Genomic DNA, 61,756 nt, shown 5'->3' with positions numbered 1-61,756 from the left:
AACTTCTTGCACCCCTGCCGATCAGATGTTTACCCGCGCGCGTATCTTCAATGCCATACTTTGTGTAGCGACGTCACAAGGTACCGCAGCTTTGTCTCATTCGTGTTAAAGGGGTAATCCAGGATTAGAAAAACATTATTTTCTTTATTTCCAAAAACAGCGCCACTGCTATTCTCAGGTTATGTGTTGTATTGCAACCTGCCTTCATTCACTTTAATGGAACCGAACTGCAACACCACAAACACAGTGAGGACAAGAGTGGTGCTGTTTTGGAAGGAAAGCAACATTGTAGGGGCAGGAGAATTTAGAATCCGTTTCAAGTACAAGACCCAACAAACTGGTGTTCACTTTAAGGTGCCTATACCTGGTGGGATATCTCATCTTCTCTGATATTGTTCTCAGTATGACTATTGCAGGGAAAAGGAAACGATAACATTCAGGTTTCCAGTGATATTTGTAAGGGAAATGTCCGCTTGTATTTAACCTGCATAAGAACAATGCATTCAGCCTGTGACTATTAGTGCTGTCCCCTCTTCATTGTAGAAAAACCAAGCCAATGGTCATTAAACCCGTTTTTGTAACAAACTGTGCTCTGTCTTATTACAAAGTATCTGAACCCGATGGTTTTCAAAAACTTCCAGAAGAATATTTCTTAAAAAACAAAAACAAAACTCCAAACAGCAAGATACAGGGATCAGCACTCCCGGTCCTCATCCGCATAGCAAGACACACGTGGTAACAATAGATTGTTTCCTAGGTGGTGCTTAACCATAGAATTCAGCACCAAAAAAATAGCTGGAGTACCCCTTTAAATCAAGTTTTTATGTTAAGCATTTTTCCCCCTAATTTTTCATTTTCTTTTCAAATATTCCTGAAATCTTGCCGTTTTCATTCTCACCAATAGGCCTAAAATTAGGCTAAGACTTCCTGTTCCATGGATGATTATAATGCATTATTATTAATGGATTATATTATGAGGATGATGGAAAGTGATCTGTACAGCAAAAATTACAACAAAAAGTGACATCATCAGATAAAGAAGACGGAGCTCACAGCTAAACTGAAATTTACTTCCATTAAAAAAAAAAAAAAAAATCAAAAATCTCCAGTCTTCCAGTACTTAACAACTGCTGTATGTTCTGCAGGAGATGGTGTTTTCCTTGCAGTCTGACACAGTGCTCTCTGCTGCCACCTCTGTCCATGTCAGGAACTGTCCAGAGGAGGAAAGGTTTTCTATGGGGATTTGCTACTTCTCTGGACAGTTCCTGTCTTAAACAGAGGTGGCAGCAGAGAGCACTGTTTCAGAGCAGTAACAAATCCCCATAGAAAACCTCTTGTGCTCTGGACGGTTCATGACACAGACAGAGATGGCATCAGAGAGCACTGTGTCAGACTGGAAATAATACACCACTTCCTACAGGACATACAGCAGATGAGAAGTATTGCAAGACTGGAGATTTTTTTAATAGAAGTAAATTACAAATATCTGGCACCAGTTGATTTAAAAGAAAAAAATAGTGAAAAAAGGCACAATAGCTTTTTAATAATCTTTCATGGCATATACATTAGAGGTATGCTATTTTAGCCTATGGATGATGACACAGAGGGGTGCTTCTTCCATGAGGCCACTTAAGGTGTCCACCTCAGGCAGCACACTGGTGCTGTGTCTGGCCCTTTATCTGTAAGGGTATGTACACACTACGGAATCTGTGCGGATCACGCAGCTCGCCCCGGCTCTTGGCCACGCACATTTCCGCCTGTGCCATAGACTCCATTCTATGGTGGGGCGGATTCCATAGTGTGCACATACCCTAAGCGCTGACAGGGGCTGCAAACAAGCACTGATCAGCAAGATCAGCGTTTGTTTGCGGCACCGATCTCGGGGGGCCCGGGCACGCTGCTTGTGATCCGGCATCCAGGTCTCCTGTCTTATGCCCGCTGGCTGTATCTTCAGACCCCACCTCCTCCAGCTGTCAATCATTCAGCAAGAGGCGGGTCCTGAAGTTACAGCCGGCAGACAGAGGCGGGAGAGCTGGATGGTAAGTATATACTGCTGCTGGTGATCTTTAGGCTATGTTACTACATAGTATTTCCGTCAGTCTTTTTTTTTTTTTAACCAAAATCAGGAGTGGGTTTTATTATTATTATTATTATTATTATTATTATTATATAATGGAGAGGAAAGAATAGACATGACCGTGCAATGCTTATATCTGACTGTCTGCTTCTCAGAACCATTTACTACTAACATCAGGAGTTAGTTACATTTTGATCAAAGGTCAAGGTTCCCGATAAAGTGTGGGTCCCTAACTTAAAAATGGCGCAGCCCCACATAGCGACCACAACAACAACAACAACCGTGTCATGATAGGGAGGAGCCCAGTTGCCCAGCAGCCACAATGCTGTCTGACATAGCCCCCCTGGGCTCTGGGCCACACCATGCCGCCACAGCAATGGCCGCTGCAATGGAGACTGACACAACAAAAAAAAACAAGAAGCAGATGGGGGAAAAAAACTTACACCTTGTACTCTTAGCCAGTGAGACTAAGGCCCTATTCAAACGTCCGCAATTCAAAAGGACCAATGTATTTCAATGGCCCTATTCACACATCCATAGTTGTACAGGGCTGTGATCTGTATTGCAATAAAGGACAGGCCCTAGTGCGGACTTAAATTCTTCCACGGCCACACCAATAGAACCCTCTGGGATCTGTATTTCTGCAGATGCGATCTGCAACAAAAACACGGATCCGCAAATAGTGACAAGTTTATTATTAACCACACTTTTGCATTTTTGCGGATCAGCAAAAAATACAGATTCAATATGGGTGGAATTTTGCAGATTGCTAATAAAAAAAATTTGCGGAGTGAACAGTATACTGATGTGTGAAAAGACCCCAAGGGTGGGAAAGGGGTGCTGGACCAAGGCAAAAAAAAAAAATGGAGAGGGGACAGAATCTTCAATATACTCAATGGAGAATCTTTTTCAACCAAAATCAGGATTAGAACTTAGATCTATGTGTGAACATAGCCTTAAACTGATATACACATACACATCTGTGCTGTCAGTTTTGTTTTATTGTTTTACACAGGGAGATGTGTGGCCCGCAACAACAAATTTTAAACCCTGCTCTAAAGATCCGATCAACCGAGGATCGGGCGTTTTTTCTGCCCTCGGATAATCGTTGTCACTAGAGATGAGCAAATCGCAGATTTAATCAAAGCACTTTGTTTCATCAGCGCTCCGCTCATGAAGTCGCTGGGTTGTCAGCACTGCTCCACCCCGGGGAAAAGCTGGATCCAATCCTGGGAAACTGGGAGAAGGATTGGATCCAGCTATTCCTGGGAGGAGCAGCAGGGAGTGGAGCAGCGCTGACAGCCCAGTGGCTTGGTGAGCTGAGCGGTTTAAATGATGATGATCGGCCACAGAAGCGTTTCTAGCCCTTAAAGGGAACCAATTGGCACATGATATGGTTCCCAGCGGCTGTGTTCCCTTTAAGAATGCTGTGTGTTTTTAATCAGGTGTTCACTATCAATAAAGTTGTTAGGGGGCGGGGCTGCATTATGTGTGCATGCCACGATGAAGCTTCTTGTATAGCAAAACAATTGTTACCATTTTTAGGTTCTGATGGAATGTGAACAATACTAGAAGTTACTTCTCAACCGGTGAGGGCAGCAAACTTTTCTCTTCTTCATACATATATTTAATGTGCACTGAACTCTGACCGCTGGAGAGATTTATTAGCCAAGACTGACCGTTTGCACGCCGGCGGAGAGCTGGGTGAGTAGCATTTGCAGAATGTCCAGGGTGTGTGTGGTGTGTGGTGTTTGCCCAGTCTTTGAGTGGTCTGTGTCCAGTAAGTGTCTAACATGGGAGAAACATTTGCAGTATATTATAGGGATTATCCAGTAAAAAAAACTTTTTACAAAACAACTGGTTTCAGAAAGTTATATAGATTTACTTCTATTTAAGCTCCATTTACTTCAATGGAATCAAAACCTGCACCCAAACTGGGGACAAGAGTGGGGCAAAAGTGGCCATATTTTTGTAGCGCTGGATAACCCATTTAACTATAGCTGTAATGGTGGAGTATTGCTAGAATTTTTGATGTCACTTTTGTATTGCTTTATATTTCCTGGTCACACAAATATATGTAATATCTCTTTAAAGTAAAACTGTTTACACACGGGTGAGAAGTTGTCCCCGTCCCCTCCTCCCTCCTGATCCTGATCGCTCACAGAAATGGTGAAGCAGAAGTTGTTTTTCACATTGTTGTGCAATTGATATTTTGTATAAAGATTCTTGGCCACTGGGACTGTGACTCTGCTGCGATTCTGATCCTCGGGGGCCCCTGCTCCAGATTAAGGGGTACAACCACTGCCAGTATGGGAAGAACCCTGTCGTATGCGTCCGATGAGGTCAGTAGTAGACGGACAAGGACTGCGCTTCTTCTGTGTCTCTGCTCTGCCGTCTGCCATGTGTCTGGTCAGTCTGTTCCTGGTAAGTGAAGCCACATGGCTGAGTGAAATGTTATTACTATGTGATATACAAACCAGAACACTGCGTAACCTGGTATAATAGCTTGTATCCAGGGCCGGCTGCAGGCTTCTGTGGGCCCTTGGGTGACAGAGCCTCAGTGGGCCACTTTGTATAGCAAATCATGTGGCATTATTGTAAGCAGATCCCTATTACTATACAGGATGCTAGCAAAGCTGGGTGACCACCATATACTGACTACTATACAAGATGCTGGGTGACCTCCATATACTGACTACTATGCAAGATGCTAGGAAAGATGGGTGACCTCCATTATACTGACTACTAGGGCTGGGCGGTATACCGTGAAAATACCGATACCGTCACTGGCGTCGGTTAACCGACCTCAACTTGGCCAGGACGGTATCTGCGGTATTTTCTGTATTCCCCGTCTTCCTGGCGCCGCCTAATTGCTGTCCGGACCATGCAGGAGGCATTAAGAATAATCTATTCTGCTGCTGGGGGAGGGGGGACCTGGAAGCAGTCTCTAATTAATAATGTGCTTGGCCAGCCAATCCCCCCCCCTACACCCGTATTGCGTCGCCCACGTACCGCCTCTGCAGCCCTCCTTTTTATTGGCTGCGTGCGGGTGGGCTTTCTTGTGTTCGCGCGGGCTGGCAGTTGGATGTGCGCCACAGGCGGTAAGATGGCAGCGGCTTGTCACCCAGGCCCGGCCCCTGTGTAGTGATAAGTGATAGAGTTTGGTGCGGGACTGCCGATGGTATGCGGGTGAGGGGGCGGAGCCGGCCGGCGCTGTATTGTACACTATTGTTCTGGATGGAAGCTGCTGCTGCACTGTCGGCGTGCACCCAGGCCCCCTGTGTGGTGGTAACAGGCTGTTACATCCAGATCGACAGTGTACAGTACAGCGCCGGCCAGCCCCCTCACCCGCATACCACCGGCATCAAACGCTACTGCACCCATGGACCCCAAGGCTGCTATCACTACGCAGGGGCCTGGGTGCACGCTGACAGTGCAGCAGCAGTACAGCGCCGGCCTCACCCGCATACCACCGTGGCCGGGTGGAGAGGTGGGGGCTAGAAAGGTGATCTTCCGATTTACCTCCCGAGCCACAAGCCACAAATACTGGTGCAGGGCAAGGGATGGAAGTTCCTGCTGCCACGGCTGCTGCTTCTTTTGTCAGTGCTGGAAGCAGCCGTGTGTGAGGCTCTGCCCGGATATATGTGCTACATCACTAAGTGACAGGGGCCGAGGATTCCTATGCGGGAGAGAGAGCGGTGCCCGGGGGAGCAAGGAGGTGTCCACCTATACCTGACCCCCTGCAGCCACTGAGTGACTGGGAGTAGATAGGAGATAGATAGGAAATAGGGAGATGGATAGATAGATAGATAGGTAGGTAGGAGATAGATAGATATATAGGACACACATAGATAGATAGGACACACATAGATAGGACTCTTATCTATCTCCTATCTATCTCCTATCTATCCATCTTCTATCTATCTATCTATCTATCTATCTCCTATCTATCTCCTATCTATCTCCTATCTATCTATCTCCTATCTATCTATCTCCTATCTATCTATCTATCTATCTATCATCGGAATATATACTGTATATATAGTATATATATACAGTGGCACTTGAAAATGGCGTAGGAGACGCCAAACATTGTGTATTACTTGTGAAGTTTGCTGCATATTGTTATATGGAATAAATTCACGTTTGTATTACCATCGGAAAATGGGGTTTTCGAAAGGGGCGTGGCTTTAAAAGGGGCGTGTCATAATTATCGTTCGATTTATCGTTACCGTGGCTACATGTACGATAAACCGCGATATTGATTTAGGCCATTATCGCCCAGCCCTACTGACTACTATACAAGATGCTAGGAAAGATGGGTGACCGCCATTATACTGACTACTATACAAGATGCTGGGAAAGCTGGGTGACCTCCATTATACTGACTACTATACAAGATGCTGGGAAAGCTGGATGACCTCCATTATACTGACTACTATACAAGATGCTGGGAAAGCTGAGTGACCTCCATTATACTGACTAGTATACAAGATGCTGGGAAAGCTGAGTGACCTCCATTATACTGACTACTATACAAGATGCTGGAAAAGCTGGATGACCTCCATTATACTGACTACTATACAAGATGCTGGAAAAGCTGGATGACCGCCATTATACTGACTACTATACAAGATGCTGGAAAAGCTGGATGACCTCCATTATACTGACTACTATACAAGATGCTGGAAAAGCTGGATGACCGCCATTATACTGACTACTATACAAGATGCTGGGAAAGCTGGGTGACCTCCATTATACTGACTACTATACAAGATGCTGGGAAAGCTGAGTGACCGCCATTATACTGACTACTATACAAGATGCTGGGAAAGCTGGATGACCGCCATTATACTGACTACTATACAAGATGCTAGGAAAGCTGGGTGACCTCCATTATACTGACTACTATACAAGATGCTGGGAAAGCTGAGTGACCGCCATTATACTGACTACTATGCAAGATGCTGGGAAAGCTGGATGACCGCCATTATACTGACTACTATACAAGATGCTGGGAAAGCTGGATGACCGCCATTATACTGACTACTATACAAGATGCTGGGAAAGCTGGATGACCGCCATTATACTGACTACTATACAAGATGCTGGGAAAGCTGGATGACCGCCATTATACTGACTACTATACAAGATGCTGGGAAAGCTGGATGACCGCCATTATACTGACTACTATACAAGATGCTGGAAAAGCTGGATGACCTCCATTATACTGACTACTATACAAGATGCTGGGAAAGCTGGAAGACCGCCATTATACTGACTACTAGAGATGAGCGAACCGGGTTCGGGTTCAAGTCGATCCGAACCCGAACAATCGGCATTTGATTAGCTGGGGCTGCTGAACTTGTATAAAGCTCTAAGGTTGTCTGGAAAACATGGATACAGCCAATGACTATCTATATCCATGATTTCCACATAGCCTTAGGGCTTTATCCAACTTCAGCAGCCACCGCTAATCAAATGCCGAAAGTTCGGATCGACTCGAGCATGCTCCAGGTTCGCTCCTCTCTACTGACTGCTATACAAGATGCCAGGAAAGCTGGGTGACCGCCATTATACTGACTGCTATACAAGATGCTGGGAAAGCTTGGTGACCTCCATAATACTGACTACTATATAAGATGCTGGGAAAGCTGAGTGACCTCCATTATACAGACTACTATACAAGATGCTACAAGAAATCCTAGGTGCATTCCTCCCAAGGACCAAATGTCAGTTCCTTCCCCCCCCCCCCCCTAAAATGGATTGTTGCCCAACATGAGTGCATGGGGCCATAGAAGTCAATGGGTCCTATACTGTCTGCAATTGTTGTTCAGAGAATACAGCGGCTTGCAAGTGGCCATAGTATTAGACTTTTGGTTTATGTTTATTTATGTTTTGTAAACTGCCAAAAAGTCCTGATGTGTACAGAAGCTGGACGTTCTGTTTGACAATGTCCAGGTACGGGAAGTAACCTAGTGGGAAATTCACATTGTGCAACACAGGAGAAGAAATATAATCAATTGACGTGTTACTAGGATTAAGGCAGAGGTGACAAACCATGGGCCTCTAGCTGTTACAAAACTACAGTTTCTATCATGCCTGAAAAGTCAAAGGTCCGGGCATGATGGGAAAGTTAGTTTTGCAACAGCTGGAGGACCCAAAGTTTGACACCCCTGCCATATAACTTCTTAAAAAAAGTCGGGGTGGGGGGCTGACTGCATCATGACCACTGTGTGTGGGCAAAACCAGACCAGTATGGTCACACAATGTTTACCACCATCACTTCTAGGCAAGTTGGGTAAGGGGGATATGGCAGAACCCCTCTGTAAGCATACAAACACCTGTTGGGACTACCTCTCTGACACGTACACTTTATCCTTATGTACTGTTGACAATAGCAAATTATAGTCTTAATAAAAGCTATTACTGCTATGGTATCTTCATTTGTTACAGTGTGTCCTTCTCCGTCATGGGTCCAGTTTGGAAGCAGTTGTTACACAGTTGATCATGTAGCACAGAAGACGTCACTAAGCATTGAACCTGCTCGAGAACATTGTAAAGGTAACAAATCTGGCGATGGTAGAATTCTGCACTGATTAACTCATTTTTAAAAAGGAACATGAGAGAAAAAGCACCCCAAAATTTGTAACGCAGGTTCTCTTGAGTACAACGGTACCCTTATATGTGGGCGTAAACCACTGTATGGGCACACAGCGGGGCTCAGAAGGAAGGGAGCGCCAATTAGCTTTTCCATTGCAGATTTTGCTAAAGAAGTTTCTGAGCGCCAGGTGCATTTGCAGTGCCCCTGTAGTGTCAGCAGAGAGAAAAAAAACCCATAAGTCACCCCATTTTGGAAAGTGCACCCCTCAAAGAATTCATCTTGGTGTGAGGTGACCATTTTGACCCCACAGGTATTAGAGGAAAGTATTCAAAAGAAGACAGTGAAAATGAAAAACTCGAATTCTTCCAATAATATGTTCGTTTAGTTTGAAATTTCTCAATTTCACGAGGAACAAGAGAAAAAAAGTACCCCAAAATTTATAACGCAGGTTCTCCTGAGTAAAAAGGTACCTCATATGTGGGCATAAACCACTGTATGGGCACACAGCGAGGATCAGAAGGAAGGGAGCGCCAATTAGCTTTTTCAATGCAGATTTTGCTGAAGAAGTTTCTGAGCGCCAGGTGCGTTTGCAGAGCCCCTGTAGTGTCAGCAGAATAGATTCCCCCCCATAAGTCACCCCATTTTGGAAAGTGCACCCCTCAAAGAATTCATCTTGGGGTGTGGTGACCATTTTGACCCCACAGGTATTAGAGGAAAGTATTCAAAATTGGCCAGTAAAAATGAAAAACTCGAATTTTTCCAATACTATGTTGGTTTAGTTTGAAATTTCTCAATTTGACGAGGAACAGGAGAGAAAACGTACCCCAAAATCTGTAACGCAGGTTCTCCTGAGTAAAACGGTACCTCATATGTGGGCATAAACCACTGTATGGGCACACAGCAGGGCTCAGAAGGGAAGGAGCGCCAATTTACTGGAGCAAAACCGCAGCTAGTAATTGTTATTGAATGGCGCAGTTACTAAAATAAAATAAAAAAAATGAGATTACAGGTAATGTGGGGTGGTTACGGGCAACCAGGGGTGGTTATGGGCAACGTGGGGTGGTTACGGGTAACCTGCAGTGCTTACAGACAATCTGGGGTGGTTACGGGCAACGTGGGGTGGTTACGGGCAATGTGGGGTGGTTACGGATAAACTGAAGTGCTTATAGGGAATCTCGGGTGGGTACCTGTAATCTGGCATAGTTACCGCAATCTGGAGGGGGTCATTGGCAATTTGGGGTGGTCAGAGGCATCCTGCGGTGGTCAGAGGCGACGTGAGGTGGTCAGAGGCAACCTGCTGTGCTTACAGACAATCTGGGGTGGTTACGGGCAACGTGGGGTGGTTACGGGCAACCTGCAGTGTTTATAGACAATCTGGGGTTGGATACGGGCAACGTGGGGTGGTTACGGGCAACCTGCAGTGCTTACAGACAATCTGGGGTGGTTACGGGCAACGTGGGGTGGTTACGGATAAACTGAAGTTCTTATAGGCAATCTGGGGTGGATACCTGTAATCTGGCATGGGCACCGCAATCTGGAGGGGGGTCATTGGCAACGTGGCGTGGTCAGTGATATAGTATATACCGCTGATCGCTTGTACCGGGAGCCCACAGGGGGGTCCCTGATGACTGCCCCATGCTCTCCGCTACCTCCGGTGGCGGAGAGCATGGGGCTTTCATTCATTAAAACTTTTCCATCCCTGCGAACAAACATCGTTTGTTCGCAGGGATGGCGGCGGCCATCTTGGAAATGATGGCCGCCGGGGGAGGGGGGTTAGTGATCGCCCTACTAGGGGGTGCTGATCTGAGGTCTGGGGGACACTTATTTCATCTCCCCCCGCCGTGGATTCACGGCGGGGGGAGATGAAAGGCGGTGGCACCGGTAATCCCCTTTACCGACGGCCGCCGCTATAATGTTAATAGCGTCGATCGTCGGTAAGGGGGGGGGGGGGGGCGGGACGTCCCGGGCCCCGCAGCCTTATTCTCTGCGGGCTCTGATGGCAGCAGAATAAGGACCCTTAGTGACCGCCGTAAAAAGCCGTAAAAAGCCGTATCGGCGGTCACTAAGGGGTTAATAGGACAGTAGATACATAGATAAGACTCTATGCAGCTCCCCTGCCACACTCTTCTCCCTGGGGGAGGGCCTGTATTCTATTACTTCCTGAAAACTGTGATAGTCTATGGACATTCATATGACCATTCTATTGCATCTCCCATTGATCATGCAAACCCGGCTGATCTGTCTATAGAGACAATACATGAAGGACAGGTGTGTGTGCCACTGACCTAACCAAACAACTAAGGCGAGTGTCCAGAGCTTCTGAGCAGCACTGGAAGAAAACAAACTCAAAGGAAAACTTTCAGACATACAGGCGAGCTCTCCTTGACTTCGCTTCTGCCCTCACCTCTGCTAAACAGGATTACCTTTCTTCCCTCATATCTTCCTTTTCTCACAACCCTAGGCAACTGTTTAACACCTTCAACTCTCTTCTCCGCCCCCCACTGCCACCCTCCCACATTTCTCATCTCTGCTGAGGACTTTGCCACTTTCTTCAAGCAGAAAATCAATGAGATCAGAGTAAGCTTCGCCTTACAGTCCCCTCAGCCCCCCCTCATGCCCGTCCAGTGCTCTTCCCCACTAACTTACCTCTCCACCATCACTGAAGAACATCTCTCCAAACTACTCTCCACATCACATCTCACCACCTGCGCACTTGACCCTACTCCATCCCACCTTATACCCAACCTCTCCTCAGCACTTGTCCCAGCACTTACCCATCTCTTCAATCTATCACTAACTTCTGGCGTCTTCCCATCTCCATACAAACATGCAACCATAACACCCATCCTTAAAAAGCCATCCCTTAACCCTACCTCCTTATCCAGCTACCGCCCCATCTCACTTCTGCCCTTTGCCTCAAAACACCTGGAACAACATGTCTACCTTGAACTAAGGTATCTTTTCATCCAACTCGCTTTTTGACAATCTGCAATCTGGCTTCCGCCCCCACAACTCCACAGAAACTGCCCTCATCAGAGTGGCCAATGACCTGCTAACTGCCAAAGCCTCACACCAATATTCTGTGCTCCTTCTGCTTGACCTATCTTCTGCCTTCAACACAGTTGACCATTCTCTCCTCCTACAAATTCTCTCATCCCTTGGCGTCACTTGCTCAGCCCTCTCCTGGATCTCCTCTTACCTCTCCAACCGCACTTTTAGTGTCTCCCACTCCCACACCACCTCCTCTCCTCTTCTCACAGTTGGTGTTCCCCAAGGCTCTGTACTTGGGCCTCCTCTCTTCTCCATCTATACCTCTGGCCTGGGACATATCATCCCATGGCTACAGGTACCATCTCTACGCTGATGACACCCAGATCTACCTCTCTGCTCCGGATGTCACCTCTTTGCTATCCAGGATTCCAGAGTGTCTATCAGCCATATCTTCCTTCTCCACCCGCTTTCTAAAACTCAACATGGACAAAACAGAACTTATCATCTTCCCCCCATTCCGCTCCACCCTGCTGTCTAATCTGTCAATCACTATCAATGGCTGCACTCTGTCCCCTGTCCCCCAAGTCTGCTGCCTTGGGGTCACCTTTGACTCTGCCCTGTCCTTTTAAACCACATATTCAGGCCCTCACCACCTCCTGCCGCTTTCACCTCAAAAACATTTCCAGAATCCAATCTTTTCTCACCCCTGACAAAACTGCTGGTCCATGCTCTTATTATCTCCCGCTTGGACTACTGTAATATCCTCCTCTCTGGCCTTCCATCTAACTCCCTTGCTCCCCTCCAGTCTATCCTTTACTCTGCTTCACGACTTATCCACCTCTCCCCTCTGCCAATCCCTCCACTGGCTCCCCATTGCCCAACATATTCACTTTAAATTGTTGACCATGACGTACAAGGCCATCCACAACCTGTCCCCTCCGTACATCTCTGACCTGATATCCCGCTACCGTCCCTCACACAACCTTCAATCCTCCAGTGACCTCCGTCTGCGCTCTCCCCTTGTTCGTACCTCACACAACCGTCTCCAAGACTTTGCCCGAGCCTCCCCTATACTCTGGAACTCGCTACCCCGACACATCCAGCTCTCATCCACCATCAAGTCCTTCAAAAGTAACCTGAAAACCCATCTCTTCAAACAAGGCTACAACCTACAATAACTGCATCACACTTGACTGGCACTTTACCTCCTGTTTCTCTCCTCGCGGGCAGGGTCCTCTTCCCCCATGTACCGGTCTGTCTTTTGCCTTCATGTAATGTGTTCTGATCTTGTACTGTTCCTGCTTGTTACCCCTATCTATTGTATAGCGCTCTGGAATTAAGGGCGCTTTATCGATAAATAATAATATTCATATCCCCCCCCCCCCTCCAATGATCTCAATACAATTAGTAAAAATGATCTATAATGGGGTGTTTTCTGTAGCAAGTGGGAAGTATGGAATGGTCAGGGAATATGTTACAGCAAAGCTGCCATGTGTGGACATACAGTACCTTCTGGCTCCCAGTATTTGGCTGATGAGTTTCTCTTTCTGTCACTCCCAGGACTTGGCGCTGACATTATAAGCATCAACTCAAAGGAGGAGAATTTATTCTTGGTTAAAACGTTTCAAGCAAAATGGGAAGGTCCCACGGAAGTCTTACTGGGCATGTTCTATGACAGCGATGGTAAGTTACCTCCACCACCACCAATGACCCTGTGTCCTATAATAGAGAGATGAGCACAACTCGAGCATGCTAGAGTCCGCCCTCTCGGTATTTGAATACTGGCGGCTGAAGAAGTTGGATGCAGCCCTAGGGAGCCTGGGAAAACATGGATAGAGACATAAGCCATAGGCTGTATCCATGTTTTCCTGGCAGTACTAGGGTGGCATCCAACTTCTCCAGCCACCGAGAGTCAAATACAGGGTTTGGGTTTAGGGTACAAACCCATACACCGTATACGCAGCAGATTTGATGCTGTGTTCAGTTATTTAGATCTAATCTGTTGCGTATCGCAGCAGTAAATACGCTGCGTATACGGTGTGTGGGTTTATACCCTTAAAGAGCATTGCCGCAACTGTTGAGGTCCGCTCAATACTAGCCACGTATATAATAAACCTCATGTTGTGTCTCCTCACAGACAACTCCCTGAAGTGGTACGACAAGTCCAAAGTCACTTTCTTAAACTGGAAACAGGAACAACTAGAGGACAACAACCTAAACACATGTGTGATCATGAACACGCAGAGCGGACTGTGGGACATCACTGACTGTGATCGCTTTAGTGAATCAGCAGTCCTATGCAAATGTGAGTACTTTTTATTATAATTTTTTATTATAATTATAAGTCAAGACTATCAATAGGAACGAACCACTGTGGTTACTAAGGACCAGACTTTGTATCTATGCAAAAATATATATATATAAAAAAAAAAGGATTACAACGTGAGAATGATTAACGAGTACATGTCACTACATCCACTGCCTGATCAGGGGTGGATTTAACTCTATGTTTCGTTCCTATCGATACCCGAACTTCTGGGTTCAGTTCGTATCGTATTGCAGATTAGTCACATTGAAGTGAATAGATCTGAGTTGTAATACCACACACAACCTGAGCACAGGGAGGGCATCTAGTCATCTGGGTGGAGATCCATCTGTGACTAGTCACAGCTCTCTGCCTGTCAGCACGCTCTGCAGGGATGATTGACAGAGAGGCCACTAATGGGTCTCACTGCCTGTCAATCATCCCCGTAGAGTGTGCTGACAGGCAGAGAGCTGTGACTAGTCACTGATGGATCTCCACCCGGATGACTAGTTACTGCCCCTCTCTCAGCCTCACGCACTGAAACAGAACACATTATCCCCCCATATAAAGATAACCCAGCACACACGGCTGGTATGGTAGAGGAGCTGCATAGTAGATCTAATAGGATGCAGCGTGGAGCCATATAAGCACAATCGTGCTGATTGGTTCCCTTTAAGGGGTGGGAGGAATATGGAGGCAGACATATTGGTTAAAGTTTCCCAGAAATAATTGTTACAGTAACATCCTAACTCTGAAAAATGATGATTTCCTATGTACAGACTGAAAAACATTTTTCCTTTTTTCTTTTAATAGATATTCCAAAAGAGAACCGCACATTTGGTAAGACTGCATAGTGTTAGAAATTTATTGTTACTTTAACCCATTCAGGACTGGGCCAAAAATGGCCTTAAAGGGGTATTACTCCAGGTAAAATACATGCTGAATAGAGATGAGCGAACCGGGTTCGGGTTCGAGTCCATCCGAACCCGAACGTTCGGCATTTGATTAGCGGTGGCTGCTGAACTTGGATAAAGCTCTGAGGTTGTCTGGAAAACATGGATATAGTCATTGGCTGCATCCATGTTTTCCACATAGCCTTAGGGCTTTATCCAACTTCAGCAGCCACCGCTAATCAAATGCCGAAAGTTCGGGTTCAGATGGACTCCAGCATGCTCCAGGTTCGCTGATCTCTAATGCTGAATTATCCCGCCCCCCCTCCTGAAGGCTAACAATTTCCTCCATACTTGTTACTATCTATTCAGTCTCCTTCCCCCAGTTCTGAGCTGCTGCTTTCTACTGAACACACAGAAAACTGTATGAGCTGTTCTCTCCCCCTCCCAAGACGGCTTATATGAAGACTTGCAGAAAATTGTGTATGAGCTGTTCTCTCCGTCTCCCCCTCCCTTCCGAGATGGCTCATGTAAACACCGTCCCTGGCTGGCTGTTTTCTGCACTTTCTGATGCTGGGAGGTCAAGTTGCTGAAGACCTCACTGTGATTAACTCTCCCAGCATCACAGAGTGCAGATACAGCTGGCCAGGGAGCTGTTTGCAAGTGTTTACATCAGCCGTCTCTGAAGGGAGGTGGGAGAAAACTGAGAGAACAGCTCACACAGTTTTGTGTGTTTTTTAACAGAAAGCTGCAGCTCAGAACTGGGGAAAGGAGACTGAAAAGAAAATGACATGTATAGAAAGAATTGTCAGTCTCCAGGAGAGAAAATGATTCGGCATATATTTCACCTGAGGGGAATAACCCTTTAAAGACCAGAGCCCATTTTTCATATCTGTTCTGTGCTACTTTATGTGGTTATAGCATGATGCTGTAATTTATTCATGCGATTTTTATTTGCCTTTTCGTGACTTATACTTTAGGTTAGGTTACAAAAGTGCTCAATATCCTTAAAACCATCTAGTGAAAAAATCCCACATTTCATGAAAAAATGGCAAAATTAGTAATTCTCTGCATTCACCATGTGGGTTAAATTATGCGATAATTTTATTGCCCGTGCCAATACCAAACGTATACTCCTCCTTTTTTTTTTTTTTTTTTTGTGTGTGTGTACTTTAATTTACTGTCCCACTAGGGGACTTAAATGTGTGATTGTCTGATCACACGCATAATACACTGATCAGTACCGATCAGTACTGCAGTGTATTATGCCTGTCAGTGTTAGGCTATGTTCACACAACGTTTTTTCAACTCCGTTTAAAATGATGTCCGTTATTTTGAGTCTAAAATAAAACGTTTTTTAGCAGCCTGGCCTCCCCTTAGTGAAATGACTGATGTTTACACATTATTTTAGTTTGGGATTATACTAATTAGACTTTGGGTGTGTCTTAATTTAAAAGTCATTATTTTGACGTCCGCGGCAAAAACGTCATTTTTTTTTTTAATGCATTGTGTGCAATGGACTTCAGTCTTCCCATTGACTTCAATGCACTGCCATTGCAATCAGTTAAATCGTGAAATCGGACGTTTTTTTCTCTATTTTTGACGTATGAACATAGCCTTACAATGACAGGCATAGAACATCAGGCTCTGGCTCAGGGTAGAGCCTGATTGGCCTCCGTAGCCTTTACATCCATCAGGACTCTGATCGCTTCACAGACCCCAATGGGAGATTTCTCCCTTTCTTATGGTGCACTCACCAGATTTATTTTTTTAAGCCAAAGCCAGAAACAGACTACAAACAGAGAACAGGTTATAAAGGAAAGACTAAGATTTCTCCTCTTCTCAAATCCATTCCTGGCTCTGGCTTCAAAAATCTGTCAGATAAATCTCTGTGTAAACGCACCATTAGATCCGCTAGATGCTGCAATCGCACTGACCGCAGCATCTATAAGGTTAACTGTTGGGATCGGAGTGTGGCTCTGGTCCTGACAGCCGGGACCCACTGTGGATGGCTTGGTCACAGCCTCTTTGCCTGTCCTATCCACAGATGTAAATCTGCATGCGTAAATGAGAACGCACTGCAATGTGCAACTATATCCATGGACCTTGACAGGTTAATATAGGGGGGGGGGGGGAGTCAAAATTTGCAGTTTGCAAAATCCATAATAAATTATAATCATGATGGCCAACAAATATGAAGCTCTACGTTTTTAATCATGGGGATAGTGACCACCTTACACAGATTTCTTCCTTTTTGAATGAACCCATTGTACAGAACTTTTTTTATGGTTTCTTTTGCAGATAAGAAGGCCATGGAAATTGCCATAATTTTGATTTTTACCATAGTTACACTAGTAGTGCCCATAGTAGTGATAATAGTGAACAAGAGGAGGAACTGGCCCAGCAGACTCCCCGGAGCTCAAGTTCTCCCATATAGTGATGAAGCTTTTCTGGTGGATACAATGGAGAGTGAAGACTATGCTTGAAATGGGTCTTGTGGCCGACCTACTTATGTGTCACCACCTACAGCCAGCAAGGTCGCATGTCATCTTTTCAACAAAACTTTTCTCTGATGCAGGATTAAAAAAAGAGCGTTAATATTGGTTGTTACAAGAAACTACAGACTTATTAGAACCAAGGACAAGAATAGTGACCCTTGTACAATTGAAATAATGTACATTAAAAAAATTCTAAAAACTTGAACTTTGTTACTTATTTTGCACTAAGATAAAAAAAAAAAAAAAAACAGCCCTGTTGCTCTTGTGTTTTGCCAATGCATTTCACGCACAAGGTTGTTGTTTTTTTTTTTTAAAGGGAATCTGTCAGCTCCTGGGCCCTACCCCAAAGGCTGACAATGTGCTGTAGCTGGTAGTCCCCAAGTAAGCGTGTTACCTTTTTAGTAATTTGTCAGTGGATTATGCACAACCTCACATCTCCTAATGTAATGAAGTGTCAAAGAGGAGTTGTGGCTCAGTATATGTGCTGCACCTCTCAACTCCTTCCTCCTCTTCATGAATAATCAATGCTGTCCAGCCTCCAGCTTGCTGAGCTGTCAATCAGTATCTGCCAACAGAGAACTGATCTGCAATCAGATATAGTTGAATCTCCTAGCCTGTGTAGGAGCTGTGGTCATGGGGTAAATCAACTTTCTAGAGACCAGCACCAGTTTTCCTTTGGTTCAAATACCCCGATAGAAATGAAAGTTTCTTTTTTATTCTAAAAATGATACGATGAGAAAAAAAAATATATATATATATGTGTGTTTGTCTCATCATTGTATTAAAAAAACTAAACTTATTTGGCCCTGATTGGGAAGTCTTTGCACTTTTAAAAATGATACGATCAGAGGGGGAAAAAAAAATCATTTCCATCAGGGTATTTGAACCAAAGAAAACAAACTGGTCCTGGTCTGTAGACAGGTGATTTACCCCTAGACCACAGCTCCAACACTGGTTAGAAGATTCAACTATATCTGATTGCAGATCAGTCCACTGTTGGCAGATACTGACTGACAGCTGAGCAAGCAAGAAGCCAAGCAGCATTGATTATTCATGGAGAAGAATGAGGAGGAAAGGAGGGATGAGGTGTGCTACAGTGAGGCACAACTCCTCATTGACTCTTCAGTACAGTAGGAGACTCGTGCATAATCCACTCCTTGGACACATTGGTACCAAACAGTAACATGCTCACTAGGGAATGCCAACTACGGCACACTCAACACCTCCCGGTACGGCATGGGTGCTGCCCAAAATGTGTGGCATCAGCTTTGTCTATTCCATATACTAGTCAAGTACTCTTTAAAAACTTTATACTGAAAGAAATAATCACACGTGTATTTGATTGCAATTGATTAAAAATATGCACAAAAAAAAAGCACGTGGAGCCTTATTTAAGAGTTTCAATACAAAAGGGGCCCTTCCTGGAGGGATATCTGGCTAGTCGTGTGTTTTGAGGCTCCACAGGCTCTTTTTTGCATATTCATTTATCCCAGGGAGCAGTGCACTTAGGATTTCACTGTATTGACTACTTTTTAACCAGCAGCTGACAATGTTATCTTTGTCTGGTCTCCCTGAGATCAGTGATCTGTTTTCCATATGGCTCTACTGGGCATTGTTTCCACCTAACCAAAGACCAGGGGATCCGTGCCTCACTGAGCCAAGAGTCAGGCACAACGGGGGGGGGGGGACAGGCACAACGGGGGGGGGGGGGGGGGGGGACAGGCACAACGGGGGGGGGGGGGGGGGGGGGCGACAGGCACAACGGGGGGGGGGGGGGGGGGGGGGGGGGACAGGCACAACGGGGGGGGGGGGGGGGGGGGGGACAGGCACAACGGGGGGGGGGGGGGGGGGACAGGCACAACGGGGGGGGGGGGGGGGGGGGGACAGGCACAACGGGGGGGGGGGGGGGGGGGGACAGGCACAACGGGGGGGGGGGGGGGGGGGGACAGGCACAACGGGGGGGGGGGGGGGGGGGGACAGGCACAACGGGGGGGGGGGACAGGCACAACGGGGGGGGGGACAGGCACAACGGGGGGGGGGGGACAGGCACAACGGGGGGGGGGGGGGGGGGACAGGCACAACGGGGGGGGGGGGGGGGGGGGGACAGGCACAACAGGGGGGGGGGGGACAGGCACAACGGGGGGGGGGGGGGGACAGGCACAACGGGAGGGATTCGGTAGATAGCGAAGGAAATGATGGTGTCGCAACGCCCTACAGAACCCCAAGGGAGCCGGGTCCGAGAGGTCTTTGAGGTCAGTGAGGAACAGCCACATCGGGCCCCAGAGAAAAGCACCAGCTCAGAACCAGGCTCGGAAGACCAGGTCCTCCTTGCCGACCGAGAAAGACTAGTTGCCCAGGACAGGGAACAGAGGAGAGGGGTGAGGGGCCAGGAAGCCGGTAGAGAGGCGTTTATGACAACTTCAGTGTGGGAACAATAGTGGGAATCGCAAAGCGAGAGGCAGCTGGTATCCACGGAGCCATCAGCAATGAAATCGGGGAGATCGACATTATAGGGCCACTTCTTATGGTGGTTTCCCTAAAAGAGGCCACCCCTTGGCTGGGTCCTTCTTAGAGGAATATTTGGCTAGATATGAGGCTCCACTGGCTCTTTTTTTGCATATTCATATATCCCAGGGAGCAATGCAACTAGGATTGCGTTGTATTGAGCACTTTAGCCAGCAGCCAACAGCGTTATCTTTGGACTCGCTGAGATCGGTGGTTTCCCAAATTGATTACAAAGGCAAAAATGGAGCAAAGTCTTATTCTTCCCTTTAAACATGTCTTATTTATGATCTGTTGCAGCCAGACCACAGTGCTCCTATCTTCTTCAGGCCCATAGAGTAGCAGTGTGCATGTCTGACTGCTGTTTCATGTCAGAGGGAAACAGGCCCCATTTCTTGTTATAAGTGCACTTCATGGGATATCCCTTTAAAGCACTGCTGCATGTCTTTATACATTACACTGACTATGACCTGATCCTAGAGATGAGCAAACCTCCCAAAAGTTCAGATTTGTATACATCCAAACAATCAGCATTTAAATCCCACTGTCTAAAGAGAGTAGATGCAACCTGAGGACTGTCTGGAAAACGTACATCTGGCTGAATCCACCTTCTCCAGGCAGCAGGATTCAAAAGCTTCGGGTTTGTGCAAATGCAATTTCTGCCATGCATATCCATCCCTTACCTCGTAATAGGTCTACTATACATCAAGAGTACTATGAAGAGTCCTGTCACTCATCATGAACTAGGTAGGGGTGAAACGTCTATTGGAGCCTAAACACCAGCTACTCAATGTTTACATCTTGCTTTTACTGTGATTTGTGATGAGTAGCCGATGCACGGCTGTGTCAGTACACTAGCCCAACCTAATCATGATGCTGGGAGCTTCGATCCGCAGAACACCATCCAAGCATGGACAGAATCCTGCAGACATGTGAATGCCCCACTTACATTGTGGGAACTGGCTGTTCCAGAGATATGGGAGGTGAGTGGATGGTGTGGCCGCTGTACACTTCTCTGGCTATATCTCCTAATCACAGCAGGTTTCAGCAGCAAGACCCATTGTGATCAACAACTTTTGACATGCCTGATGATGTCTAAGGAAGGTACTCAAATGGTGTGTTTAATGATTATAGTCTGTTACTGGCTTTGGCTTCAATCTGCCAAATCTGTCTAAAGACAGATCTCACCTCTCAAATCCATTCCTGGCTTTGGCTTCAAAAATCCATCAGACAAATCTGTCTAAACACCATTTGGTAAACTTAGGCCTCATTTACACATTCCATATGGAACACGGACGTTGAATGCCTGTAACTGAGTCGTCCCCCTCGCCTGGGCAGCATCTGTGATACGATGCTGGGAGCTGGGGAACTCTGAATATGCAGCAATGCGGCAGTTCTTACAGCAAGGCGCACATTTATACAGTTCCTCCATTCCCAGCATCTTATCACAGGCATTCAACGTCCAGGTTCCGTGTGTAACATTGAACCTTTAGGCCAGATTCACATGTTCTATGTGCAAGTAAGCAAATAAAATTGAGTCATCACATCCATACATTGTCTTTATTGTTTCTATCATACAACTAAAACATCAATGTGCATTATTGTGAATATACAGGGGTCTACAATTTTAGCAATTACAAGTGTTTAAAATTTGTAGCATTTATATTTTTTGCAAAGTCTTATTTTTTTTTCTCATTGTAAAATGTGCTATATACTGAATCTGGAAAACGAACTAAAAGGTCATCATCATCATCAAGTCATAACCTCGAACAACCAGCCCCATACTAAGTTAGTAGAAGGCAGATTGAAACATAAAAAGAAAAAAAAAGCTGTACAAAACCTCTTATTAAACAGTCAACACTGGAGGCAATACATTATAGAAAACAAGAGCCTGCAAGATAAGGCGTGGGGGGCTTCATCCCTTTAGGATAACATTAATATTGGTTACAGTATATCATCCCCTCCCCCATTTCACACGAGGTTGCTGCTCTTATTTTAAAGAGCAGAGGCAGTTTTGGTAGGCTAAATATTGGCTTGGCCTACTAATATTTCCGATACCGCTGAGGCTTCGGTATCATGGCGCCTAGTGTCTCATTGAGGCCATTCATGTCAAAAGAAAGATTAGGTAAACTCGAGCAGCCAGAAGAGTGCCCCTCCACTACGTGCAGGTGACATGGCTGAATATCAATGGTCAGAGCAAAAGTTCAGGTTACATCACATGTAAAAAAGGAAACAGACACATACGGCAGCAAACAAAATCACAGCTTCAGCATACACAAAAAACAAACAAAAAAAAAAAGGCAGAAAGTATCAAATAAAGGTTCAAGAGGCCAAACGAGGGATAGTTTATCTTTTTGTCAGCGATTGGGAAATAGAAATTTGCTCAAGTGCAACAAGTGAACAGAGGGCAAAAGAGTAAGTGATTCCGTATGGGGAACGCCGGGCATTGGAGTCTTCCACAAAAAACAATGAAGAGCAAGTGAATGAACTTTAATTTTAAAAGGCGTTGAAGACCTGTAAGTAGTACTTTTCTGTTCTTTACACCCGCTCATCCTCAGAGTCATCTTCTGATGCTAAAACAAAATAAAATAATTGTAAGTGACCTGACTGGTTGCTGGTTTAAAGGGGTTATCCCTAATGTGAAAAAGCAGCTACTTTCTTGCAAAAACACCCTGTCCCCCAGTTGTGTATGGTATTACAATTCCATCTCCATTCACTTCAATAAAAAAAGAGCTATAAAACCCCCACCCAACCTGGGAACAGGGGTTGTGCCGTTTATGGAAGAAAGCCATGTTTTGACAAGTCCTTAGGGATTCACATAGCTTTTTGTTTGAGTTTTTCACTCAAAGAATTCTAAATCAACCCAAATTTACCACTAACAAAGTAAATATTTCACAAAAAATAATCTTTGAATCACAAGGATTCGTAAAAATCCTAATTAATACATAAAGGCACGTCATTTTTGAAAAATCTGGCTGTGTCATTAACGCCAAATCTGGCCATGTTCACACCAAAGTTCTAATCACCCTCCTTTCTCATTAATTAAAAAAAAAAATCAATCTATTTACTACCAGATGCTTAATCACCTGATGTATTAAATTATCGCATTCCCAATCTCACACTAATCCGTGTACACACTTAAACTGCCCGCAAAAAAAACACAAAGAACTGATTTTTGTCGATCATAGGAATGAGAATTTACGGTAGAAGTGATGCGCTTTGTTTCCTACCGGCATTCCGCTCAGTCTGCGGGGCTTTGAAGGCTGCTCCACTCCTTGCCGCTCCTCCCTAGGTGCTGGGAAAAGAGTTTCCGTCCTGGGAAACTTCTCCCAGTTTCCAAGGACTGGATCCATCTTTTTTCCAACACCTGGGGAGGAGTGGCAAGGAGTGGAGCAGACTTCAAAGTCCCACAGCCTGATGAGCGGAATACAGATAGGAACAAAGCGATTTACCTCATTCCTACAGTAAATTTGCTCATCCCTAGATATTGAGTTCTATATTGATAGTCAATACTTAATTCTTGTATCATGACATCACTAGATGGAGGTTCCAGCTATAAGGCAGTGGTGGGGAATTGGCAGCCCTCCAGCTTTGGCCATCTACGCATGATGGGAACTGTAGTTTTGCAACAGCTGGAGGACCGCAGATTCCCCACCACTTTTCTAAGCGATGCAAATCCAACTACAAGTTTTTTTGGATTCATTCTGCCTTTAATCCTACAACTATATCCAACTCTACTTTCTTTCCCTCTGACTCCTTATAAGAATACAAAGTTACATATAAAGAATACAAGAGTTCAGGAACTGTAGAAATCCTAAGTGTTCCTTGCATTTTATCCTCCGTTTGCTTGGGGCATAAAACGAAAACTTACTTTCAAGATCTTCCATGTGTGCTTGAAGGGTCCTAGCCAGGTTAATGAACTGAAAAAGACAACGTACAGAAAAAGTATAATGTGAGCTTCATCTGTGTGCTCAAATAGTCAAGATTAGAAGAAAAAAAAAAATCCTGATAAAGCGTGGTCGTGCTATCACTGCACCAAATAAAATACAATTTTATAAATTGGCCTTTTAGCCCTTTGTAGGCAAGTATTGTTAAAAATATATTTGCAACCAACATCTGCTGGAAGTGTATTCCAAGCATCTACTACTCTTAATTTTCTTATGTTGCTTCTGATTTTTTTTCCAAAACAAACCTAAGACAGTGTCTCCTTGTTCTTGTATTCAGTTTTCTATTTAAACACTACTCTTAAACCTTTAGCCATTTTTCTATATGTAAAGGTTTTGGTCATGTTCCCCTTTCCTCCTGATATAGTTCCTTAAAGCGACTCTGTACCCACAATCTGTCCCTCAAACCACTTGTACCTTCAAATAGCTGCTTTTAATCCAAGATCTGTCCTGGGGTCTGTTCGGCAGGTGATGCAGCTATTGTCCTAAAAACAACTTTGAATCCGGCAGCGCTGTGTTTACCGGCCGGGGCTTACATTTGTATATGCATTAGGCTGGCACCACCTCTCGGTCATTCCTCCCCACCCTCAGCAGTAAATGTTCCTGGATCATTCCTAATGATGAGGCTGGGGAGGAAGGATGGAGAGGTGGTGCCAGCCTAATGCATATACAAATGTAAGCCCCGGCCGGTAGACACAGCGCTGCCGGATTTAAAAGTTGTTTTTAGGACAATAACTGCATCCCCTTCCGAACGGACACCAGGACAGATCTTGGATTAAAAGCAGCTATCTGAAGGTACAAGTGGTTTGGGGGGTCAGATTGTGGGTACAGAGTCGTTTTAAGGGTGCTTTCACACATACAGGATCTGCAGCAGATTTGAAGATTTTTTATTTTTTTTAACATGACAGTAAAAGGTAATGTTGTAAAAGTACATGAACTCACTCTAACCCGAGTGTTTGCTTCATTTGCAGCTCCCAACATGTCAGAAAAGCGCTGTTCACATAGATGCAGTAGGACAACCAAGTAGAGGCCGGAGCTTATAAATTCATATTCAGCCTAAAAAGGAAAAGAGAAGGCAATGCAAGGGTTAACCGAGCAGTAGAATACTACCTACAAAATAAAATACACAGCTAAACCTTTACTGCACGGTCATTGTTTGGTTTGGGACTAAAGGGGACGGAATGTAAAAAGCCATTTTTAGGATGTGGGCTGGAGCATTTCTTTCTGTTTGGTATTTATATCATAGGTCTCCAACTCCTATCCTGTTAATGGTCAAAATCACATTAAATAAAATTCTCCAGGGCTGCTCCCACCCTGTTTGTGCAATTTTACACATTACGTCATGTGCAACAGTGATCATGCTGCACGGCCGCTGTGATTCTGCAGTGTGAAGAGACAGCCATGAGAAGGAGCATGCTGCAAACCTGATGCTCCCATTACCATTCAATTTTTTTTCCACTGCATAAAGAGTGGGCACTTCTACACAGCAGAAAGCGCACACATGACAATTGTGGACAGAGCCTTAGAACATGTTCAAGACTATAACTGGGGGTAGGACACAATGAAGTAATAAATTGCGACATGGAGAGCTAATGCACATCACACCTATGGCTGATGGGTCCACCAGACACATACTGTGATACATCTCGATGTGTGAAAAGGAAAAAGGACCAGTGATCAGCCGGCAAACAAGAAATCTCGTTGGCGATGGCATCTATGTGCAGACATTAAAGTTACTGGCAAACTGAAACGTGCAGGGAACTATTAAGGTAATCACTGGATTTTTTGCGCAGCTCGAGTCTTGTAAAGGTTCTAGAATAGTTGGACTGTAAAATGGTCCCTACTAGAGATGAGCGAACCAGGTTTGGGTTAGTCGATCTGAACCCGAAGGTTTGGTATTTGATTAGCTGGGGCTGCAGAACTTGGATAAAGCTGTAAGGTTGTCTGGAAAACATGGATACAGCCAATGACTATATCCATGTTTTCCACATAGCCTTAGGGCTTTATCCACCGCTAATCAAATGCCGTAAGTTCGGGTTCGGATGGACTCGAGCATGCTCCAGGTTTGCTCATCTCTAGTCCCTACACATAGTACCTATACCCCTGTACCAGGTGTATAAAGGCCAAAAGCAGGCTGAAACTTCTATGCCAACAAACCTTACTCTAACACACACTTAAATGCTACTCACCCTCTCATTTGCATGGGCCCGGTAAAGTTCTTGTATGTCAAAATCCTCCAAGTTTAAATCCAACTTCTCTTTACATAATTCACATGTAGTTATTGTTTCTAGGCTAGAACCTGAAAGACAGAAGTTACACAAACTTTAGCGTTATCTAGATTTGTACAGTGGACAAATATGCATTATCCCATGGAGTTCTGTTACCAGTGATCAGGATGCCATCCCAAGGCATACAGCATACGTATTAGTACACATGGGTACACAACTTCCTTTGATCGATAGACATTGGCATCAAAGCGGAATGACTGTCTGAATTTTGATTTCTTGTATAGTTGGTAACATCTTACCACATACATTAGCCACAACTACAGGTGTGAAGGGACTCACCGGAATTGATTTTGGCATGAAGCCATTTCTTCATACAGTCCTGATGAACGTACTGTAGACTTCCAGAACATTTACATGGCTCAATGAAGGGATTGGTTGGTGTGGTTACACCAGTCTGACAAATTCTACACAAGTCGCCATCTTCCTCCTCAGAGTCCTCCAGGAGAAGGCTAAAGGGAAAAAAAAAAAAAGTTTGTCACAGAGGGGGGGAAAGGGTCAGTTTTTTTTTTAAAGTAGTTATATGTAAAGTCACTGAAACTATAGCTGACTGCAGTTATACTAGGTGGTCTAATGGAGCAATGTAACACTTTGTTGTGCTATTTAATAACCGACTGACATATGTGAATGGGTACATGAAAAAAAAAAAAAAAAAATCTGGTTTGAAGGCTCCTTTAAGAAGCGCCGATTTAGTAGATCAGTACTAGTGTTAGGCCACACATGCCCATCTAATAGGACCCTAGCTAGTTGCTCAATTGCTCTCATTATAGGAGACTGGTTTTATGAACTTATAATGGAGCAGCGAGCTGGAGAATGAAGCACAGCACATGCAGAGACCCCAATTAAACAAAAAATACAATTACAATTAAAATTAAAATACAATCAAAATCATCCGAGTCTTGCTCGCCTGTAAGTTCTCCCTGAATACATAGTAATTACATCTACACGGGCAAACACTCAGCTCCTCAATAAATAAATAAAAAAAACAACAAAAAAACAAAAAAAAAAAACACATGTAAATGACGCCAGGACTGAAATTTTAGATTAAGATTACTACAGATGAGCAAATTTACAGCAAGTTCAGGTTAGTTCACATCCAATCGCTCGGCAACTGAATCCAGCAGCCAGGAGAAGATACATGAAGCCCTAGGGCTGCATCCTTCTCCAGCCACCTGGGATTCAAAAGCCAAATGATTAGGTTTGTGTGAACCTGAACTTTCTTTAAGTTCGCTCATCTCTAATATACATCCAAAGCACAGCATCTGTTACGGTGTACAGGAAAAGACAGACTTTTGTTGGGAATTTTACTTTTGCAACAGCTGGAGTGCCAAGGATTCCTCATGTCTGTAATAGAGGATTTACAGACAATATCATAAAGAGCCACGCAAATGATCCAGTGTACGTTTGTGCAGCCCTCCCCCCACCATAGTTGAGCCATGTAATAGGGTCGATAAACTAGACCCATATGCTCAGTAAGGGCCCTATTACACCAACTGATTATCTGACAGATTGTCTTACAGACAGGAATGGACTTGAAAAGGGGAGGAATCTCAGTCTTTCCTTTATTACCTGTTCTCTGTTTATAGTCAGTCCCTGGCTTTGGCTCAAAAAAAAATCTGTCAGATAATCTGTTGGTGTATTAGTTCCTTTAGCACAGTTATTTGTTCATGTAATTTAACACTGAAGTTTTTCTTTAACACTTGCCTCTCTTGAATTTTCTTAAGCTTCTCGGGATCCCTTGAGCTTTCAGACTTTTCACTTTCTGGTCCATCACTTGTCCTACCTGAGGGAACAATGTCTACGGTTATCATGACATTGTCTGACAAGGAGTTCCCAAGTGCAGCTGGCACCGAGAAATGCAAGAAGGAGCTAGGGAGCATGCCAGATATTCCTGAATTTCTCCTACTAAAAAGGGATTCTGCTAGAGATGCGGCCTGTGCCGAGCCACTCAGAGAGTCCGATGACCGTGGTGAAGAGCTGTCAGCAGACGCCCCGGCTCCTTGGGCTGGGTGCACATCATCTAATGAAGTATCTTCTTGAGAGGCCCTCCTAAAAAGACTGTGCACCCTACTAGAATCAGAGGTAGATGAGGCTCTCTGTGTTTCGTCTCTTCCTTCCCGTCTTCTCCTGGAGAACAAGGGTGTGCATCGGTTCCTTATGGATGAAGGCAGCCATGAACCGGGGGTCCTGGTCTCAGAATCTTCTGACCTATAGCTTTCAGCATCGGAATCAGAACTCTGATTAGGAGAGACCGATGACAAGCCCCATCGCCGCCGTCTAAGAAATGCAAATCCCTGAGATTGTTCTGAAGGCCTGGTTTCTGGGGTCTCTGTATTGGCAGGTGTTGTAGCTACTGGCTGAGGAGAAGCATTATGTAAACTTGTATGTGCTTCTTCTGCCTCTGTTGATCTTCCGCTCAGGGAATCTTGGCTGGACCGTCTAGAGAAGAAGGTAGAAGACATACTAGAAGCGAGGCGAGAAAGCAAGTGCCTTGTTGTGCGTCTGCCTTCAGTATCTGTACTCTGTTCGCTTGTAGACCGTTGAGGAGCTGGGGATACTCTTCCTGATGCAGTCCTTGGAGTTCCTTCATTTCGGCTAGAAGTATGGCGAAAGTCCAGCGAACTGTCTCGTTGTGGAGACCGGAGATCCCTGGATGTGATTGTTCTTGAACTCCTGCTGGAATCTCTGAGCAATGAGGAACTCTGAGAAGGCAACTGGCGGTTGATAGATGAGCTAAGTCGTACTGTGCTTAGTGAATTCTCTTTTGGTCTTGCGCCTTGTGCATATGAAGAAACTCTATCCTGAAGATCTACATTTACAGGGAAAAAAAAAAAAAAGTTTAATCAGTCCACAGAAGACATTATATGTCATTATGTCATTGAGAACCATCCGATAAGTAAACAGCATGGTTCCTCTGATCATCTTTCAAAGTTCCAATCTCAGACAGTACCTAATTCTTTATGTCCACAGTCAAATAGTTTTTTTTTTTAGGGTGCCTTCACACTCCGGATCCACAGCGGCTGTGAAATCCGCTGCGGATCCAGTGTCAGTGCATCCCTATGAAAATACATACACAATACCGCTGCGTGTATGTATGTTGTTAACCCCCCCCCCCCCCTCCCGGTGGCTGGAGCATACATTATCTGCTCCCCGCTCCGGCTTGCTTCAGGGGTTCTCGGCAGGACGTCCTGCTCAGCCAATCAGCACTGATTGGCTGAGCGGGACCAGCACCAGCAGACACCGGGAACCCCCAAAGCAAGCCGGAGCGGGGAGGAGGTGATTTATGCTCCAGCCGGGGGTTACTTACATACACGCAGTGGAATGTCAATCCCGCTGAGTGTATGTATTATCATAGGGATGCACTGACACTGGATCCGCAGTGGATTTTGCAGCATGAAGGCACCCTTATTCTCAATGCATCTACAATACAAAAAAAAAACAAAAACAAAAATACAGAAAACAGAAATAACTTGCAATTTTTCCAGCACTTATCAGCTGCTGTATGTCCTGCAGGAAGTGGAGTATTCTTGCCAGTCTGATACAGTGCTCTCTGCTGCCACCCCTGTCTATAGCATGAGAGTTTTCTATGGGGATTTGCTGCTGCTTTGAACTGTTCCTGTCAGGTGGCAGCATAGAGCACTGTTTCAGACTGGAAAGAATACACCTCTTACCTTCCTACAGGACATACAGCAGCTGATAAGTACTGGAAAGCTGAAGTCTATTAAACAGAAATTACAGATCTGTATAACTCAAGTTTGATAACCCTTTTATCCCTCCAGAGTACAACATTAAAGAAAAGAAATTGACGTGATTTTAACTGGTAAAAAGAGGTGGTCTGCCTCTAACCCATCAAAGCACTTACATGAAGGGGTTGAATCACTACTTCTATGACCATAATCCATCAGCCCATTTGAAGAGGTGTCTGTCCTTCTTTCTCTCTCACTTGTTAGATCAGAATTAAACATCACAGAAGACGTCCTCGGAAAGCGCCCGTACCTGCTTGATGTGTCTGAAAATGAGAATTAACCCTTAAGGATGAAGCCTATTAAATCTATACATCATGAAAATCATATGACACTTCCTGAGCACATTGCAATGACAGTAGCAAAAATGCCTAGGAGACAAGTATACAAGAGGTGGTTCCCCACGCTCTCACACACCATTTTTCTCATTTCACATGATCTTTGCTTTAAAAAGGGGTATTCCAAAATAAAACGCTTAAAGTGATACTGTCATCCTTCTTACTCTCACTTTGTTTAAAAAGTGTCACTGTAGTAATTTTTTTTTTTTTTTGCAGAAAGCAATAGTCCAGGTGATTTTAAGAAACTTTGTAATTGGGTTTATTAGCCAAAAAATGAATTTTTTTCATGAAAAAGCAGTTTGAAGCTCTCACCACTGTCTTCATGGTTTTCATATGGAGAGAGGGAGATGAGGCACCAAAACAGAACAAAGTGACAGCTACATCGCCAGGCTCTGCTCTGATGTCACCACTGACCTCTGAATAGCTCTGTGTTATCCTTTGTTCTCTGCTATCTCGCTCCTCCCCCTCCCCTCTTCATAGCACAGACAAGATCAGACTGAAAAAAAACAGTTGAGATTTCCTGATTCTGAGCAGTGGATGACAGAAAGGAGAGTAGGGGGGCCTAGGAAAAGGCTTTTTAAATGCATATAATGACATATTTGCCTAATATACCGCATTATAAAGTTTCATAAAAAAAATAAATAAAAAAAAACGCCTGGACTATTGATTTCTGCCCAAAAAATTCAACGACAGTGACACTTTCACAAGTTAAACCCCATCTCTTGGCTGGGTAGAAGGCCCGACTGACTTGAAGCCCCGCCTAGTCGACACTGTCCACTAATGAAATGAAGCAATTTTAGAGCAGAAAGAAGATATATTGAATGTGCAGTACCCAAGCTTGTTGATGGTGCAGAGAACCACACAGTAAGGGCCCTGTTACACCAACAGATTTTTTTTTTTTTTACTTTTTTTTTTTTTAAAGCAAAAGCCTGGAGTGGATCCGAAAAAGGGGAACAAAAAAAACCCCAAAAAAACCCTCAGATCTGTCAGTGTAATAGGGCCCTAAGTGAGGAAAGGGGGGGGGTGTTTATTGTGATCCAAAAGGGGTACTTCGGGGGGAGGGGGTGTTAAATATATTCACACATCCAGTACATATCAGCTGCTGTATGTCCTGCAGAAAGTGATTGACTCTTTAGTCTGACGTGGTGCTCTTTGCTGCCACTTCTGTCCATGTCAGCAACTGTTTTCTATAGACATTTGCTACTGCTCTGGACAATTCCTGTCACGGACAGAGGTGACAGCAGAGAGCACTGTCATACTGGAAAAAAAATCCACCACTTTTTGTAGGACATACAGCAGCTGATAAGTACTGGAAGGCTTTCATACATTTAAAAATGTATCTTTGAGAGAAAGACTCACCCATCCCCCCCTTGTGGGGTTTTGTTTGATAACCTGTTGCTCTTGGATAAGGCAGTCTTTGGGCATCCACTATCTTGGGCACTCATGCTCAATTCAAGTACTCAGTCACCTCATCTGTCCTATGACCAATGGCAGTTGGTTTTCAGTTCACATGCAAGCAAGGAGGATTGTGGGAAAGTCTACACTGGTTGCCTTGCAACCGCAGGGTCAGAGTTCAGAGAGGAAACCAGGAAGTGAACAGATGCATGGGAGAGAACATTTTAAAAAACATTGTTATATGACCCCCTTCAGACTGACGGCAAAGTGATGTTAGGCCTCACTGCTGACAGTCCCTTCAATGGCTTGTTCTGATTGTCTACATTTCACAACAGTTTGCCAATACAGACAAGACTTACTTTCTAGTCTTACTCCCTCTGTGCTGGTACAATTGCACTGGACTGAACAGGGGATACATTTACAGTACACTACTATAGCATGTAGAAGGAGCAGGGTGGGTTCACACTACGGATTCCGCGTGGGTGAGTTCTGGCAGATTCCGGTGCTTGTACTTGTTCACGGCAGCGCAAATCTTTTCCTGTGCCATAGACCCCATTCTATGGCCGGGCAGATTCCGCTGTCCGCCGGAATCCGCCCGCCCATAGAATGGAGTCTATGGAGCTGGCGGATACGCATGCTTCTGTGAACGGGTATGAACGACAGAATCCGCCGGAACTCTGTAGTGTGAACCCGCCCAAAGAAGTACTGATGCATTGGATTTGCATGGTGCTGTGTGTGGGTGGTGGTGGTGTTGGGGGTGGTGAGGAATCACCTGGAGAATCGAGAGGCTTAGACTGCAAATACAAGGCAATGGACGTGAATTAGAGGCCATGGACGTGGAATCCCTGTCCTGGAGTGTTCCCCACACGACATGTTGTAATATCATGCCGGGAGAAAAGAAACTGTTTGAATGTTCGCGGTTCTGTCATTAATAAATCATGCTCTGCGGGAAACCCTCCAGGACAGGGATTCCACATCCGTGCCTTCTGATTCACGGCGCAAGCATGGATTGTGTAAATGCAGCCTTAGGTGTCGCACACTTTGTGATTTACAGACCCTAAAGGTGTGTGAAGCTGTGCCATGGCACAGACCTCCTGGCATCACGTATAAATACGATGTTGGGAGAGCCTGGAGTGTTTTGAATCTTCGCAGGACTGTACCGACACAGCCACGCAGCCGTGTCCGTACAATGCCACAAAGATTTAAACACCATCAGCTTTCCCAACATCATATAAATAGCAGATGCCAGGTGGTCTGTACCACTTCACGTTCCTAAGGGTCTGTAAATCCCGAAGTTTGTAAATGACCCCTTAGGAAACAATTAGGCTACCAAATTGAGTGACGTTACTTGAAACAGGGACCAAATAAGAGTTGGCACAACTAGTTATTTAGGTGCACTACCTGGACTGGAAGTATAGCTTGAACTTGTACTTCTCACACCAGACAGAGGGGTACGTCCAGTATAAGACAGCTTTGGTCTCTTAGAATCCCAGTCTTGCTGCTGACTATGCAATCCTGAGTAAGTGCTCGGAGACCGCTCCAATGGATCATACCAAGAAGGCTGAGAAGATGTCGATGCTGTGGACTGAACAAGGAATCAGTTACATTACAGATTTCAGTCGGGATTATATGTATTTATACATTTTACAAGGCAGAAAGCAGAGTTTTTTATCTATGTTAACACAGTCTAGCACAGGGGTTTCAAACACGGGCCCTTCAGCTGTGGCAAAACTACAATTCCCATCATCGGTCCAGGCATGATGGGAAATTAGTTTTGCAACAGCTGAAGGGCCAGAGTTTGACACCTGTGGTCCAGCAGCTCCATGTCATCTCAGACATCATATGCAGTCAAAGAACGTCTAGACAGATTGTGTAAAGACCTGTGCCGACCACAAAACAGTCAAGCACATGGTTCTGCCAAAGACAGGAATGCTGTTTAGGCAATGCACCAAGTGTATCACAGACTGCAAATAAAAATGTGTTACCTGACCCACATGTGATGTAATCTGTAGTGGCTGAAATAATCCCATAAACTTCCCTTCCACCTCAACCGCACATTAGCCAGTTATTAGTAAATTAGCTAAATAAGTGTCTCTACTTGGCCTCCATTTGGGTGGTTTCCTTTTAGTTTCAGGAAGACATAAGTGTTCTGTCTCCTTACTGGATCCTGCTGTATGGAATACCTTGCAGTATTTGTTCTTTGTTATTAACCTGCGAGTCTAGCTATGATGGATGCGACTTAGTAGCCTTAGTCACAGCCATTTGTTGGAAGTATCCATTGGTGAATCCCGTAATTTATACCTCCTCTGGACAACGCAGCAGGAGAGCCTATGAGCAAGCATGTTGCCGTCTGACTTACTGACAGTCTAGCATTAGACGTTAAAGTCAAAATGTACAATATGTCCTATATTAAGTTTTAATTGTTAGTAGAAGAATTACAGATGCACATTTTTTCCTGCTGGCGTAATAACTTTGTTATGGTAGTGTATAATTGTATGCATTGCACTATACCTTACCCTGTATGCCCTGAATTGATTTTGAAGTACAGCAAATATATGTTTTTGCACTGCCTGTATTTCTACTGCATACTTAAAGGGGTAGTTATGCACTATCCAGAGTATGCGCAGGTAAGATGGCGGAAAGCACTGATCTAAAAGGAACCTTGTCCTCACTAACACATATGCAGTGTACACTTTTGGTATACACTGGTATCTGTAAGTCCTATATATATTTCATATCACAGGATACTTACAATTCGGCTCCTGTTTGCCAAGTAACTACCAGATAAAGGGAGGTCATATGTTCCTGAGCAGCGCTGGTAAGAAGACGAAGTAGTCGGAGTTTTCCAGGAGTGCTCCAGGCTATCCCTCTCTCTAAACGTCCAGTCTCTGCTAGAAGTCCGCAACGGGCTGGAATCCTGAACAACAAGGAGTCACATTTTATCTCATAATACTAATAGCCTTGGCACATTTACAAAGTCCTGATGGGAAGAAAGGATTAAGGTGGTTGAGGAGAGCAAGATCTGGCAGTTTAAAAAAAAAAAAAAAAAATCTCAAAAACCTAACTTGATCTATAAGACTATTCATAGCACACAAGATTCAGACGTTCTCAGAACTGACAAAAATAAACGTTCTTCTTGTCAGAGGAATGAGAAGCATGACACTTGGCTCCTGTACCTACATGCAGCCGTAAAAGCAAATTATGCAACTATTCACAGCATAAACTTATAAGCAGAATAAAAAGAAAAAAAAAAAAAAAAAGTACCCTACAGTGCCATCAATATAATATGTCCAAACAGTAGCAAAAGGAGGCAAGCCTACGCAAACAACCACTGATGTAGTTGCTGTATGACCTATAGCGAGGGGATCAGTTCATTGAAAGGAGACAAAATCCACAAGGGGCATTGGATGGAAAAAAAGTTTCGAACACGCAAGAGCACAATACTGCTAGCATTCTTGTGCACTGACAATGGCTTCCCCATGCTAAAAGAGGAAGGAAGCAGATAAGGTTTGGTTGCGAAAAGAATTCATAACCTAGTCTCACGTCGTAACAAAGAAAACAAAAATCAGTCTTATAAGTAATGACTTGATCACTTACCTGTGATAGGTCAATAACTTTCCCTTTAATTTTTTTTTTGCTGGACTACCCCTTAAGATCGCAGGTGCCAAACTGGTGACCTGGGTACTGCACAATTCCCTTCATGCCTGGACAGCTAAAAGCTTTGGATATCCGGGCATGATTGAAATTGTAGTTTTGCAAAACCTAGAAGGCTGCCAGTTTGACACGCTGCAAATATAAAAAGCATCCACATACAAAATTTCTCTTGAGAAAAGCAAATTAGCAACACTAAAAAGAAGCAATAAAAACAGGTTTACATAAGCCTTACCTGTCACGCAGAAGACACGACGGCGGCGGATCCTGACAGTGACTATATGACATGAATTGGTATCTTTCAGTACAGCACTTGGCTATTGTTAAACGTTCCACACTGATGGAGAAACCAATTCATCCTTTGGAGCCTGTGGGAGGGCCATAAACTTAGGGCTGCATTATTGTACCCGAGTCGAAAGAGTCGCAGTTTTCAATTACCTGACCTGTTTTTTCCAAGAACACAATAAGAGAAACCAATCCTTGTGTGTGTATTCTGGCCTGAGGCATAACAAGTCAACAAAACTAGAACTACTAACAAACTTCATGCCAATGACAGCGCGAATAGTTGTCCGAATGCCAAGTAAAAACGGATCTTAAAAGCAGCAGGAAAATTGCTGGTGAATACTGTGAAGATGTTAAGCATAAAAAAATAGTGCGCAATAAAGGTTTAAAAAAAAAAAATGATTTTATTTATTTATTTATTTATTTAACAGGGTCTCAGGTGGGGATACTGGCCTTTAACCCACTAGGACCTGAAATGCTACAACACCTAGTGAAGCATTTCTGTGTCTTCGATCAAGCTGATCGGACCCTGCCCCTAACCGCCCGCCAATATGCCACTACGGCAAGCCAAAAGTCTTTTAAAACTCACAGTAACCTCTGACCTCAGCCTGGCAACCACAACAAGAGCACTACCATAAGTAGTAGATTAGCAACACAACATTACTGCCCTGTAGTTCTGCAATGTCACCCGTCTGGTGGAATCACCATGGCAGGATTTTGAAGAATTCCTAATTAAAATTAAACAACGGTTCTGGATTCCTCCCCAAACCATGATGAGACATCTGGATCTGGGGATTCAGGGTCAGCAATAATCACCATTATCCTGCTGTGTAGACATGTAGTCAGCAGCGGTAAAAGGGTTTTGTGGATTTACCTGAAAGTCAGTATCATGTCTCAGAGAACTGTCTCTCACACGATATGTTTCAGCATGGCCGCCTAATCTGCTGGTTCTTAGCATCCGAGCACTTATGGGAGAGGAAGGGGAAGGCTGAACGGTTATCCGCCGGGGCAGTCGTGATGGCTTGGGTTCCATTTCTGTGCCTGCAAGACAAAAATCATGAAAGATAAATATTTCCTACTGATACCAGGTGAATAATTTACAATAATTGAGCTGCTTGTTATTAGTATTGGTAATGCAGGGCTAAAGGTAATCTTGCTACTTCACCTTTGCTCTGTGACCTGCGTATAATGAAACCTTACAGAACTTACTGATTCAGTGTTTGCCATTTCCTGTAAGAGGAAGATAATACACTCACGGAAACTTATCATGCAAACTTATCATGCAGACACAGGACAGATAAGTAGCTGGTTAAGGGACGGTACAAACATAACCTCTATTCAAAGGAATGGAGGTCCTAAGCGCCCAACTCCATCTTAACTAAACCCCCAACTATGACTGCACAACACTGTATGTAAGGTTAGTGAATGGTGCGAAGACTACAACATGACAGAAAAAAAAAAAAAGTTCCCAAAACAGGTGGAGTGGTTTGTGATCCTCCTGCATTAATGTAACCTGGTAACATCCTAACACCAGTGGTAGTAAGTAGTGGAGACCATCAGTAGCTGGTGAGAAGGTGTCCTTCATATACTGGAAAGCATCTCATAAAATATTAATAAGCCTACAAATATACCTGAGGCGTACATGCCGCCCTCCGTGTTCTAATCTTAGCTGACCTAGGCCATTTTATCTAGGACAGATCCTGGCAGTGTCAGGCTCAGGTTGCTCTGTGCGGTACACATTGCATCAGCCCTTGTCGGCTCCATTCACCGCCGCTCATGTGCTGATCCGCTCTGTATGGGAAAGGGTTATGACGCATCTTGTATTGTCTGGATAGAGGATTACAATACAGCTAAAAAGTTCAGCAAAAAGTAAATTTTTAACTCAGTTTCTGTTGCTTACATAGAATCTGTGCTAAATAAAAAAAAAAAAAAAAAAAAGTTTATATAATTCTATGCATACTGTAGTTGGTAATTGATGTTATACAAGATGTATATGCAACCACCAACTACTGCCCTGGTCAGTCATGACCAGAACCTGGGGAATATTCCCAATGGTTGCAGAGTTGCTTAATGCCCTTGTAGATCCCACAGGCTTAGTTACGGATGTGTTAATGGTTGCCTGCCGGTTATCCCTATCGTACATGCTGCCCCTGCCAACTTGGCAATAAATGACATGCTTCATAGCAAATACAGTATTGGCTCAAATTGAAAAAGGAAAAAAAAAAAAAAGTAAAGAGGAAGTAAAAGGTAGACCTCCGCAGCCGGGAACCTTCAGCCCCCAAACACATTACTCATGTGATAGCCACACAGGCTGATATCAATGTGACCGACCAAGTATCTAATGCAGGGATGGGGAACCTTCTGCTCTCCAGCTGGTGCAAACTACAATTCCCATTATGCCTGGATAGCCAAAGGCTGATCTAATGTGTATGGGGGCCTACGGACTCTCCAGAACCAATAGGGACCACATTAAGCCTTAGGGTACAAACACACACACCGTATATGCAGCAGATAGGCAGCAGATTTGATGGTGCAGATTTGATGCTGTGTTCAGTTATTTAGACCTAATCTGCTGCGTATTTGCTGCGTATCGCAGCAGTATATGCTGCGATACGCAGCATATATCATGGATATAGTCATTGGCTGTATCCATGTTTTCCATACAACCTTAGAGCTTTATCCAAGTTCAGCAGCCCCCGCTAATCAAATATCGAACGTTCCGGTTCGGGTCGACTCGAACCCGGTTCGCTCATCTCTAGTCACATACATGAGAGCAGCCCCTGACAACTGGGGTATTCTCCACCAATATCCTTATATATGGGGACCATCAATCCTTCCATAGATTTAACCTGTGCCATGTGCTAAACCATGAACATACAAGTGGAGGCGCCACTATGTGCCACCAAAGATGGCCACAATAAACATTACTGCCACCTACCTTGTCTCCCCTGTCTATAACTGGACTAAATAACCAGAGATTTATTAGTAACAGCTGGACGCTAAGAGGAGGGCAGCAGCGAAGGTTTAACCCTTTAAAGCAGGGATGGGGAACCTTCGGCCCTCCAGCTGTTGCAAAACTACAATTCCCATCATGCCTGGACAGCCAAAGCGAAGCTTTGGCTGTCCAGGCATGATGGGACTTGTAGTTTTGCAACAGCTGGAGGGCCGAAGGTTCCCCATCCCTGCTTTAAAGCCATCCTTTACGAGTCTCACACCATACCTATATCTCCTATGTAGACGTGAAGCTCTTAAAGTGATAGCACCTAAAAAGATGCAAGCCCAGGGTGGCTGACAAAGCGTCCAGGCCATATATAAACTTTACACTTCTACCATAACACAAGCCTTCCTACCGAGACCTAACACTTAGTTTCCTGTTCAGGCACCGACACAGCAACAACACCATCTAAAGTTACTTTCACAAGTCGCTTCAAGAAGGCAACAAAACAGATAGAAGAGTCCTAAGAAAACAAAACAAGCCGCTACCCTCTGAAGAGCAAGTGGACGCCTTTGCCCTTGGACCCTCCGGCTCCGAGCCCCCCCCCCCCCCCCCCATGTAAGGTTTAGGAAATTACCAGTATAAAGTGGCGAGCAGATGTCTTCCTGAGCGTCTTGTCGGGGCAGGGTGACAGGATTGTCAGGAATGGGGCGGCGAGTTAACTATAAACAGCTTCTTCCCTGTATGAGCAGGCGCAGGGCTTCCTGTAGGGACAGGCGCTCGCTCAGCCTCTGGACATCTGATCTCTCACACCAGAAGCCTCAGCCCAAGAACAAACAGCTCATTCTCCTCCCTCCCAAGCCTCTATATACACACAGGTTACAATGGGGCTCACAGCCGCTGCTGCCCCCTGCTGGTGTCAGCCAGCACCAGGGGCATAAATACTGAGATGTGATCCATGATCTCTGCAGCGTTACAACGGCCAAGAAGGATCAATAGTCTGTTCTGCACAGAGGAAATGTATCCACATAGGATGGGCTGATAATCACTCTATATAATATGCTGTATATAATATGCTGTGTTTACACAGATTATCTGACAGATTTTTGAAGCCAAAGCCAGGAACAGACTATACACAGGGAACGGGTCATAACTGAAAGACTGAGATTTATCCTTTTCAATCCAATCCTGTTTTGGCTTAAAAAAAATAAAATAAAAATCTCTGTATTAATGCAACCAAAGGCCCCCCCCCCCCCCCCACCTCCAACCAAGGGGAACAGTAAGCCACAGAGTGAAGAGCATAACCTCGCACTTCTCTCAGTTCTATGTGAACACCCAGACCCTGACTAATCAAAAACTTTTGACATGACAAGTGTCAGTGATGCATTAAGGGTATATTCACACCTAAAGATCTATGCCAGATTAAATTTCTAAGCACACACACACCAATTGTTTTAAGCACATGGACTAGGACTCGCAGGGATGCTTAAGTCCCCTATTCCAACTGATATTTGGTCAGACATGCGCAGTTCTACTCCCTACACCACTATTGGAGATAGCTGTGTTCCCCTACGCCTCCCAGAGGTGGCGACCACGGAGGTAGTGTGCGCACACAGACACACACACACACACTAAGGGTTCTATTGCACGGAACGATAATCAGCTCGATTCTGACGATTATCGTTCTGTGTCATAAAGTTAATGATCAACCGATGATCGTTGTCATCGGCTGATCGTTGATATAGGTTCTGACCTATAATTGTCGGGCGCCGACCGTGCACCGCTACGTGTAATAGACGGACGATATACATTTCCTATCCATGCTACAGGGCTCCTCTTCTCCTGCTTCTCCCGGTCCTGTGCGCTCCAGCTCCGGTGTGGCCTGTCTCAGCTGACAGACCGCTCAGCCAATCACTGGCCGGGACCGCAGCGGCCAGTGATTGGCTGAGTGGCCTGTCAGCTGAGACAGGCCGCACCGAAGCTGGTGCGCGGACCCGGGGAGAAGCACAGAGGAAGAGGAGCCCTGCAGCATGGATAGGTAAAGTATACCGTTTAAGCAACGATGCCCCTTGGTAAACGATTATCGGGCCGTGTAATAGGCCCAGTAAACGAGCGCCAATCTAGCAGATCGGCGCTCGTTTACATTATCGTACCCCCAGCGGCCCTTCTAATAGTACCCTTAGGATCATATTACAGCAACAGATTATGTGACAGATTTTTACAGCCACGCCAGGAATGGAGTTGAAAAGAGGAGAAATCTCAGTATTTTCTTTATCACCCTGTTTAAAGCCCATTCCTGGCTTTGGTTTCAAAAATCTGTCAGATATCTGGTGTAGTAAGGCCCTTACACACAAAGGGCGGGCTCAGACTACGGAATTCTCGCAGATAAATTCGGCAGAATTCCGTCGCCTGCACATGCTTACGGCCACGTACCTTTCCGCCGGCTCCATAGACACCATTCTATGGGCTGGCTGATTGCGCCGAAAGAATTGACGTGACAATTCTTTCGGCGGAATCAGCTGGCCCATAGAATGGTGTCTATGGAGCTGGCGGAAAGGTGCGTGGCCGTGAGCATGTACAGGCGACAGAATTCTGCCAAATTTATCCGCAAGAATTCCGTAGCCTGAACCTACCCAAACACAGTGGGACCTGTTCAGACAAGGACTCTGTACTTGTGTTCCTGATCAGCAGGAAGCCCAGTGGTCAGACAATACATCCCCTTCCCACCACGGCATTGCCTATTCCTGACTAGTGGAAAGACTCACAACACAAACTCTCCAAAACAAAAAACATGGTCAATATATGCATGATGGCTGAGTCACCTTATTTACACCTGCAAAGCATGCTGGGAATGTGGCAGGAGCTCCCAGAATCCTTTGGCCAGCTAGGAATATACTCCATGGCTTCAACACCTTCTATAATAAAGATACTGTCAAATTCTGCCAACCATAATCAGCCCATGGGACCATAGGACCCAGTTACACACTATTACTGTTATTGGTATTTAACCGACAAGTGTATAAGTGTATAAGTGATTTGTACAACTTTTGGGGGCAATACAATACACTATTTTTGCCAGACTCCTCATTTAATAGTCAGTGTAATGGTGCGTTTACATAGATTTATCTGAGATTATTGAAGCCAAAGCCAGGAATAGATTGTTTATAGTCTGTTCCTGGCTTTGGCGTAAAAAAACACAAACTGTCAGATAAACCTCTGTATACACACCATAATGCTGGGATCAGATGAGTAAACATTTGAAACTAATGATCGTTTTGTGTAGTATGGTGAACGATTTCAGGTAATTAAACAATCTCTTCGCTCCCGGTCTTCTCTCCTGGGCTCCGCAGCTTCCTGGTCCCGGTGGCAGCAGCGTCTGAGCGGCCTGTCCAAACCTAAACCAACCATCAGCTGATGATGATTATCGTCATCGGCTGATCGGTCTCTATTGCGCTACGTTTACACCGAGCGATAATTCACCCAATCGATCGTTTAACTATTTTGAAGCAACAATTTGGTTTTTGTAACGATCAGCGTTTAGACGAAGTAAAAGAATAGTTAATGAAAATTGTTATTGCAATCATTTTAAGATCGCTTAAGCCCATCTCACACATCGGTGAAAGACTGTTTACACAAAGCGATCTGCTAATTTTTAGCGAATGATTAACGACTATTTGAAAACATGTTAAAACATCACAATGAACGATTTCTTGCTCGTCGCTTGATCGTTTGCTGTGTTTACACGAACCGATTATTGGTCAAATCTGATCGCTATTGCGAAAATTGGAGCAATAATCGTTTCGTGTAAACGCACCATTACACTGAGCGATAATCTGCCCGATTGGGCCAACTATTGCTCCGTGTAATAGAACCCTAAGGATGTGTTTACACAGATGTCATGCCCCGATCCCAGAGCTGTGCGGGCTGTGGCTGCCAGAGAGGATGATGGCAGGGGGATGCTCAGTGTCCCTCCAGTGCCCTGTGTCCCTCAGTGTCCCCCTGCCATCATCCTCTCCAGCAGCCACAGCCTACACAGCTCTGGAAGTCGGGTCGTGACATCAACATTTTAGCCAGCAAGTGACATCACCATGTTATCCAGGAAGTGACATCACCATGTTATCCAGGAAGTGAAGCCTTGATGCAGTAGTAAGTGCAGGGAAAAAAGCACTTTATGTGCATTTCCTGTAATAAGTGTATATTGGTGATTTGTATAACTTTTGGGGGGCAATACAATACTTCAAAAAAAATTTTTGCCGGACTTTTCCTTTAAGCTCAATTCACTTCAATGGAACTGAGCAGCAAAACCCCTCTGGAAGAAAGTGGCCATGTTTTTGTAGCGCTGGATAACCCCTTTAGTTCCTTTCTCAATAATAAAAGGCACATGCACGGTCACCCTGAACAAAGCAGAAAACAAAGCTGTCTGACTAAAGGGGAGAATCACTCAGATTGTGTATAAGGGCCCTATTAGATGTAGTGATTTTTAGCGATTAATGATGAACAATCGCAATCGAGATTGTTTATCGTTAACTTGAAGTCGTTCACCATATTACACACAATAGTTATGATCGTTACTACAATCGTTTATTCCATCTGATCCCAGCAAACAAAGGAATGATGTGGAATTATGGGGTGTTTACACGCAACAATTATCATTCGAATTTTCATGATAATCGGCTCGTGCAAACACATCGAAAGGTCAAGCGACAAACGAGAAATCGTTCGTGATCTTTTTACTTGTTCTCAAATTGTCGTTGGTTGAAAATTCGCAGATCGCTTCATCTAAAAAGTCTTTCACCGATTCACCCTGTGTGAGATGGGCTTAAAGAGGACCTGTCACCCCCCGTGCCGGGGTGACAGGCTCCTGACCCCCCTATACTCACCTAATCACTCCTCAGATGAGTCCAACGCTCATAGAGAATGACAGGAGAGGCCGACACGCCGTCATTCTCTATGAGTGTTGGACTCATCTAAGGAGCGCGTGCCGGGCTGCAGCGGCTGAGATCTCCATCACCCGACCATCTCCAGAAGCGGGACCCGGCAGGATTAGGTGAGTATAGGGGGCTCTAATGGGGGGTCAGGAGCCTGTCACCCCCCGGGGTGACAGGTTCCCTTTAAGCGACCTTAAAACTATGGCAATAACGATTTTTTTCTAATGATATATTGTGCCGTCTAAACGCTTATCGGTATAAAAAAAAACACATTGTTACTTTGGGCGAATTATCGCTACGTGTAAGGGCACCATTAGATTAGTGAACAAATGCGGAATTACAGCGAACCATTAGCAAGCATTTTGGGGTCAGATCTAAATCAACGACGCACAAACAATTTTCCAAACGTTGTAACCGGGCCCTAACAGTAAAGAAAGAATAGAACACACCAGACATGGAGGAGGGAGGGTGAACCACACAGGCTATGTATCCTTATGATGCGTTTACAAGTAACGATTATCGTGCGAATTTGCGCGATAACGATCAAATTCGAACGATCATACGTGTAAAAGCAGCGAACGATGAAACGACGAACGAGAAATCGTTCATTTTGATCTTACAACATGCTCTCAAATAGTCGTTCGCAAAAAATTCGCAGATCGTTCCGTGTAAAGTCATTCGTCGCTTTAACCAATGTGTGAGATTGGCTTAATTGTTCGCAAAAGGATTTTGCGTACGATATAATGTACTGTCTAAACGCTGATTGTTATGGAAAAAAAAAACGTTACTCCGACATCATTAATCGTACGATCGGGCCAATTATCGTTTCGTGTAAACGCAGCATTAGGGAGACTAATGCTGTGTTTACATGGAGCAATAATTCGCCCAATCAATCGTTTAATAACGATTTTGAAGCAACAATTTGGTTTTTATAACAATCAGTGTTTAGACAAATAAATCGCTAGAAAAATAGTTAAAAAATACGTAAGAAAAATAGTTATTGAAAGACTGTTTACACAAAGCGATCTGCGAATTTTTAGTGAACGACAAACAACGATTTGCGAACATGTTGAAAGTTAAAAATGAACGCTTTCTCACTCGTCGCTTGATCGTTTGCTGTGTTTACGCGGAACGATTATCGCTCAAATGCGATCGTTATTGCGAAAACTCGAACGAACGATAATCGTTCCGTGTAAACGCAGCATAAGGTGTGATTACAGCATACTGCCTTGGTGTGGTGAATGATTATTTCTGATGTCATCCAAGATCGAATTCAACAAATCATCACTGCATATATGTACATATATACAACAGTTGCTGCAAACTACAACCCCCATCATGAACTGACAGCCGAAGGCTGTCAGTGCGTGATGGGAGTTGTAGTTTGCAACAGCTGGAGAGCCACAGGTCAGAGAACAGGATTCTAGAAGCGTCTTAACTTTACACAGCAATAACCAACATGGCCGCCCCCACAGGACGTAAATGAGACCGTCAAGCTTTATAAACATGGCTGAAAACCATGACAACGCCTCGTAGCAGCCATATTGGGTGTTACCCAGCTTTCCCAAGCAAAGATAACTAACAAACTAGCTTGCTAGAACTTTATAGGAAAGCTGGGTGACCCCCCATACACCGAGGAGGGTGTCGGTCCACATTACACATAGCACAAGGACTGTCACACAACTTTCCTACAGTCCTGAACAGAACATCTAACCTCTATAGTAACGAATACATTAGAAAAGCAGAGTGACAACCCAACGAGTGCCGTGCAAAGTCAGCCACCCAGCTTTCCTATGAGCAGGATAAGGATGACTTGCATTTATCCCTTTAAATCTGGTCCTCAAATATTGACATACCCCCCTCACAGAAGAATGGAACAGTCCACTAATCAATAGCAGCCCCAGCTGGTGTTGCCCAACTGGAGGGGGAGGGGGGGTCTCAGAACTAGATTCCATTGCCTGAGCTGTCACCATGAGGTGGACATGAACTCTGGAGAATGCACAAACACCACAGTAATCCTGTCAGGAATCCCGTCCCCGCCTTAGGCTGCCAGCCCGCCCAAAACCGACCACGGTCCCCCACTAAACATTGCCCGACCGACATCTCTCACCCACCTCGGCCCGTCCTGTAGAAAAAAAAAATAAAATGGCGTCTTCGTTTTATTGTGTACGGGCCTCGACACGCCGGTCAGCTGACTCCTTCTTGGTTTCTCACCGCCTTCGCCTTCTCACCACACGCCGTGACGTTCAGCTAGATCCGGGTACCGAGCGCCTTGTCCGCCATGATTGTTACTGGCAAATGCCCGGAAGTGAGTAGAGGAAGTGACACACTGCCTCATAGAGAGTGTGATGGAAATTTATGTAAGGTCTCCCTCCTCCCAAGAGGCCAAGGGAGCGCTCTCCAGCTGCTGCAAAACTGCAACTTCCATCATGTCCGGGGAATTATGGGAGTTGTAGTTTTGCAACAGCTGGAGAGCCACTACTGTTTTAAAAGGAATTATCGACGATTGGTTGCTTTCTTTCATAAACACTGCCACTCTTCTCCTCAGTTGGTAAGTGGTATTGCACTTCAGCTCCAATTAAGGGAATGAAGCTGAGTTGTAATACCACACACAACCTGGTGACAGGGGTGGTGCTGTTCTAATCCTAGATAGCCCCTAAAAGGGGTTATCCAGCGCTACAAAAACATGGCCACTTTCTTTCAGAGACAACACGACTCTTGTCTCCAGTTCAGGTGCGGTTTGCAATTAAAGGGGTTATCCAGCGCTACAAAAACATGGCCACTTTCCCCCTACTGTTGTCTCCAGTTTGGGTGGGGTTTTGAAACTCAGTTCCATTGAAGTAAATGGAGTTTAATTGTAAACCACACCTGAACTGGAGACAACAGTAGGGGGAAAAGTGGCCATGTTTTTGTAGCGTTGGATAACCCCTTTAAGCTCCATTCACTTTAATGGAACTGAGCAGCAAAACCCTGCCCAAGCATGAGACAAGAGCGGTGCTGTCTCTGGAAGAAAGTGGCCATGTTTTTGTAGCGCTGGATAACCCCTTTAAAGAGAAACAAACTTGTAGTTGCAGACTAGGGTGCCTAGGGCCCACCCTATAGTTACATGCACAAATCACCTCTTTTAGGGCTTTAGAATGAAAAAGAAACCGCATGGATCCACGAAAAGCTTGTGTGTTTATACTATTATCTATGCCAGGAAAAAAATGGTGAACTGTCCCTTTAAATTAAAATTTTTTTCGATGATAATCGTCCTGTGTGAAAGGCTGTATAGTGATAGGTTGTAATCCATTGGGATAATCCTGTAGGTACCAGGCTGTGAGATAGCTATCTGTCATGGTGACAGCGAGCTGGATATAACACCGTGTTCCTGTAATTCTATTTACTTTGGGGGAAGTCAGGTTTTGCTTTCAGTCCAGAACACTTCTTATCAAACCTGTTTAGTTTCTTCCCTTCTCGGCCTGTAGAGACAAGATCTACCACACCTCGAAGAATCCACACTTCCTTCTACATCACAGACCTGCGCTTGTTGGTTTGAGCCATAAATCACAAATTACTGAGGTGCTTATCAGAACTCTAGGAAAGCTGGGTGCCCTGGTTGGAATGACGGCCTTTCCCCAGCTTACAGGGTGACCGAGTTCTTATATTTTTAGTTCTTATATTTTTATTATAGACACAAACACCCTTTGGCCGTCTTATCTGTCTCGTGTCCTTGTCCGGCGATGTTCTGTTTGCTCTACGTCAGTCAGACATTGTTCTCCTATCATCTAAACAAATTTTGAAGAATGCATGGAAGACAATAGAGGAAAGTGGCTGCTGCAGAGCATTGCGCTCATCTGGGATTTGGAGAAGCAGCAGGTTAGACATAGCAGATGAGGGCTACATATTATTCATGTGAGTCAGACCTTCCCTACCGGGGCCAGATGTGGATATTAGGTCAGCGGAACATCAATGACAGCGCAGATACATAAATATTATATTCTGGAGAAGCTCAGAGATGATTTCTAAGAATGTGAAAAGACCTAGCATAAGGGAGTGGAGGGGGTGGTGGTGGTGGTGTCAGTGTGCAAAGGTCAGGATCTTCATAATCTGCCGAAGCTTAAAGGGAACGTGTCATCAGAAAGTGACCTGTTTATATGTTTTTTTTAAAGAATTTTATTTTCTACATTTTAAAATATCCGTGAAATCTTGTAATTTCCTTTCTGGCCACTAGGCTTTAAACTAAGCTGAGACTTCCTGTTCTGTCTGTGATGATAAGGGGGAGGCTGCTGGAAAGTGATCTGTACAGCATTACAGCAAAAGTAGATAGAGCGACAGTACATGAGGCTCACAGCTTAGCCTCACCCTTCTTATGGAATGATCTTTGAAGAGGTCACAGAGCATGCCTAACAGAGTGTCCCATACAAAGAAGAAGGTCTGGAGTAGAGAGCGAACCTTAAACACACTATTACATGGCCTGCTAGATCAGCGCTCGCTTACTGAGCCAAGGCTTGACTGTCGTGCAGCAAGGGCTGTATGTATATATTATTATGTTTGTACAGCTCTTGCTTTAAGAGTGTAAAATAATAAAGTTCATACATTACCTCTTCACACCCACACCCCCAATTCCTTCTGCCCGCTCCCCAGTGTCTTTCTGTCTTCAGTGATTGGCTGAGCAGCCTGTCACTTTATACACCGTCTCTGAAGTTTCAAAGGCGGCTATGGGCAGAAGACAGGAAGACATGGGGAGCGGGCAGAAGCATCAGGGAGCGTGGAGAGGTATGTATGAAATTTATTATTTTTTTACACAATTATCGGCCGTGCATTGCTATTACAAGTAGTGATGTGTGGTCGGCGACCTATGGTTTTAGGTCTTAAAAACATGATAGTTGTCATCGGCTGATTGTTGTCTTCATTACATGGAGCGATAATCAGCTGTGTCGGCCTGATTCAGCAGATTATCGCTCCTTGTAATAGGGCCCCAATGTGTGCGGGAACCGGGCAGCGGTTAAAAAAGGACCGCAGCACCAGCATCCCAACGCCGGTCTTTTCCTGTAAAAAAAAAACACAAAGCGATTTAAAGAGAACCTATCACCTAAAACTAACTATCCCTATTATCAATGTGCAGCTCTCCCTAAGTCTATCTATGAAGATACAGACTGCCTTTGCAGTCTGTATCCTATACTTTACCCAATTCTCTTTTTCCCGGCACGAAGGCCGGGCACAGCCATCTTGATGACGTCACTTCGCGCTCCACTGCTGAAACGCAAGTGGGCCCCGGGCTGTCCACCCAACCTGGCCCCCCCCCGGTCAATCCGCCCACATTATAATGCGCTACTGACCCCCCACGCTGTCCCCAATAAACACTGCCTGCCTCACCTCCCTGCTGGCCCAAATAAACATAATGTTTAGTCCCTTGCTGCGACCCCCAGTAAGCATTGTCCACCCCACCTCCACTGCCCCCAATAAACATATTGCCACTTGTTCACCCGTTGTTGCCCCCCCCCCCCCCCCCAAGGTCACAGCTGCACAGAGGATGTCAGGAGAGGAGGGGGCTGATCTTATAGGGGAGGTCACAGGGTCACAGCAGCACAGAGGATGTCAGGAAAGGAGGGTGCTGATCTTATAGGGGAAGTCGCAGGGTCCCAGCAGCACAGAGGATGTCAGGAGAGGAGGGTTCTGATCTTATAGGAGAGGTCGCAGGGTCCCAGCAGCACAGAGGATGTCAGAAGAGGAGGGGGCTGATCTATAGGGGAGGTCACAGCAGCACAGAGGATGTCAGGAGAGGAGGGGGCTAATCCTATAGGAGACAACACAGCAGCACAGAGGATGTCAGGAGAGGAGGGCTGATCTTATAGGGGAAGTCGCAGGGTCCCAGCAGCACAAAGGATGTCAGGAGAGGAGGGTGCTGATCTTATAGGGGAGGTCGCAGGATCCCAGCAGCACAGAGGATGTCAGGGGAGGAGGGTGCTGATCTATAGGGGAGGTCAGAGCAGCACAGAGGATGTCAGCTGGCCCATTCTTCCCCCCTTATAGCTGGCCACCTTATAGATGGTCCCCCTCTTCCCCCCCATATAGATGGTCCCCCTCTCCCCTCTCCCCCCCTTATAGATGGTCCCCCTTTTCCTCCCCTTATAGATGGTACCCCTCTTCCCTATCCCCCCCTTATAGATGGTCCCCCTCTTCCCTATCCCCCCCCCCCTTATAGATGGTCCCCCTCTTCCCTATTCCCCCCCTTAAAGATGGTCCCCCTCTTCCCTCTCCCCCCCCTTATAGATGGTTCCCCTCTTCCCTCTCCCCCCCTTATAGATGGTCCCCCTCCTCCCTATCTCCCCCTTATAGATGGTCCCCCTCTTCCCTCTCCCCCCTTATAGATGGCCCCCCTCTTCCCTCCCCCCCCCCCTTATAGATGGTCCCCCTCTTCCCTATCTCCCCCTTATAGATGGTCCCCCTCTCCCCCCCCCATATAGATGGTCACCCTCTTCTCTATACCCCCTTATAGATGGTCCCCCTCTTCCCTCTCCCCCCTTATAGATGGTCCCCTTCTTCCCTATCCCCCCTTATAGATGGTCCCCCTCTTCCCTATCCCCCCCCTTATAGATGGTCCCCCTCCCCCCCTCCCTGTGCAGATAAAACACACAAAAAAACCACCACTCACCTGCCATCCATTCCCCCGTCGAGCCTCTCGCCTCCTGGTCTGTCCCTTGGCTGATGCGCGGCTGCCGTGGGTGTCCCGTCCTATCCCCGGCAGCACGCGCATCAGAGAGCTCCCCGTGCGCCGGAAGTCACAGCCACAGGCGCACGGGGAGCTCTCTGATGCGCGCGCTGCCAGGGAAAGGACGGGACACCCCCGGCCGGGGAACAGTTACACAGTGGCGGATTATAATGTGGGCAGCGTGGCATGGGCCCCCCCGGAGCCTCGGGCACACACCAGCCGGGGGACAGTTACACAGTGGCGGATTATAATGTGGGCAGCGTGGCATGGGCCCCCCCGGAGCCTCGGGCCCCGGGCGGCCTCCCAAACCGCCCACATTATAATCCGCCACTGGTTCCACCGATGGAACGCAAGTGACGTAATCAAGATGGCGGCGCCGGCCTTGCTGACTGTAAAGGCAGTCTGTATCTTCATTTTGTCTTTTTATGAGGATACAGACTGCCTTTGCAGACTGTATCTTATACTTTACCTGATCCTCTTGTTCGAGCCGGGCGCCGCCATCTTGATTACGTTCCTTGCGTTCCACCGCTGGAACGCAAATGATGTAATCAAGATGGCGCCCCCCCGGCCTTGCTGCCGCTCTGCATGTCGGGAGCTTCCTGTCTTGTGCCGGCTCTTTTGAAAAGAGCCGGCCGGAGACAGGAAATGACAGTGTGTACAGTGAAAAAACAGAACAATAAAAATAATTTATGATATTTACAAATATTAAAAAAAATCACTAATAAGCTTAAATTTTTTTTTTATTTTTCGCCCATGATTGGTTCTCTTTAAGTTGTGGGAATACCTCTATAAATGTTGTACCATAGTTTTCCCTGTACAGTCTCCAAACAAAATGAATAACACGAAGAAAGAACACTACAGAACACTACAGAAAGAAAAATATTGTAATCAGATGTCAAATCACATGACACTGAAACTCACAAAGTGTCAGGGTCCTTTTTAATTTAAAGATTTGTCGGCTGTGGGCGAGATTGGCGCTTATTTGCGGTGCCTTTACACGTCATGACTAATTGAGCAGCCGGGCTGCTCAAACAATCCTTGTATTGTTCGTGCAGACAGGAAAACTGTCAGCACAGATATGTATATATCTGTACTGTCAGTTTCCAGTTGAAAAGCAGTGTATGCTTACCTTCTGCATTGCTTGTGATTCGACATCCAGCAACCAGCAACCAGCTCCCCCTTTTATTTTCAGGCTTCTCCAGCTTTAAATCGTTCTACAAAAGGTGGTGGCCTGAAGATACAGCAGTGGACGAATCATGTTAAAAAGCCCTTTACCCTCCAGCGCTCAGGCGAGGAAAAACCCCCTTTGCAGGAAACCTCCAAGGAGCCATGGTTCAGGCTAAGAGGGTAATGTTATTATGGCAACCTTTAGAAATTTGTTTGCACTGTGGCCCCTTTATTATAAGAATTGGAGGATATACCACAAATTATTCTGGGCTATTGGATGATCATCAATTGGGTCTTCATGCAGAGACGTACATTAACTACTGTAGATGAGACCTCCTATAGTGTGCTGTAATCTCCCATGGTGCAGATACTTTTTTTCCCCATAGGAGGGCTTTAAAAGTTACCGCGGGCCCCTGCATGGAGACTTAATAGAGAATAGGAAACAGACTGTATATTATATCAAAATATTCCAAATTAACAAGATTTCTGGAAGATCTGTTATACGTTGCTGCAGGTGTCTAATACATAGTGTCTTGTGTTTCAGTTCTTTACCACGTTCATGATCTCAGCTTTATGTCAGTAAATGGGAATGTATTGCCTCTCAGAGCTGAGGGCTTACTACAGACAATCCTGTGTGAACAAGTCAGGACGGACTCCATGGCTGATGCATTGTGGCAAACAGGACAGGTGAGAGATTTGTGCTGCTGTTCAGTCATTGAGATCACAGAAGATTATGTAGATTAGCTACAATTGTTGCAAACTCCCAGATGTAAAGAGGCCGTACACATTACATAAGAAGTCTCTTTTCTTTCAGAAAACATTTCCTACATCAATAGTACAAGCAAATAAAAGAAACATTGTTAGATATCTTATCAGAGAAAACTAACTTTGCATAGATCAATAGTACAAGCAAATATAAGTAAGAAACACTGTAATATATCTTATCAGAGAAAAAGTCTCTTTCTCTAGTTATCATGCTTTCCCCCCTAAATGCATCATTCACAACAGCTCAAATCAAAGAGAAAGGAGACAAGAAGCAGCTCACGGGGGTGGATGGGGGCTCATTTCACATGCTGGCCATTGAAGTTTATGGAGATTGGGGGACAGATGAGACCACAGCCATAATACTGCATGACAGATACACACAGTACAGTTCATGCTGTGTCTGCGCCCTCAAAGTAGGGGGTGCCAGTTGAAGCGATTATCATGAATACAGGAATATCAACTGCACACTATTTGTCAAGTCGCCATCAATTTCTGTGTTTTTATTTTATGCTCTTAAAAGATTTTTTTACAGTTTCCAACACAGGTAGGGAGGATTTAATCTAAGTTTTGGTGTACCATATCACTGTTGTGGACGTTTTGGTCATTTACGACCTTTATCAACATGGTATACTGTGCTCAAGAGTTATAGGAGACACCATGTGTGGGAACTGCATAGGAGTAAGTGATGGCGGCCGGAGCCATCACACTGTATATCACAGTATATCACACAGTATATCAAGATACACACAGTATATCAGTGATGCATCCTGGATCTTTTACATAATCAGTTTATCCTTCATCACAGCTCCACACAGTTTGTCACCCAGCTTTCCCAGGCCGCCATATCAGCCTAGGTCTCATATTATAGAATAACAAGTCAGATTTGTTATATCGAAAGATCGGCCAATGTTGTATAGCACACCAATATTGTATAGCACACATACACACATACAGGGAAGAAGTTATGTGCCCTAAACAGGCTCCATGATGGGGCACAGTCCACACAAGTATTGAAGTTAATAGGCTCTAAGCTCTGATCCTTTCCTTGAATTTCTAGTTATGATGTTAAGCTCATGGAGAAATATCTGCCGAAGATGGAAAAAAAGGAGGTATTTCTTTGGCAGGCAGATGTCCGGCTTTATGACTCTGAAATATGGGATGGACCCCTTAACTTCCAAGTAAAATGAATAAAACCAAAGAACATATAATAAAGACACAACACATTGTAATCAGGTGTCACAATTTTATTTAAAATCACATGACACTGAAAGCAGAAGACCCTTGACTCATGAAAAGTCACCCTCCAGCACTCAGGTGAAGAAAAACCCCTTGTGGAGGAAACCTAATTGTTTGGATGACCAAAGAGGGACACATATGCTCGCTACACTACAGTAACACAACCTGCACACATCCTACAACCGATTCGTATCTGTCAGTGACACTAGGATATCCCATTGTTATGACTACTACTGGAAATTTGAGATTTCTTAAGATGTCTATGGATATGCAGTATATATAGACAATCTGATACCACATGGGCGTGCTGCATTTTGGTTTCTATTACAGCATTAAGCTCTAAATATACAATATAAATCTAATATCTTGCTGCCATTACTGACGTTGTGCTATACATCTGGATAGGACATATAATGACGGCACGCCTCCAGATAATGTGTATGACCTTCCCTGGAATCTTGTTTACCTGGCAGATTATAGATATAATGCAGCCAATATTACTTGTATATAGTCGCAAAAGAGAAACACTAAATCTTACTGGGCTGGTGACTCCATTTATTTTCAAATATTTAGGTGTCTTGCAACGTTTGTGCAAAAAAAAAGAAAAAGAAAATGTCCAAAAGTATATTTTCCCGGTGAATTTTATGTACATAAATGGAAGAAAAAACAAACATGAAGTGAATGTATTTTAATGACTAAACCATCTAAAAATACACTTCAAAAACTATATGTGAACAAAGATTCGAACCTGCTACTGAGGTTGTATGGGGGTCTCTCGAGTCTCCCTGATCTCTCTGTTCTCAGAGAGATAAGCCACAGCCAGAGCAGTTTGGCTGCCTATTAGCAGTATACATAGTATACGATCCGGCCGGGATCTCTAACGGCGCCGTAAACAACTGACATGACAGTTTTCTGCCGTAGTAAACCATGTCAGTGCACACAGTGGAGCAAGCAGCTTCGGCCGTACGCTCCATAGGGGGCTGTGGGGACTTCTGATGTGGGCACACTGATGCGCCCGCATCAGAACTCTACAACCATAAAGATCATCTGCAGTACCGGCCGGGATGATCTTTTCAGAGACCGGCCGTTCCGTGACCCGGACGGGTCACGGAACGGACGGTCGCTCACGACGTGTGAACATGGCCTGAAGGTCAACAGGCACCTTTAGAATGTTGGCAGTGGAACGCTCATTGGATGCATGTCAGTGTTAGGCCCCTTCCACACATCAGTATTGTTTATTATGTCAATCATCCCTAATTTCTCTTCCATATGCTGCAAAAATTCATCCAAAAAGAGGAAAGTTGCCTGGAAGAGAGGAAGGCAACAGATCCGCAAACAGCAGATGCTTTTGGACGTCAGTCTGTAAGCTGTTTACAATGTGCACTGACCTATTGATTTCTATGGGTAAGCCCATGAGTGATAACAGCCCCAGCAAGGTTCAGTAACTAATACCGATGGGTGCAAGAGGCCATAGAAATCAATGGGTACAATACTGTCTGCAATTACAGATTCTTATTATACTGATGTGTCAAAGGGGCCTTATACTGACAGGTGTGGCATACTGTCCTACAGAAGTAGTGCATAGTGCTATAGAATTACATGCTAAGTTCTCTAATGGGAATATAAGAAAAGTAAGAATAAGTTACATTTAATTAGAAACAAAAAAATTAGAAGAGAAAAACTGAAAAGGAAAGTTGCTAAATATATAAATAAATAAAACCTATATAACCTATAAACATTTGGTATCACTGTAAACAACAGCTTACAAATGGTAAAGATGGAAAAATGAACAAAAATGTCATAATGGTAAACAAAAACAATGGTATGTGTATATTGTTTCCCAGGGACTTGACCAGGTCTCTAACACTGGCATTATATTCATGCACCAGGGAGTCTATAATACACAGGGCTATACACCCCTGAAAAGAGATAACAAAAATAAAGTATATATAAATAGTAAAATTAATATTTTATTCAAATAAAAATGATCATCCAGCCTCACACAGAAGCTCTTTGTTTTGCACTTAGTTGAACTTAGATGAATAATTTCTCAGCTGTTGCTATTTTACCATATGGACACTAGATGGCAGCATACATAACATAATGTGTATTTTTTTGGATTTCTGTTTCTGTGTAATTTATGTGATTTTCAGCATGAACATGAAATAAAAAGCTTTGCATCTTTTTTTTTTTTTTTTTTTTTTTTTTTTGCATTTTAGGATAGGATAGCTGCACACCCGGCATACATACCATCCTTTTTATAGTTGTCTTCCTCAGTATGTTAAAGAATTTGTTTAGCTTTAATTTCCACCAGAAAGTTGGGTGACAGCTAATATGGTGGCTATGACATCTTACATGAGGTTTGTCACACAGCTTTTCCAGACTCCTGTCTAGCTATATAGGGTACTAGCTGGAGCCAGGGACCAATTTGTAAATTACTTCTATTAAAAAAAATGTCAAGCCTCCCAGTACTCATCAGCTGCTGAATTCCCCTGAGGAAGCTGCATTGTTTTTTTTTCCAATCCAACACAGTGCTCCCTGTTGCCACCTATGTCCTGGTTAGGAACTGTGGGTGTTTACTCCTGCTCTGGACACTTCCTGAGGCAGACAGAGGTGGCAGCAGAGAGCACTGTGTTGGATTGGAAAACACCAACAGGACTTCCTCAGGGACATAAATCAGCTGAGAGACACAGATTTTGTCATACAAAGTTAATTTACAGATCTGTATAACTTTACGGCATCAATTGATTTGAAAATATTATTTTGTTCTCTGGAGTACCCCTTTAACTAGACAAATCAGAAGTGACATTTCAAAGGAGAACATACCCCCCTTCCTAAAGGAAAAAAAATAAAACATCTTACATAAATGAAGTAGAAAACGTATGTGTTATAATTTTTTATTAGATTTTTATACATATATGCACTTACTGTGTAACCTATGTGCCCCCCCAGAGAGTATAGAGGGTCTGCATTGAGCATTATGGATGACCTATGTTGGTGCATGGGCTTCCTTTCTTTCTATTTGTATTCAGCATGGAGCCTTGTGTCTGACCATCTACACTCGACCTGGCGCCTTGTATCTATTATTCATCCAAACTATCATTTTATTAGCACTATATGCAAATAAGTTGCTTTGCAGGAATATAATTCATCTGCATTCTGTACTGACACCGCCGAGTCACCGAGCTGTCAGGAATTTATAATAGAAAATAGAAACCTGCTTTCCTTTCCCGCTTGGAATGCTTTATTATTCTAAATGAATTCTGTATAATAGGTACAATAAGCAGGATTTCCCATACTCTGCTTCCTCACATCAAAGTCGGAAGACCCAAGTAGTAAGTGAAATTGCACAGAAGCCACAAGCAGGTTGTGGTCATATGTTGTTTACATTGAGGTCAGTTTTAGGAAAGTTGTGTGCAAACTGTGACCAAAGTCGGATTTTGTTGCAGTCAAGTCATGTCGCAAGTCGCATCACAGCAGGGATGCAATGTTGCAGTTGTCATGTTATCATGAAACCAAAGTTGCCTTACCACGGACAGACAGATGGTCACTGCACCTCTGCTAACAAAGTTGCATTGGTACAAAAAGGCTTAAAGGAGAAGTCCGGCAATTTTATAAATATGGCATCCCACAGGGGCAGGGGGGAATTTGATCAGGAGTAGGAACTTACCTCTCCCCGTGCCTGCGGTGAGCGGCGGAACCGGTCCCGGGACCCCCGCCGGAAGGCAAAATGCCTGTCCTAGCTGCTCAGCCAACCAGTAACTTGAGCGGCGTCCCGTCCCAGTCATTGACTGGCTGAGCGGCCAGTCAATCAACTGGGTCATGACATGTCCACGCCGGAGATGACATGTCCACGCCGGAGATCCCAGAGCGCTGTGGGAGTCCTAAGGCCGGTCCTGCCGCTCACCACAGGTACGGGTAGAGGTAAGTTGCTACTCCTGATCAAATTCCCCCCTGCCCCTGCCGGCTGGACTTCTCCTTTAAGTTTTTATGGCATTATTGGAATTAGACCTCAGCTGATTAGCAATGAGTTGTCTTCTCCAATGAGTCATGTTTTCTTCTGAACGGTTGGACGTTGGTGTGTCAGACGAGAAACCTCAGAGAACAAACACCCTGCAGCCATTGCTGGAAGAACACAAGCTGGTGGTAGCATTATGGTGTTATAGCCTGGGGGATGTTCTCCTGGTGTTCTCTGGGCCTCTCATCCATGTGCAGGCGCTCTCTGCTGATCTGGGTATAAATCCATCCTTGCACATTACGTACATCTATGTTGGTTGTCGTCCCTGGGGCAGATGGGATCCAGCAAAACAATGCAACATGTCACACGGCTAGAAATGTCCGACATTGGTTAGAAGAACATGGCCAAGACTTCCAAGTACTACACATGTCCATTGGCTGTGTCTGGTATTAAAGGGAATCTGACAGCACCTGGACCAGACCCCAGGTTCTGACAATGTAGTGTTGCTGTCTGGCCCCAGCAGTGGATTCTATACAATCCTGGGTCTCCCACTGTAATCAAGAGTGAAAGAGGAGCAGTGGCATGGTGTTTGTGCCGCAATCTTCCTCCTTCCTCTTTTTGATATATATTTACTGCTGTCCGGCCTCCTGCTCCATGCTGTCATCACGGTGCCGCTGATCTCTTGGGCCGCATACTCCTTACATCACTGATCGCAAATGCAGCACATGCGTATTGACCATCCCAACTGAGGGCATTGGCTTTAGTCCCTCAGGGTCCTCTAGCCTACGGGACATTTATGCACCAGGCCCAAGACACAAATGTGTGCCCCGCGATGGCGACAGCATGGAGCAGGAGGCTGGACAGCAGTAAATATGCACCAAAAAGAGGGAGGAGGAAGTAGCGGTGAGGCATGTCAAAGTGCGGCACAAATGTCAAGCCACTGCTCCTCTTTGACTCTTGATTACAGTGGAAGACCCAACATTGTATAGAATCTACTCCACGGATGCATTTATTACAGATACCATGCTTACAAGGAGCCAGCCACCTACACTACACTGTCAGTGTGGTGTCCTACCACGGGTGTTACTGTTGGTTACACCCTTCAGAAAAGTCTGTACCTATTGTATAGAAGTGGTGATTAAAGTAGTGATAAAGTTTTGCCACTAGATGCCGCTGTATTACATATGTGTATTCAGAGGCTGCACAGCTGAAGTATGTAAAGGGTTATTGTTTGTCTGTATGTCACATGGATCTGCAAACCAATAGGAATCTGTTTTTCTTCTCTCCTATCATCTCTCTCTTTACTTCCTCTGTTGCACTCTTCACACACTCATAGCGCACTTTAGATACGCTGAGGAAGGAAGTCACATGGGTAGAGGCAGTGCAAGGGGCTTTCGTGTTGGACATTTTAGAGGAAGGACAAAAGCTAGACAGCTCTCTACAGTTGTCCTCTCTGGGCCCTGGCCCTCTGCCAAGTCCCTGTTTTCTTCAGTTTTCTTCTCAGTAACGCTACATAACACTATGCAGTGTTAAACCCTTCACAATAAAGGACAAGTCAGAGACAACCTTAACCACGCCGTGGACTAGTAGAGTCACAGAGCAGGACAGTATTCACAGACAGCGATAAGCTAGGAACTGATCCGGATAGAGCAAAGTTGCGATAAGCCTAGGAACTCTATCTCGCAGCGCGGTTGTCAGCAGGGAACCCTCAGCATTCTGCTCATCCCAGGTAACAAGGTCTAGGCCTTGTGTCACCCTCTAGGATAGTTCAGGCAAATCTAGTGGGCATAAGGTGGTGTGAAGACTAACAAGTCAATACACGGGCACAAGTATTTTTTTTTCTTCTTCCAAGTCTTCTTCTACCTCATCCTCCAATATCCTGACAGAGCACAGTACTACTTAGGTTGAGACTCTCACGACATCCTCCTATCTGCTACTCTTATCCTTTGTATCTCTCAACACGCTACTGGCGTTACGATATAACACCTCAAGGTCCGGCTGTATCTCAGCCAACCACCACTAGAGTGGCGTCACACTTCACCACCTAGCAAGTGACCGGCCAATCCTCCGACACAACATCACCGGGGGCTCACACTATATCAGCATCTCAGGTCTAGTCCGAGAGCTGACAGATTCCCTTTAAATCTAAACACCTTTACTTGAATGGAGCTGAACAGCAATACTAGACACAACCCAAAGGTGGCGCCAAAAGTAGTTCTGTTTCTGATAGACATTGGGTCCTCACTGTAAGACTATTGCAGCATGGTATTATACTAATATACTTTGTGATCGGTCCACTATCAACACTAATGATTGCAAAATATTACCTAATGTTGGATTTTTTCCAATTGCAAAATCATAGATACATGAAACTTGCTGTGGAAATGAGAGTGGTGCTAAGCTGTTATACGAATGCTTTTTTAAAAATTCTTTTAAACAATTGTATCATGGCTACAATACCCGAAGCCTCTGTAATTGGATGACCATATTTTTTCATATTTTTTAATGTCCTATGGTTTGCTGGGGGATTACACTGTAATAAATAGTAGCTACAACTGTAGTGTGTATGTGACTTCCCAGTATCAGAAAAGGCAGCGCAACACAGTACGTGGAAATCCACAGGGGAACCTGAGGCAGATACCTGGGGGAGCCGATCACCTGCCCATAAAGTAGAATTTACATTGGAGGCAGAGAATCAATCACAACATGTCACATGTCTGCGCCTGATATTCTGCAAAACAAACCAGCAGCTATATTGTAGCCCAGTAGGCCTGGAGCTGAGGGCTGTATGGGATTAGCTGGGAAGTGAGGGGGACACAAAGGGGACCAGGGTTTTTTTTTCTTGAGCTTTTTGTGAAAGTACAAACCTACTTCACAGGCCCCAAACAGGAACGTTTACTGATTAACCCATACCATGCCAAAGTCCAGGCTAGCTTTTGTCTCCTGCATGAGAATAGAATATATTACAATGACATAATAGTGATGTTTTGAGTTAAGCAAAAATCTGTTTTCTATCTATCTATATAATATCTATCTATCTATCTATCTATCTATCTATCTATCTATCTATCTCCTATCTATCTATCTATCTATCTATCTATCTATCTATCTATCTATCTCCTATCTATCTATCTATCTATTATCTATCTATCTATCTCCTATCTATCTATCTATCTATCTATCTATCTATCTATCTAATATCTATCTATCTATCTATTATCTATATATCATCTATCTATCTAAATATCTATAGTCTAGCTAAAATCTATCTATCATCTATCTCCTATCTATCTATCTATCTATCTATCTATCTATCTCCTATCTATCTATCTATCTATCTATCTATCTATCTATCTATCTAATATCTATCTATCTATCTATCTATCTATCTATCTTTCATCTATCTATCTATCTATCTATCTATCTATCTATCTATCTATCTCCAATCTATTATCTATCTATCTATCTATCTATCTATCTATCTATCTCCTATCTATCTATCTCCTATCTATCTATCTATCTATCTATCTATCTATCTATCTATCTATCTATATATCTATAATCTATATATCATCTATCTATCTAAATATCTATAGTCTAGCTAAAATCTATCTATTATCTATCTATCACCTATCGATCTATTTATTTTTTATCTATTTTATCTAAATATCTTATCTAAATATTTACTATCTATCTATCTATCTATCTATCTATCCATCTATAATCTATCTATCTATCTATCTATCTATCTATCTATCTATGTATCTGCACTGCTTCCATCCGAGTGTTTAGACGCCTGGAGACCTTTATAGAACTGGTTATAACTTTTCTTCACACTGAGAATTCTAAATATTTACTTTCTTGCGTTAATCTTAGGAACACCTTACATAAATGAATTACAAAATGTGTGCCTCTTGAAGTGTGCAAGAGGTGCTTATAAAGTAAGTAAATAGGCAATAATTAACCATGAATAATGTTGTGACTGGCACATGGGAGGTGAAAGAAAACACAAAGACATTACTGTAGACCCGTCGTCTGCATCGGTTATTCCATAGTTTCCAGTAATGGATTCAGCGTTACTTACTGATGACATTTCCAAAAATCTTAGCACTTAAATTAATCCTACATATCCTAAAACATTGACTGGTATGGATCTAACTGCAGGAACCTGTAAAACAGTAGTATATCCAGCTGCAAAATGATGGTGTCAGGGAAATACTGCTTTATTGGTCTTAGAACAAACATTTGCCCATTAGTAAAACATAGCTTTTAATAATACTTCAAAACTAAAAACAGCAATAAGGTATCAAACACCACAAACTTAAAATAATCTTAGTATTATCCAAGAGTAATGGCAATTGTCCTTTGCTTATCATGTATCTGTGTATATCCATTGCCCAGTTTGCATCAGGGGTCTTCTCATTCATTAAGGAAACCATATAATTCCAGCTTACTACTGTTTCTCCCCTGGCATAGGTCACTCATGGTCTGTCCACATTCAAATTGGTCCTCCAACCTTACTTCACTTTTGAGGAATAAAGTATTGTACATAGCAAGTAGGGATGGTC

The 61,756-nt window shown here is 44.5% G+C and overlaps 2 protein-coding genes and 1 long non-coding RNA gene across 6 annotated transcripts; 2 read left to right on the top strand and 1 right to left on the bottom strand.

Moving 5' to 3' along the window:
• The first annotated feature begins 3,574 nt into the window (after nt 1-3,574).
• CD302 (CD302 molecule) lies at nt 3,575-17,570 on the top strand. Its single transcript, XM_069982781.1, has 7 exons — nt 3,575-3,781; nt 4,300-4,501; nt 8,534-8,641; nt 13,233-13,355; nt 13,810-13,977; nt 14,791-14,817; nt 17,169-17,570. The coding sequence occupies exons 2-7, from the start codon at nt 4,387-4,389 to the stop codon at nt 17,351-17,353; spliced, it is 726 nt and encodes a 241-aa protein (XP_069838882.1). The 5' UTR covers nt 3,575-3,781; nt 4,300-4,386; the 3' UTR covers nt 17,354-17,570.
• A 3,843-nt stretch (nt 17,571-21,413) lies between these two features.
• Nucleotides 21,414-45,597, bottom strand: MARCHF7 (membrane associated ring-CH-type finger 7). Of its 4 annotated transcripts, none has more exons than XM_069982777.1 (11): nt 45,483-45,597; nt 36,380-36,546; nt 34,325-34,489; nt 32,974-33,157; nt 29,959-30,105; nt 27,801-28,905; nt 26,379-26,548; nt 26,001-26,110; nt 24,754-24,867; nt 23,739-23,787; nt 21,414-22,440 (listed from the first exon to the last, which is right to left on the bottom strand). In XM_069982777.1, the coding sequence occupies exons 2-11, from the start codon at nt 36,536-36,538 to the stop codon at nt 22,406-22,408; spliced, it is 2,238 nt and encodes a 745-aa protein (XP_069838878.1). In that variant the 5' UTR covers nt 36,539-36,546; nt 45,483-45,597; the 3' UTR covers nt 21,414-22,405. The 4 variants fall into 4 exon arrangements, with proteins under 4 accessions (XP_069838878.1, XP_069838877.1, XP_069838876.1 ...); XM_069982776.1 differs by lacking the exon at nt 45,483-45,597 and adding an exon at nt 39,078-39,252; XM_069982775.1 differs by lacking the exon at nt 45,483-45,597 and having other exon boundaries at nt 24,760-24,867.
• LOC138800777 (uncharacterized) lies at nt 45,426-53,305 on the top strand. Its single transcript, XR_011364523.1, has 4 exons — nt 45,426-45,676; nt 51,255-51,409; nt 51,774-51,916; nt 53,052-53,305. It is a non-coding gene; the product is annotated as an uncharacterized lncRNA (long non-coding RNA).
• Nucleotides 53,306-61,756: the final 8,451 nt, after the last annotated feature.

Source organism: Dendropsophus ebraccatus, chromosome 9 (assembly GCF_027789765.1).
Source record: "Dendropsophus ebraccatus isolate aDenEbr1 chromosome 9, aDenEbr1.pat, whole genome shotgun sequence".
Classification (NCBI taxonomy): Eukaryota; Metazoa; Chordata; class Amphibia; order Anura; family Hylidae; genus Dendropsophus; species Dendropsophus ebraccatus.
The sequence above is the reverse complement of the archived record's forward strand: the minus strand, read 5'-3'. Positions and strand labels throughout refer to the sequence as shown.

Excerpts from the sequence above, each read along its gene's own strand:
- CD302 (XM_069982781.1), top strand. The coding sequence starts at position 4,387 with ATGGGAAGAACCCTGTCGTATGCGTCCGATGAGGTCAGTAGTAGACGG. Across the intron at positions 4,502-8,533 it reads GTCTGGTCAGTCTGTTCCTG|TGTGTCCTTCTCCGTCATGG; the intron begins GTAAGTGAAGCC and ends CATTTGTTACAG. Across the intron at positions 13,978-14,790 it reads ATCAGCAGTCCTATGCAAAT|ATATTCCAAAAGAGAACCGC; the intron begins GTGAGTACTTTT and ends TTCTTTTAATAG.
- MARCHF7 (XM_069982777.1), bottom strand. The coding sequence starts at position 36,538 with ATGGAACCCAAGCCATCACGACTGCCCCGGCGGATAACCGTTCAGCCT. Across the intron at positions 33,158-34,324 it reads TGGCAAACAGGAGCCGAATT|TCCACAGCATCGACATCTTC; the intron begins GTAAGTATCCTG and ends TTCCTTGTTCAG. Across the intron at positions 22,441-23,738 it reads ACACATGGAAGATCTTGAAA|CATCAGAAGATGACTCTGAG; the intron begins GTAAGTTTTCGT and ends ATTTTGTTTTAG.